The 72,089-nt window shown below is 43.6% G+C and overlaps 2 protein-coding genes across 3 annotated transcripts in view; one reads left to right on the top strand and one right to left on the bottom strand.

Annotated features, from left to right (window-relative positions):
- Nucleotides 1-19,092, bottom strand: part of valopa (vertebrate ancient long opsin a) — a 55,905-nt gene extending 36,813 nt beyond the window's left edge. Inside the window, exons 1-2 of the mRNA XM_072437401.1 lie at nt 18,650-19,092; nt 3,941-4,151 (exon numbers count right to left, since the gene is read on the bottom strand). Coding sequence (XP_072293502.1) covers nt 3,941-4,151; nt 18,650-19,013 — 575 coding nt within the window. The 5' untranslated portion in view covers nt 19,014-19,092. The remainder of the gene's footprint in view (nt 1-3,940; nt 4,152-18,649) is intronic.
- Nucleotides 19,093-61,242: 42,150 nt separating this feature from the next.
- nkx6.2 (NK6 homeobox 2) lies at nt 61,243-63,190 on the top strand. Of its 2 annotated transcripts, none has more exons than XM_072437492.1 (3): nt 61,243-61,732; nt 62,187-62,359; nt 62,942-63,190. In XM_072437492.1, the coding sequence occupies exons 1-3, from the start codon at nt 61,300-61,302 to the stop codon at nt 63,188-63,190; spliced, it is 855 nt and encodes a 284-aa protein (XP_072293593.1). In that variant the 5' UTR covers nt 61,243-61,299. The 2 variants fall into 2 exon arrangements, with proteins under 2 accessions (XP_072293593.1, XP_072293592.1); XM_072437491.1 differs by having other exon boundaries at nt 61,243-61,747.
- Nucleotides 63,191-72,089: the final 8,899 nt, after the last annotated feature.

The raw sequence follows: 72,089 nt of genomic DNA, 5'->3' as shown, positions 1-72,089 counted from the left end.
ACTGTTAGTACTGAACACTCGCAATACTGACCTAACCTAATACTGATGTGCAACTCTGTCATATGTGCAATTGCTGTTGAAATTCATGTGCAATCTATGTGCTGTCGTGACACATATTCATGTGCAATTACTGTCGTGATCACATGCAATGGTATTTATGTATTTATTTATTTATTTGTCTATGGGAGTTTTTATTTATTTATAGGAGATCTTCTACTGAAAGTGTTTTTCAGACTTCCTATAAGTGATCTGTTCTTCTGTATCTATCTCTGTATCTACCTGCGTTGCACCAATGAAATTTCCCCATGTGGGACAATAAAGGAATATCTTATCTTATCTTATCTTATCTTATCTTATCTTATCCTTTATCAATAGCCTTTATCGTTAGCCTTTATCATTAGCCTTTATCGTTAGCCTTTATCGTTATCATTTATCGTTAGCCTTATTCGTAAGCCTTTATCGTTAGCATTTATTGTTAGCCTTTATTGTTATCCTTTATCGTTAGCCTTTATCGTAAGCCTTTATCATTAGCCTTTATCGTTAGCCTTTATCGTTATCCTTTATCGTTAGCCTTTATCGTAAGCCTTTATCGTTAGCCTTTATTGTTATCCTTTATCGTTAGCCTTTATTGTTATCCTTTATCGTTAGCCTTTATTGTTAGCCTTTATTGTTAGCGTAGGACTATTTACCCTCTGCATTTGACCCACCCTTTTATGGACACGCCCCTCAAACCGCCTCATTCTAGTAAAGAAAGTACAACTGTATTGTACTTGGCTGACAAAACTGCGACGTCTTCGGAGAGTTCCAGAACCACCGGGAGCAGGCTCATATTACGCTTTCTTATCTCTTCAAACAACTTGTTGGACTTTTTTCCTGGCGCTCTGAAGAGGAACTCGGAATAAGTCATAAAAGAAACCTGTCAAAAGTGTCGCGAGACCGTCACGACCAGAAGGAGAAAGTGAAATTGAAAGTAATTACGGCTTTTATTTCTCCCTTTTGAAAGAAACGAGCAGTAGATTGAAGCTGACCGTCCATTGTGCCCTTCATTGATACTGGCAGAACAAAAAAAGCGATTTAAAAAAACGAGCAGAAGAAAATACTAGTGAAATTGAAGAAGAAAAAATGAAATCAGAATAATTTGATTTGACAGCTCTTTGATCAATTTTGTGGCGTGTGTTTTGGTTTTCACTGAAGGAACAATAGATTATTTCAGCCAACCAGCAACGATAATGACATCTTTAGCACTTTATTAATGACTAGATTAGACTGACTCATTATTGTTGTTTTTAAAGCTACTCCTGCCCATTAAATTGCCTGCAGGGGGACGAATAAAGTGATTTGTTTGATTTGATTGACGTGCATTAAACCTGGACATGCATCAATCTGTAGGACGCTTCCAATGATTGAAAATAATTCAAAAACTGCTGAAGAAATGCAGAAGTTGAGAGGATTTTGAAATCTCACATGGCCGCGTACCACTGTGTTTTCATTAGACGGCCCGTTCGATCGTGTCGCCGTCCTTCACGCGGATGTCTGCGGCCTTAAAATCACTGAAAAAGTCGAAAATGTTTGAGTTCTCTGCGCTATTTCTACTGTTAAAGGGGCGTCACTAGGCAACAGAGTCCGCTTGGCTATGGTAAAGTTCACCCGAGACGATAACTGTAAAATTCCAACTTGTTAGAAGCTTATAATTAGAGGTTTTGGGGCTGCGACATGACAGTGGTAACAGACTGTGGAAAAGTAATCGGTCACAAGAAGCACTACCGTATTTCCCGGATTATAAATTGCACCAGCCAAAAAATGCATAATAGAGAAGAAAATAACAAATATAAGTCGCACTGGGGTATAAGTCGCATTTTTGGGGGAAATGTGTTTGATAAAATCCAAGACCAAGAACAGACATCTCATCTTGAAATGCAGTTTAAAATAATAACAGATGAGAGAACATGGTGAATAGGTGTACGTATGCTAACGCTAACACCTTCAGCTACATGACGTATGCTAACGCTAACAGCTTCAGCTACATGAGGCACAGACAGAACTGTGGTAAGTGTCTGGTATGTTAACGTAACATATGAACAGTTATTCAGATAACTATAGCATAAAGAACATGCTAACAAGTTTACCAAAGCATCAGTTTTACCTCAAATCACTAAATCCATTGAATTCTTCTTCCTCAACTCCTCAAACAACTCCACAAACTCCAGAGGAAGAGGAAGTGCAGATTCTTCTTCTGCGTCGCTTAGAGCCTAGAGCGCCCTCTTGTGGTTGTCAGTGTGAAAATAACAAATAATATCACATATAAGTCGCTCTGGAGTATAAGTCGCACCCCGGCCAAAACGAAAAAAGGTGCGATTCATAGTCCAGAGAATACGGTAATCATGGCGAGCAAAATCTGGCATAACAAACAAACTGGCGTGCGCAGCTTTAATTGAATGAACCGTCTATAATCTGCAGCTAACACCAGTTGTTTAACACAGCGTCTACACACAACTGCATCCCTCTGCCACTTTAACACTTTGATAATCCCCCCTGACACATCCGAGCCCACAGAGCCCACTAACCTCGCAGCTGGAGAGGTTCCTCAGTATCAGCAGCTCGTGGCAGTCGCTGTAATGGAGTTCAGACCAAAGATTTATGTGCCCTGTCCTCTCGGGGGACTTTTCTCACCCATCAGCTCGGCGGGACCCACTAGCGAAAAGTAGACACACTTTTCGCCTCGGCGCCAGAGCACGTAATGAAGACGGATAGCTGTCCAAAACGGTGGAATTAAACAACAAACAACCGTCGACACCTGTAGTTCTGAGCGACGGGCGGCGCCATCTCTGTATATGTGTGTCAGATAGTTACTGTATTTTCCGGACCATATACTTATACTCCAGAGCGACTTATATGTGATATTATTTGTAATTTACACACTTGAAACCGCATTTCATACTCCAGTGCTACTTATATATGTTTTTTTCTTCTCTATTTTGCATTTTTTGGCTGGTGCGACTCAAAGTCCGGAAAATACGGTACTTTCGTTCAAGCTAAAGTGTCAAGAAAAGAGCATAAGCAGGACTAGCCTGTTTCAGTGTCAAAAGTGACCTATGTTCAGTCAATGTTCCCTTTACGTAGTCAGAACCATAGTATCAAAATCGGTTGTATACTTTTCAAATATCGGTATCTGTAAATACTTCCATATTTCAGGACAATATTCTTTAGGGTTTATTTTCTACGCCGCTCTAAATGAATGTGGTCCATTTTATGCTGTATGAGTGCGAATACTGAGTTAATTGTAAGATGTAGAATGATGATGAAAGAGTTGAATGTATTATCTGCACTGTACACAGTATTATGAACTATGACCCCAAAACTACAGATGGAAATGAGTACTTGTTTTAGCCTCATTGCTCTTCTTTTTCCATTTTCACTCATTTTCTGTTTAAGAAATAAATAAAATAAATAAAATAAATAAAATAAATAAAATAAATAAAATAAATAAAATAAATAAAATAAATAAAATAAATAAAATAAATAAAATAAATAAATAAATAGTAATAAGAATAATAGTAATAATAACTGTTATTTTTATAAGAGTTTTTTTTATAACGACTTATTTCAGTTATCTGTCTTTTTATTATTATACTTCTGTGCCTTATCTGTTTCAGTACCTAATCTGTGTTGCAAAACTGGAATTTCTGGAATTTGTGGGGCAAATAAAGCTTATCTATCTTATCTTATCCCAAAAAGTCAAATCTGATGCATTTAGAACAGACAGGGAATGACAAACGGCCAAAGCAAAAACAGAAACGAAAAAGAAACCGGTACAAAACATCTGCAAAATGTTCCATATCGAACCAACACCATGCAACACCCGCCCTACTGTCAAATCCACGTGCTGGTTTTAGTGTTTGGAAAGTGGTTCTAGACCCTAAACTCCCGAACGTCTCCTCACCAGTCGGGCTCACAAGTGGTCCCGATCTTGCTGACGGTGTAGCGGTTCCAGCCCAGCACCGGGGGGAAGGTCCAGACGAAGGAGAACGTCCAGACAAAGAGCAGGCCCAGGACGGCGTGTTTGCCCTGGAGGCGGATGTTCCCGAGCGGCCGGCAGATCACGAAGAAGCGCTCAAAAGACAGCACGGCCAGGGACCACAGAGCCACGATGCCTGAAACACAATCATCAGTTTATTACGTTTTCTACGGTCGCAGATCAACGCTGTGAACTACCAGAATAAACCCTCTACATTGGTTATTATCGCTACTATTCTTCCTGGTGTCCATAGAAATAGACCCGGTCAATTCAGAAAAGAAATTTTATCGGAAATAAATATGTTTAAAAAAAAACAGCTATTCGAAAAAAGCAATTGTACAGCCCAACATATGCTTATTTTACGTAAGAAATAGTGAGATTTCATAAGGCCTATCAACTTTAAAAATCTAGATCAGTTTATGGACCAGGTCGAGAGACAATTTATGTCATTCATTATTTATTTGATGTATTTTTTACCTCTGATTCAGCATTAATATTGTGTCCGTTTTTAAAAATTATTGTTCTAATTGTTTGTTCTATCTATGTAGTGTATACACGTGACTACACATTGTACTATGCAGGGAACAGGGTGAAGGGGTCTAAACTATAGGGTCGTTATGAGGACTTAATTGCTCACAAACTACATATTGTTCCGTTTCTGATGCCCTCCACACAAGACTTGTAATTATATTCCAATTACTCACACATTACAATTGACAGTTATGTCTTTGTGCATAAGTTACACCTTCTTGTGACATAGTCACATACTTTATTGTCTGTTTATTTTTTTAACCGGAATCGTTATTTATTATAAAAGACAGAAAACCCACAACCACACAAGTGCCACGCCCTCAACTCCTACGCCACCAGAGAGCGGGTGCTTTTCGCTTTAATCGTTTTGTCAATATTTGTGTCTGTAAATTGAGACGAGCTAACTATGACAAACTTCACGTGATGTTCTAAACTGCGAAGTGTGAAATTGAGGTGGAGGGAAGCAAAAAAAAGATGAAAAATAAGAAGAAAATCAATGGTATAATTTGCTGTTAAATTGTCCTGCACAAACTGACTACGGTGAAATGATTTTTTGTGTGTGTCCAGGCAAACAGACACAAAGGCACGGAGGCACTGTTCAATCACAAAAGGGTGACTGTTGTTAGTGGAATGGACTTTTGGACTTTTGGGCACAGCAGCTTTGTGGACACAATCTCTATCAAATAATCGTCGTGTTCAACGCGTGTGAATATTAGCTTTTGGATTTCCTTCAAAAACATTGGAGTTCCACTGGTTCTTGTAAAGGGCAATAAACTGCAAAAGTATTGGTATTGCAACAAACTCAAATATATCACTGTAACACCAAGGTTTGAAGTTTTATACTTTTTTTTTTGAGAAGTCATCAAACTATTATTTTGATACATTGGGATTTTTAAATACATTATTAACCATTATTTAATGTAACTAAAGGCTTGGGGGAATATTTAGAAAGAATTGTATTATTGTTTACTTTTACTTTTTTACTTTTTGATTTAATAATGTCATTGTCTTTGTTATAAAAAGTGTATTTTTGGAGTCTGTAAAGTCCAGATAACAATTAAGATGATTGAAATACAACTAAATGCCAGAACATGCAACGGGATATTTGAGTCTTAAACCATTTATAAACTTGAAACTAAAAAAACAAAACAGACCACAGACTTAAGGAGAAACATAGAGAATCAGAGTCAAAAAATAAAACTAGCGCACCAGCTTCAAAAATCGCTATCGAGGATCCAAACTCCGGTCACACCTCCCTGAAGTCGGGAGGAACAAAACAGGCCAAATATTCTGTGGTGTAATCTGGGTTTAAAAGTTTTTGTCTTTCATTCTTTTGCAGTCGAGTACCGGGGTGCGACTTATACTCCAGAGTGACTTATATGTGATATTATTCGTTATTTTCACACTGACAACCACAAGAGGGCGCTCTAGGCTCTGAGCGACGCAGAAGAAGAATCTGCACTTCCTCTTCCTCTGGAGTTTGTGGAGTTGTTTAGAAGTGACACAGAGGAAGAAGAATTCAATGGATTTAGTGATTTGGGGTAAAACTGATGCTTTGGTAAACTTGTTAGCATGTTCTTTATGCTATAGTTATCTGAATAACTGTTCATATGTTACGTTAACATACCAGACACTTACCACAGTTCTGTCTGTGCCTCATGTAGCTGAAGGTGTTAGCGTTAGCATACGTCATGTAGCTGAAGGTGTTAGCGTTAGCATACGTCATGTAGCTGAAGGTGTTAGCGTTAGCATACGTACACCTATTCACCACGTTCTCTCATCTCTTATTATTTTAAACTGCATTTCAAGATGAAATATCGGTTCTTGGTCTTGGATTTTATCAAATACATTTCCCAAGACTATGTTTTTTCTTCTCTATGATGCTTTTTTTGGCTGCACTTATAATCCTGAAAATACGGTAGTCATTCATTAGTTGTTTCCTCGTTACGCCCATGCTCGATCTTCAAACTGAGCGACGGCACGGACATGGAGCAGACAGGCGCTCGCAGACAGCAGGGGTTTAGACGGAGCGGGGCGCGGGAAAACACATCCATTTATTCAGCACTAGTGGGAACGTGGGGCTTTGGCACGGACCGGGATCAACACAGTGACTCACATAAAATGTATGTATTCTGTAAACTACTCAAACCTCGGGTCCTGTATCTCATTTTAGCAACATACACAACTGTATGACTCACAGCGGGAACGTGGACGGACGTGGTGACTAATGCAAGATGCTTTGTGATTTAATGATGCGTTGGAATATTTAGCATTAGCTTTGACCCTCAGGCCTTCCTTAAGAGTTGTAATGTGTTTCCGATTAATGCCATTTTAGCACAGGGACTTAGAAGAGAAAAATAAGTCTTATTTTCTGATCACTAACCCATGTTCTTATCATTGATGCAATACGTAGGTTAATTTTAATCATTTTACCCTTTTAAACAACAAAAATGTGACGTGAAAAAATATAAAAATAATGTACAGATATTACTAGCTTCAGACTGCCAGAAAATAACATGCTGTATTTTCCTGACTATAAGTGGCACTTTATACGTTTTTTCATAGTTCTGGTCGGGGTACGACTTATACTTATATACTTATACTCCGGAGTGACTTATTTGTGATATTGTTTGTTATTTTCACACTTGCAACCGCATTTCATACTCCAGTGCAACTTATATATGTTTTTTTCTCTATTGTGCATTTTTTGGCTGGTGCGACTTATACTCCGGTGCGACTTATAGTCCGGAAAAAATGCTGTAATTATTTTTTAATATTGATGTTTATAAAAAAGCGCCAAAATTCAAGTTTCTTTGGAATACAGGGAGTTTCATGAGCTTTACAATACAATAGCAAATACAAACGTTTAAATGTTTTTCTCCCTAGTGCAATATAAATAAGTGCAACAAAAATCAGTGCAATAAGAATCAGTGCAATAAGAATCAGTGCAATAAGAATCAGTGCAATAGGAATCAGTGCGACGTAAGGGCCAGTGCAATACACACCAACTGGATTTTAATTGTTGTCCGTCACGCTCTTATTTACTGTAGAATATTCGTACAAACATGATACTTTTTCTTGTTTGCCTGTTTTTGTCCAGCTAGTAAATAGTATGTACATGTACCTCTCCGTGACATGAACCTGCCAGGGGGGTCGGCCGGGATACCATGGATTACTGTTGTATTCTATGGGAAAACAACAACAATGTCCATCTCAAAAAATAATAGCCTGGCAGGATTGGTTATATTTTATTCCCTGGGTGTGTTTTTTCATCCTCTTAGTGAAAAAGTGACACATTCTGAACATGATTCCGCACTTGTTAGAAAAATGTATCGCGTTGTTTATAGCACCGTGTCAAAATGTGCAATATTCGCGGGAAATACTGGTGAAAGTGTGGTTGCCCATCATTATGTCCTGAATGAATACTGGACTAAACAAAGTACTGCAGACTGTTTTCAGTATTGGCCTCCCACTTCAGAGACACGTATGTGGGCCTCAAAACTCCTGCCATGACACACTGATGGATACCTCTGTCCGGCTGCAGGGGAGAAGGCCAGAACAAAGGCACACGACTCAAACTGGACCAACAATCAAGGCCCGGACCGACACTAAAACTGACAATTATACAACTAATGTCGGACTTGATATGAATATTGACATTTTTGACAGACTTTGGCTCCAATAAACTGGACAAAATGTGCTGTAATCTTATTTAACTGGATATATTGTTGTTGTTTGTTTTGCTCTCTCTCTTTCTCTGCCTTATTCTGTGCTTTGAGTAAAAGACAAAATAAAAACATAAATGATCAAATACAAATTAAATAAACAAATACGTTTAAAAGAAATGAAGACAAAGAACAAAATGTCACTGTCAGGAGGGTAAAGTATCTGCTGATTCTAGCGACTGATTTATTTTCGTTATGAGACATTCTGAGCCAGTAAATATTTATGAAATCCTATTACAGGCTCAAACAAGATATTGGCTAAAATAATATTAAGGAGCAGATATCGGATCGGCGTCGATATCCGATACCAGTAGTGGTATTGGTGCATCCCTAAATCAAACGATCAAATTCTTAGGAATATTTGCAGTCACAATGAATAATTATTGTAATACAAATGTCTAACAATCAGCTCGCTCACAATAAAGGTCTTTCGAAGGGAACACATTGAATATTTGGACAACATTTATATAGTTTTGATAAGTATAAGTGTAAAATATACACTGGTATCCTGTATGTATTCAAATACTGGTGGGCTCGCCTCTCCACAGATCTGAGCCACAACTTGTTTGCTTGTCTCCATGGATGTAGACTACTTTAATGCCATACTTGGAAACCTTCCTGGCAAAGCTATACATCTCCATGGAGACAAGCCGGTGGCGGACACTCAACAAGAAAAGTGACCCAGTGCACCTTTAAAGTGAGTGGGTCATATGGCTTTGATGGCAGAAGCTGAACTTGCAGTATATCACAAAAACAAACGTTAACATAATATTTTTGTGTATTTTTTTGTTTAATTGAAGACTTCTAAGGACACTTGTTTTTGGGTCTAACTTTTAATGTGAGCACAGTTTTAAACGTAGACCCCACTGAGCTGCTCGGTTTAAATAATGAGCCTGACGCAGAGCGCGGTGTTAGTGAAGCTCTGCTGTTCCCAATGAAGCCGGGCGGGGCACGGGGCCACCTCCTGAGGTCCAACAATATACATTATGGCCATAAGTCATTTTCACCGGGCGCCTAATTAGAGCCCCCAAACTACAAGAACAACTTCAATAAGATTAATAATAGCAGGAAAAGTTTTTAAAAATACCCTAAACAAATTCAATTCTCATATTAAATCAGACTTAATAGGCCTTGTTCAACCAACTGTATTTAAACACTCCTAAATAACACTCGAGGTCAGTCAGAGGACCTGGAGGATTTGCCTGTCGTGCCTGTCGTGCCTGTCGTGCCTGTCGTGCCTGTCGTGCCTGTCGTGCCTGTCGTGCCTGTCGTGTCTGTCGTGCCTGTCGTGCCTGTTGTGCCTGTCGTGCCTGTCGTGCCTGTCGTGCCTGTCGTGCCTGTCGTGCCTGTCGTGCTTGAGGGTGCAGTGCATGGGATAATAAAGCATGAATATTGCACTTATTTCTATCATTAAAAGTATGTTTTCCGAAATGTGGCGCACTTCACTCGAGTGTCAAGCTTTACACCGAAGGCTCTAAACTCTATCCTGCAGTTCTTTTAAACTCTATCCTGCAGTTCTTTTAAACTCTATCCTGCAGTTCTTTTAAACTCTATCCTGCAGTTCTTTTAAACTCTATCCTGCAGTTCTTTTAAACTCTATCCTGCAGTTCTTTTAAACTCTATTCTGCGGTTCTTTTAAACTCTATCCTGCAGTTCTTTTAAACTCTATCCTGCAGTTCTTTTAAACTCTATTCTGCGGTTCTTTTAAACTCTATTCTGCAGTTCTTTTAAACTCTATCCTGCAGTTCTTTTAAACTCTATTCTGCGGTTCTTTTAAACTCTATCCTGCAGTTCTTTTAAACTCTATCCTGCAGTTCTTTTAAACTCTATCCTGCGGTTCTTTTAAACTCTATCCTGCAGTTCTTTTAAACTCTATTCTGCGGTTCTTTTAAACTCTATTCTGCGGTTCTTTTAAACTCTATCCTGCAGTTCTTTTAAACTCTATTCTGCAGTTCTTTTAAACTCTATTCTGCGGTTCTTTTAAACTCTATCCTGCAGTTCTTTTAAACTCTATTCTGCGGTTCTTTTAAACTCTATTCTGTGGTTCTTTTAAACTCTATCCTGCAGTTCTTTTAAACTCTATCCTGCAGTTCTTTTAAACTCTATTCTGCAGTTCTTTTAAACTCTATTCTGCGGTTCTTTTAAACTCTATCCTGCAGTTCTTTTAAACTCTATCCTGCAGTTCTTTTAAACTCTATTCTGCGGTTCTTTTAAACTCTATCCTGCGGTTCTTTTAAACTCTATTCTGCGGTTCTTTTAAACTCTATTCTGCAGTTCTTTTAAACTCTATCCTGCAGTTCTTTTAAACTCTATTCTGCAGTTCTTTTAAACTCTATCCTGCAGTTCTTTTAAACTCTATCCTGCAGTTCTTTTAAACTCTATCCTGCAGTTCTTTTAAACTCTATTCTGCAGTTCTTTTAAACTCTATCCTGCAGTTCTTTTAAACTCTATCCTGCGGTTCTTTTAAACTCTATTCTGCAGTTATTTTAAACTCTATCCTGCAGTTCTTTTAAACTCTATCCTGCAGTTCTTTTAAACTCTATCCTGCGGTTCTTTTAAACTCTATTCTGCAGTTCTTTTAAACTCTATCCTGCAGTTCTTTTAAACTCTATCCTGCGGTTCTTTTAAACTCTATTCTGCAGTTATTTTAAACTCTATCCTGCAGTTCTTTTAAACTCTATCCTGCAGTTCTTTTAAACTCTATCCTGCGGTTCTTTTAAACTCTATTCTGCAGTTATTTTAAACTCTATCCTGCAGTTCTTTTAAACTCTATCCTGCAGTTCCATATTGTTCCTGTATCATACTTTTTAATCTCAAGGCCAATTTCAGCCATTCACAAAACGACATACATTTTTAGTAATTCCAAGATTGTGAAAATCTGAATTGTAAAGAAACTTTTTTCAGACGTTGTGCACCTCGGCACACGTTTTAACATCTCTCTATGATAGTAGAAAAAGCTTCAGTTGTAGTCATCTGGACTCAGTTTGAAAAATAGACATTTCGACTCTCATCCAAGAGTCATTGTCAATAAAAGAATTTAGATCGAGAACTCCGATATTAATACTGTTCTGTGGTAAGACCCGCCCATTGGGAGGAGCCTTCCTGAAGTAGAAAGAGTTGTTTGTTTCAACAGAAACTCCCCCTTGTATCTACCGAGCTAGCCTATTCAGAATCTTAATGGGCTATTAGAAACCTCTTTGTCTTTGTGAGACCCTGGCTCAACCACCCTGAGTACCTGATTAGCATCTGAATGTCCTCTACCTTTCCAGGGGTTCAGTAACCCATTATAAATAACAGGAAGATTAAACCTTAGCCCTCCATTTCTGTTTAAAGAAGGTCTTTCTTTTTTAACAAAAAAAAAAGGTGAAGGTTTTAAGCAGGGAGAAAAGATGGTTTGAAAGAGGAGTCAAGGAAGCTATTTTTGTTAAAAAAGATAGACCTTCTTTAAACAGAAATGGAGGGCTAAGGTTTAATCTTCCTGTTATTTATAATGGGTTACTGAACCCCTGGAAAGGTAGAGGAAATTCAGATGCTAATCAGGTACTCAGGGTGTTTGAGCCAGGGTCTCACAAAGACAAAGAGGTTTCTAATAGCCCATTAAGATTCTGAATAGGCTAGCTCGGTAGATACAAGGGGGGAGTTTCTGTTGAAACAAACAACTCTTTCTACTTCAGGAAGGCTCCTCCCAATGGGCGGGTCTTACCACAGAATAGTATTAATATCGGAGTTCTCGACCTAAATTCTTTTATTGACAATGACTCTTGGATGAGAGTCGAAACGTCTATTTTTCAAACTGAGTCCAGATGACTACAACTGAAGCTTTTTCTACTATGGAACACGCCTGGACGAATGAGGGATTACACCGACATCTCTCTATGATTCAAGTCTGTGAGATCCCATTCGTCCAGGAGTCAATCTCAATCTGCAAATGGAAAACGAAGGCTCTATTTCCTTCTCGGTGTGAGCCCTTTGTAATGAAGCCACTACAAAAGTGACGCAGTGCCCCTTTATCTCCGGACATGCACAGACTTCAGCGACATGAGGAAGACGACAGACGTGGATGAACAGAGAGGCGTTTGCCAGCCTGAAGGTCAGTCCCACCATATCCTGGTCCTCACTGCATCTGGACCTCATTTAGACACTGCATTTTCCTTTGGTGTTTTCTTCAGATGGAAATACCAAAAGAAAAACAGAAAAGGATGTTCAAGCTGAGAGCGAGTCCCTGTTGTAGGCACGAGGTTAAAGGAACAGGAACCCCAACTTAGATCCCAAGAGCACTTCTGATTTAGACTCTATAAACAAAGATGTTTGGACAACAGACATGGCAGATTTCATTTTTCATTTCTGTTTTATCCACTGATAAGTCCAGAGAAACTCATTTACATTTACATTTAATCACAAACGTACACGGGAGAGAGCTGCCTCGTCCCGTTTGTTCTTTAAGCAGCAATAGTTTGGGTCTAAACACAATATCCACGTGTGCAGGAGAATTAAATATATATATCAGACTATCTCTAATATCAGTGCTGTTTAATAATGACTAATTAATCCATTTAGAATCGTTTGTGCCTCATTAGTCTCAATACAAACTAATCAAATTCAGTTTAAAACGAATTAAAACTTGCGTGAAATCTGTTCCTTCTCAGATAAACGCGTGGATCGGCTCTGCGTACCTCACTGTACCTGACTGTACCTCACTGTACCTCACTGTACCTGACTGTACCTCACTGTACCTCACTGTACCTCACTTTACCTGACTGTACCTCACTGTACCTCACTGTACCTCACTGTACCTGACTGTACCTCACTGTACCTCTCTGTACCTCACTGTACCTCTCTGTACCTCTCTGTACCTCACTGTACCTCACTGAGACTGTACCTCACTGTACCTCACTGTACCTCACTGTACCTCTGTACCTCACTGAGACTGTACCTCACTGTACCTCACTGTACCTCTGTACCTCACTGAGACTGTACCTCACTGTACCTCACTGTACCACTGTACCTCACTGTACCGCTGTACCTCACTGTACCTCACTGTACCACTGTACCTCACTGTACCGCTGTACCTCACTGAGACTGTACCTCACTGTACCTGACTGTACCTCTCTGTACCTCTGTACCTCACTGAGACTGTACCTCACTGTACCTCACTGTACCTCTGTACCTCACTGTACCTCACTGAGACTGTACCTCACTGTACCTCACTGTACCTCACTGAGACTGTACCTCACTGTACCTCACTGTACCTCACTGTACCTCACTGAGACTGTACCTCTCTGTACCTCACTGTACCTCACTGTACCTCACTGTACCTCACTGAGACTGTACCTCACTGTACCTCACTGTACCTCACTGTACCTCACTGAGACTGTACCTCTCTGTACCTCACTGTACCTCACTGTACCTCACTGTACCTCACTGTACCTCTGTACCTCACTGTACCTCACTGAGACTGTACCTCACTGTACCTCACTGAGACTGTACCTCACTGTACCTCTCTGTACCTCACTGTACCTCACTGAGACTGTACCTCTCTGTACCTCACTGTACCTCACTGTACCTCTCTGTACCTCACTGTACCTCACTGTACCTCTGTACCTCACTGTACCTCACTGAGACTGTACCTCACTGTACCTCCCTGAGACTGTACCTCACTGTACCTCTCTGTACCTCACTGTACCTCACTGAGACTGTACGTCTCTGTACCTCACAGTACCTCACTGTACCTCACTGTACCTCTCTGTACCTCACTGTATCTCACTGTACCTCACTGAGACTGTACCTCACTGTACCTCTCTACCTCACTGTACCTCACTGTACCTCACTGTACCTCACTGTACCTCACTGAGACTGTACCTCACTGTACCTCTCTACCTCACTGTACCTCTCTGTACCTCACTGTACCTCACTGTACCTCACTGAGACTGTACCTCACTGTACCTCTCTACCTCACTGTACCTCACTGTACCTCACTGTACCTCTCTGTACCTCACTGTACCTCACTGTACCTCACTGTACTCTCTACCTCACTGTACCTCTCTGTACCTCACTGTACCTCACTGTACCTCTCTACCTCACTGTACCTCACTGTACCTCTCTGTACCTCACTGTACCTCACTGTACCTCACTGTACTCTCTACCTCTCTGTACCTCACTGTACCTCACTGTACCTCACTGTACTCTCTACCTCACTGTACCTCTCTGTACCTCACTGTACCTCACTGTACCTCACTGAGACTGTACCTCTCTGTACCTCTCTGTACCTCCTCAGCCTGAAGAGGCCTTCTCCTGCACTCGGCCTCAGGACCAGGTGAAGTCACCTGTCACCAGGCCGCGCCTTCATGATGGTTTCCTCAAAGACAGTGCATCGGCTCTTACTGGTCATTATAGCTTCTGGTTCTTGGGGTTTAATGCGACTTTGTAGCAAATACATTAATTTGAAATATTGTGAGATCTCTTATCACAGCACAGGACATTCACTACAAATGGGATTTTTTTTTTTTTTTTTAAGATTTGTAATTATTGGAATTAATTTAAAACCAACACAGTCCACATTACATAACAAGAATTACAGACACAGATCTTCAATAGCATGAAAAAAGTCAAAAAACAAGAATATAATAATGATCTCTTTTGCCTGCTGTGAAAGCGTACAAAGTACATCTTTGCTGTAGTCTGGAGTCAATATTGACAGTGCCCCCTGCAGATGACGGTTGATATTGATTCCATCAGAGTTCATTTAATTTGACACAGCTCAGTGTGAAAGTGAACCAGTCCCGAGGCAGACAAACAGACGGCAACATGAAAGCCCCACACAACCTCAAAGTCTGCTACACTTCTATTCTTTACACATTTTTTTTACATTTTAGCTCATTTCCCTCTGTAAAGCAACCCAAACAATTCAAAATAAAGCGCATTCATAAGTTATCGCCATCATTATCGCCCCTAATTCAGTCATATTTGTTTCCTCTGAGAATAACTGTGCAATATTTGTATCTCGCCCCAACGCGCCGGTCGAGACGTGGCACTAGAGACACCGCGTTGGCGCCGCTCGTACTCGCAGAAACAGAAAAGGAACAGATGCCACAGATAAAGCCTGATAAGATCGTTTGTTCTGGCTTAAATTGGCCTCATCACAGCAATCAATTAATAATCACACAGCGACCGCCACTCGTTCGTACACCGAGAGCTCGTTCACGTGTAATCCCGGAGTTGTCTTATAATTCGCTTAAATCTCCGGCACCGCCCCGGTTTGTCCTAGATATGTTTTAAGTGTGGGTGAAATCCGATAATCCGAGCGCGTGATTGGAGAGAGACGACCGTACGAATCCTGTCATATTTCCACCGTTTCATTGCTCGTAATTGTGGCGTTCGTCTGCGTCGGTGAATCTGCCCCGTCCCAGAGCCTCCGTCCTGTGACTCAGAAGCCCGTTTAACAAATCCAATGAGACGTCTAGGGCTGAGTACACTTTCTGACCCGATGCTCTGTCTTGGGATAAGCCCGTGTCTTTGGGAGCAATCAATCAAGGTTTATTTGAAGAGCACAGTTCATGCAAAAGTAACTCAAAGTGCTTCATAACAGTAAAAACATATAAAAATCACAATATAACATGGTGAGACAGTGAGTTTTAGTGTTATATTGTGATTTTTACTGTATTTTCCGGACTATAAATCGCACAGTTTTGGCCGGGGTGCGACTTATACTTACATACTTATACTCCGGAGCGACTTATATGTGATATTATTTGTTATTTTCACACTTGCAACCGCATTTCATACTCCAGTGCAACTTATATATGTTTTATTACTTCTCTATTATGCATTTTTTGGCTGGTGCGACTTATACTCCAGTGCGACTTATAGTCCGAAAAATCCGGCAGAAATCACAATATAATATGGTGAGACAGTGAGTTTTAGTGTTGTATGCCACGTGACTTGGGCTGCTCTATGTTTTTTTTTATGTTTTTTTTCGCCCGTAGTCTTTATTGGACAGGACTGCGCTGCGGGAACTGGGGACGAGACTGGGAAAGGACATGCAGCAAACTGTCGGAGCCGGGTTTTATCATTAGCGTGCTTATGAGGGACAGAGGAGTTACGCAAACGCTTAACTATCGAAAGAGAAGGCAGATCCTCCATCCAGGGACGGCTGACCAGAACGGAGAATGTCACTTCTACCGTGGCCTCAGCGGCAACCCACAATCACAAGGAGAACGTGCAAATCCTTCAGGCTGTGAGAATGATGCGGTGATGGCCAGTTTGCCACATTTTGCACGACAAGCCACAACCAAGAAACAACTTTTATCTATAAAGTCTTGAGTTGTACAGAAGAATAAACATTGTATTACCAAATCTAGATCTCCTTCTTCGGCTGAAATAGCTTTGTTTTCCCGGGGTCCGCAGAGGGCCCCCGGTGTGCCGACTTAGCTCGAGGATATTGTCGGTCACGGCGCGAGCGGGTTGTTTATGAAGACTCATGCTCGGAGCGATGCGCTGAGCTCGTGTCTGGAAACAGAGATGCGCCGACTTGAATTGAGTTTTATGGACTTGGGCTGGAGCTGCGGCGGGTCTTAGACGGGCTTTATACAGAGGCTGGACAATCACAGCACGGAGATGAGGCGAGTGCCATTGTGCAGCACGTCGGGCCGCACTGTGGCAACTCACGCATTCAACGTTCTGCAGTCTTGAAATCAAAAACTGCTTTCAATTAAAAAAAAATAAAAATAAGCTTGTGTTTTGTAGGTGGCTGAGAGTACGGTATATTTTAAATCCAAATGTTTTTAAACCTGAAATGGGCACTCAAAGTACTTCACATCAAGGAACCAGTGAAATAAACACTGAAGGCGTGAAAGGTTTGTTGCTGAACATTACAAACATACTGAACAGCTGAAAATAAGAATAAAACGTAATAATTAGATGCTACATGTCATATATTTTTTATCCATCAACAATATCTAATAAAGAAAGCAACACTAGCTACTACTGTATAACATCAAACTGCGAAAATATATATATTTTCTACGAGATATCCGACTTTATGACCCACGAACCAAGTCAAATTACTGTTTAATATGCAGTTAATTGCAACACAATATTTATTTCCTCCTTGATCGCCGCATCAAATATATTGGGCTAATTTCTTCACCGTCCATGTACCACAGGGGTCAGCGCTTGACCCGCTCCTGTTCATCATGCACATGCTTCCACTCTGGCAAATCACACGGAAACATTTACTCATCTTCCAAACTTTACATCTCCGCCAAACCACGGGCCAGTCTTCCCCCTCCGTTTCTCTCAAACGTCCAGAAGAACTCCGACCCTGGTCATCGTCCAACATCCTCAACTTCAAAAGCAATAACGCGGTGCTCATATGCGGCTTCCAGACCACCGCTTTAGAAGTTTCACTCCGCGAGCTTCACCCTGGACCTTCATAACACATCGCCCGCCTCCATAACTCTCTCCTCTCCAGAACTCGGTTGCTCCAACACTCATCCACTCGTTCATTTCCCTCACGCCTGGACTTTTGCAATAGATTCCTGTTTCCCCGAACGCTTCTGAACACGCTCGAACACATTACAAGCTCCGCTGCCGAGATCCTCACTCACGCCCACACGACACCATCACCCGCACTCTCGCTCATCTGCACCGGCTTCTCATAAACTGCCGGATCCGAAACTCTCATCCTCACCTCCGCAAGTCCGTCCACGGTCCAGGCTGCAGACTACGTGACACACGGAGAGTAACTGCACCCCGGGGCCCGCTCCGCTCCCTCCTCGCACACAAAGCGCTGAAGTGGCCAATTTTTAAAAGCACTTCTCGAAACATTTCTGCTTGAATTGGCCTTTAAAGCGACCGCTGCTGTATGTGTGAGTGTGAGGGGCTTTGGGACGTTCCTCTGGTCTTTCATTACACCCTGATTTTAATATATATATACAAATATTGTATGTGCACATTGCAATTCCAACTTATATTATGCTTTGTTATAACTTTACGTCACACTTCTGATATGTAACACCGGCGTGACTGAATACTCAACAGCATCATCGTGAACTCTAATGTTGTGCCTGTCCCATGAGCAAGACACTTTTGTTAAATCGTGCGTATGCAATTGTTTAGGCAGCAGTTTTTTTCTTTTAGTGTAAATTTATTAAAGGCATAACCTAAAGTTAACAAAAATGAAGGCAAAGTTTATTAAAGACAAGCATTTCTCTTTAAACCCGCGTTTAGCAGCGCGAGTCTGACAAACTGATCATGTCCCGTAGTAAAACATCTCCAGCTGTTTCATTCATGCTTTTGTCCGGGGCAGAAGAGAGAAACCTGGACTGCACTGACCCCTACTGTCCCCGCGGCCACACACTCTGAAGAGCACCGGACTCACCGAAGAAAGTGACGGCGAAGCCCTCGAGGACGCACGCCCAGCGCCCGAGGAAGAAGTATCCGCGCGTGTTGGTGAGGAAGCTGATGAGGCCCCCCGTGAGGGACACGAGGAAGTCCGCGATGGCCAGGTTCACGATGATGTAGTTGAGCGGCTGCCGCAGCTTCTTGAAGCGGAAAGTCACGAACATCACGAGGAAGTTCTCACTGAGGGACAGGGACGTGACCACGAACATGAGCACCGCGAGCACCGTGAAGTTCCACGGCTCCACGTTCGGGATGGGCTTGTTGAAGGGGTCCCATGCCTCGCTCTGCGGCGTGGGCTCCGCGTGGGACACGGCGTTCACCGAGAGGCTTAAAGTATCCATTGTCCATGCCTCCTCGCGCGTCACTCCTGCAGCTCGTGCTCAGTCCACGCGCGCTCGGACATAGCGCAAGAAGCGGCAGAACGCGCCGGTAATGAGCGGCCGCATCGGCGCGAGCGCTCTTTATGGAGCGCGCGCTTCCACGTCACCACCGTGTCCGCGAGACGCTCAACACCGCGCGCGACAAGTGTCCAATGCGCACTTTGCCCCCCGCGTCCGTGGGGAGGGGGGCTCCGGGTCCTTGAGGAGGGGGGCTCCGGGTCCTTGAGGAGGGGGGCTCCGGGTCGGTGAGGAGGGGGGCTCCGGGTCCTTGAGGAGGGGGGCTCCGGGTCCTTGAGGAGGGGGGCTCCGGGTCGGTGAGGAGGGGGGCTCCGGGTCCTTGAGGAGGGGGGCTCCGGGTCGGTGAGGAGGGGGGCTCCGGGTCGGTGAGGAGGGGGGCTCCGGGTCCTTGAGGAGGGGGGCTCCGGGTCGGTGAGGAGGGGGGCTCCGGGTCCTTGAGGAGGGGGGTTCCGGGTCCTTGAGGAGGGGGGCTCCGGGTCCTTGAGGAGGGGGGCTCCGGGTCGGTGAGGAGGGGGGCTCCGGGTCGGTGAGGAGGGGGGCTCCGGGTCGGTGAGGCGGGGGGCTCTGGGTCCTTGAGGAGGGGGGCTCCGGGTGCGTGAGGAGGGGGGCTCCGGGTGCGTGAGGAGGGGGGCTCCGGGGGGCTCCGGGTGCGTGAGGAGGGGGGCTCCGGGTCCGTGAGGAGGGGGGCTCCGGGGGGCTCCGGGTGCGTGAGGAGGGGGGCTCCGGGTCCGTGAGGAGGGGGGCTCCGGGGGGCTCCGGGTGCGTGAGGAGGGGGGCTCCGGGTGCGTGAGGAGGGGGGCTCCGGGTCCGTGAGGCGGGGGGCTCCGGGTGCGTGAGGAGGGGGGCTCCGGGGGGCTCCGGGTGTGTAAGGCGGGGGGCTCCGGGTGTGTGAGGAGGGGGGCTCCGGGTGTGTGAGGCGGGGGGCTCCGGGTGCGTGAGGAGGGGGGCTCCGGGTGCGTGAGGAGGGGGGCTCCGGGTGCGTGAGGCGGGGGGCTCCGGGTGCGTGAGGCGGGGGGCTCCGGGTGCGTGAGGCGGGGGGCTCCGGGTGCGTGAGGCGGGTTCACTCGCGCTCTCTCTCCTGACGCCAGCGCGAGCTCTGGACTTTAGACTGTCCGCTTTTCAAACGGTGTCCACTCCAAACAAAGTTAGTTTTAGTGTATTTATGCAATAATAACCATGTCGCTTATTGTAATTGGAAAACATATTTGAATATAAGGTGGAGCCGTAGAGCCTGTGGAAGAGAAGCTTCACCAGTGGATTGAGTTGAGTGAGTAAAAGTGCTCTTCCATCAGAGGATGTGCTTATGTTTTATACACTTTAGCTCAGATCTAAACTTGAAGTATTTGAAGTATGTCCACATCTATAATGTGCTGTTTAAATAATGATCTCACACATTCAATTAGGCCATAATAGATCAATGTAACGTGTATTTCCAGTGTCATTTCCCACTGATTGAAATAAGAAAATACCAATGAAGTCAATTTAAGACAAACTAATACATATAATATTGTCCAGCCAATTAAATGTGTAATAGCTCAAAATGATCCAAATGTTAATATTTTGAATTAGTGCAGCTGTTTTAAGAGCACATGTGTCTTCTCTTAAAGGACTCAGGTCTTTTGTCTTTCACACATGAAGCCTGCGTAAGTTCACCTGGAAGACCTAACCTAAATCTGCGTCGGCCTCCATGGAAGGACCCCTCTCCCCAGCGCCATCATCACACTCAAGCGGGCGTGGCCTGTCCGTCTGTGAGAGTCAGATCCCTCACTTCACCATGGACTCTTCCAGGTTTCTGCACTTATCCCAAAGAGGTTATGCAGTTTTTCCCGGCCAAGAAGGAGGGTGAAAGGTCAGGGGGCGTCTGCGTCATGGCCCCTACACCTGCTCCTCATCCCCAATCAACGCTCTCAGTCACTCCTCCCCGCTCCAATCAACGCACAGGCGGCAGCATTTAAGCGCTCAGGCTGATGGCTCAGTCGCTTCAAACCGTATCTGCGACCCACCACCTCCCCAGCTCCTCCTCTGCATCTATTATTCTCTCCACATCTACCACCACCAGTCTCCAGGCTCCGGGGGAAGGTATCTAATTCAATCAAATCATGGAGTGCCCATGATCGCTACGCCTTCCACCGGGGTCTGAGCGCCAAATAAACTTCGCAATAAAGTTCGCTAAAACATCTTTTCTGCTTTTGTGTCTGAGTCTCTCCAGGGTGAAATGAGTGAAACATGGGCTTTGGTGTTAAATCAAGCCTTAAATCACCTCCGACACGACTGCCCTCTGCGTACCCAGTGTTGTCATGAATCAAACATATTTAACAAATGGTGGGCTTTTCCTGCCGAGCGCTAATTACAATCAATATCTCACACGGCTGTGGCTCGGTCGGCCGAAACAATCCTCAACACGGCACCATTATGGAGCTCTAAAGGACGGGCCGTGGTCTGGAACAAGGACCACCGGGACTAAACCACATGGGGCTGATGGGATTTAACAACGCCTGCACAACGGACCCATCTAAACCTGGAAACTATCACATCCATCAGAAGTAAACTTTACTAAAAGAGGGTTAAACTAAGACCAAACCAGGACTAGATTGAACAATTACGCTACAATTTAAAGTGCCCCCTACAGGTCGGACACCTCATCAAAGTAAAATGCAGTTAAGTTAAATTAAGTTAAGTTAAGAATTTTGCACACAAAAAAAATATTAAAAATGTTATCACAGAATAGCACATTTTTTTAGGTTTATAATTTCACTTCCTGTTTGTAATTGATGACGTCACACTAGGAAATTACCCAACTGGACAAAAACTCATCAAATGTCACAATTATTTTTATTTGACATATAAAACTATATGAGAGCGACTTTATTTTATTGAATTGATGTTTAGAGAGTCAAAAAAGTTGTTTCTTTGTGTATTCTACATTAACTGAATGAGTGTCCCTGGTGTGATGTCACTTCCTGTTTACATCTACAGCTTTTTCAACATTTTCTCCACAAATACTTGCTCGATTGTTGTAAAACTATCATTTATGTGCACAACAGGTATAAATTCACCAAATAAAGTCAAACTTAGAACATCGTAAAAACCTCTCATACGGCCCTTTAACTTTAGACTCAATGAGATTTTAACCAGGATCAGCAATATTTAAAACATCTAAACATGAAGGAAATTAACGTAGCAATAACAATACAACAGTAGTTCTTAAAAATAAATGTTAAAGAAAAATGTTATTGCAAAAACATGTATGGATTTGTATATCATATATATTTGTCAATATTAATTATGGATAAATACAACTGCAAGAACCAACTAACTAACTTAACAACAGCTCTTGAAGTTGAAATGCAGCTGCCGTTTCCACAGCCCCCACAGCTCCACATCATCGTCTCGCTGTCGTCTCCAAAAAACGGAATATACTCGACAGTTACCGGCTGAGTAATTAGAACGACAATTAAATATAGCGACACGCAACGGTATAAAATTAGCATCCGTGGATAAAATGCAACAATTCCAGTGAAAAGTTTTGTAATTTTTTTTGGAAGGAGACAATTTTTGCTTTGCACCTGCGACAGAGAAGAAAGTGCCAAAAGGGGAAGACGGCGCAGGTGCGTTTGAACTTTAAGGGGTTAATGTGGTTTAGCACGACGACAAACAGGGAGTCAGCCGTGCGATAATGTGTTCTATGAGTTCAGTCAGATCCTGCCGCTCTTTTGATCAGTTTGGTGTTTGATGGCCACGATTCCCCACAATTCCTCACGATCACCTACGATCCGCCACGATTCCCCACGATTTCTCACGATTCCCCACAATTCCCCACGATTCCTCACGATCCTCCACGATTCCCCTCGATCACCCACGATCCCCCACGATCCCCCATGATTCCCTACAATCACCCACGATTCCCCACGATTCCTCACGATTCACCACGATTCCTCACAATTCCCCACGATTCCCCACGATTCCTCACGATTCCCCACGATTCCTCACGATCCCCCACGATTCCCCACGATTCCCCACGATCCCCACGATTCCCCACAATTCCTCACAATCCTCCACGATTCCCCTCGATCACCCACGATCCCCTACAATTCCCCACGATTCCCTACGATTCCCCACGATTCCCCACGATTCCTCACGATTCCCCACGATTCCCCGTCGCAGAGGATGCTAAAACAACTAAGACGTAGTTAAATGCACCGTAAGTAAGTAAAGCGCTGTGTTAAATTGACTTTGCGCTACAGGAGTCAAAATGAATTCCCAACTCGCATTCAGCGGTCGTGAGCCGATTCGGTAGCCGCAGCGGCCCTGGGGCAGATTAGAGTGGGACTGACGCGACCCCATCACAGTCGGTGCCAAACGTCTCCACCGGTCGATCTCCTGCTGCCAAAGGTTGGATCGATTGTTCGGCCCGGCCATCGAGTGCCGTTTCGGTCGGCGGAACTGTCGGTGGAATGTGTGTCGAGTCTAAAATACTTTATCTGAAAAGAACAGAGATTCCACTGACTTTCTACAAATAGTATCTGAGGAGAAATCATTTCATCTTGACGACGACGCAAGTGTGAAAATAACACATATAAGTCACTCCGGAGTATAAGTATAAATATAAGTATAAGTCGTACCGCGGCCAAAAAGGTGCTACTTATAGTCCGGAAAATACGGTATTTGAGAAGTCTACGGCCAAAGCTCTGTCAGTAAAAGCATGCGGTCTTGTTTAAGAAATGATTATTTAAAGTACGTTTTATTTGTTTTTAAAAAGAAAATCAAATTGAATATTTTGACTTTTCCTCTGGAGAGAAGTGGCGCCTCTGTGCTCAGCGGAGGAGACAGCGACTCTCCTCTGTCTTTGATCAGGTGGGCTCGCTCGGCGGAAGCGGCCTGTCACAGCCCAGTGCCCATTGCCGAAATGAGGATGTATCACCGCTGCTCCCCGCTCCTGACCCGAGGAGCGCAGCTTTAGTTTGGCAGGTGCTGTCCGTTCTCTCTGCCAGCTCCGACCTTGTGATGGGCACGGGAACGGCCAAAAGGGCGAGGGCGTTCAGTTAGGCACCGGGCTGGACGAAATTATAGCGAAGGGTGTTTAGTTACGTAATTGGCAAAGGCTTTTCAAGTGCCAAGTGTGAAAAAACTGTGGATAATGCGATATACCGTATTTTCTGGAGAATTCATCAGTCGCACCAGCCAAAAAATGCATAATAGAGAAGAAAAAAAACATATATAAGTCGCACTGGAGTATAAGTCGCATTTTTGGGGGAAATTTATTTGATAAAATCCAAGACCAAGAACAAACATTTCATCTTGAAATGCAGTTTAAATTAATAACAGATTAGAGAACATGGTGAATAGGTGTACGTATGCTAACGCTAACACCTTCAGCTACATGAGGCACAGACAGAACTGTGGAAAGTGTCTGGTATGTTAACGTAACATATGAACAGTTATTCAGATAACTATAGCATAAAGAACATGCTAACAAATTTACCAAAGCATCAGTTTTACCCCAAATCACTAAATCCATTGAATTCTTCTTCCTCTGTGTCACTTCTAAACAACTCCACAAACTCCAGAGGAAGAGGAAGTGCAGATTCTTCTTCTGCGCCGCTTAGAGCCTAGAGCGCCCTCTTGTGGTTGTCAGTGTGAAAATAACGAATAATATCACATACAAGTCGCTCTGGAGTATAAGTCGCACCCCGGCCAGAACTATGTAAAAATAGTCTGGAAAATACGGTACACATTTATTTACTTTATATATGCAAAAGGGGAGGAAATATCTGCTGCTGGTTTGATCTGATACATGTTGTGACAGACATTTTGCATTTCCTAATGTCGAAAGTCAAGTTACAACCTACAACAAGTCAAAAGTGAAGTTGTTGTAATGTTCACAATGTAATAACAAGTAATAACCTTTTGACAATATGTTGTTGTTTTTTTATGTGTGAACTGACAATGAGGACTTGAACTTGAGAAACTGTACAATGAAAAATCGAATGTCTAAATGTAGTATATAGAAAAAGAAGTCCGTGTTGATCCCATGACCGCTCAGCGACAGTGGCTTCGGTGCCGTGTGACGGAGCTAATGTCCAGCACCGGTCTATTCCAACTGAATCCCATCTCATCTATTACGGCGTTAAGCCTCCAGCCGAGCACTGACCTGTGGAATTGGCTGCTTTGCTGTTTATCAACCTGAGCCGCGGGACTGGGCGAGAATGGGGGTCCTCGGGGGGGCTCCCGGCGAGTAAAACGACAGTGCTGAGATACAGATGGACTGGTGAAGAAACTGGTCAGTGTAATCTATCAGGAGGAGTTAGGCTCAGATCAGACGAGACACTCAGTCACCAAACGAAGTGGTGAAGTGGTGATTGATTTCTCCACCATTTATCTGAATAAGTGCGAGAGACAAAGTGGAAGTGCCTATCTAAAAAAAAAGAGGAAAATTACAAAAATTAGCATCATTTGAACTGGTCATTTTTTTTGCCATTCTATTATAATAAATGCTTCCTCCCACCGTCCAAACACATGCATGTGTTAGGTAAAAATTGGTGACTCTAAATTGGCCCTAGTGAATGAATGTGAGCGTGAACTGTCTGTAATGTCTGTGTCTCTGTGTTGGCCCTGCGACAAGTTGGCCACTGTCCAGGGTGTACCCCGCCTAAGGCCCGAAGTCACTGGGATAGGCTCCAGTCACCCGCGACCCCGAAAGGGAACAAGCGGTAGAAAATGGATGGATGGATGAATAATCACAAATGATACAAACTAATTAATTCTGCATTTTTTTAGGGCCATGTGATTAAGGTATGGCATGTTTCCAGGAATAAACTTTTTTTTTAGCATTTAATCGTATTTAACAATTGCTGAAAATTCCAAATGATCAGAAATTTGAGTAATGAACGAAATGTGGGAAATGTTCTGAAAAACACACACAAGAGCTCATTAATGTTGTGTCGTAAAATTGTGAATTCCGTATTTTCCGCACTATAAGCGAAACAAAACGTGTGCCACACAAAATCGTTTCGAGGTCAGTAAAGCACAATCAGAATGAATCCATATATAAACGCACTGGATTATAAGGCTCACTGTCAATTTTTGAGAAAATTAAAGGCTTTTAAGTGCGCCTTATAGTGCGGAAAATACAGTAACTTTCTTAGTAGTACAGTAACTTGCTGTTCCTTTATACCATCAGGTGTCAGTCTCCACCTCAACTTTGAGACTTTTTGGACTCTAACGTTTTGGTAAATCGTTTGCCACCTGTTTGCCGCCATTGGAAACTAAAATTATCGCTTCGCACGTTTTTCAATTCCACCACAGTCGTTCACCATAACTCTCAAATCCTCTATATTTTGCACAACTCATGCATGATCCGGCTAAGAGCGTCACCATAAGGCTCATTTGAACTTGAAGGCTTGATGGTACACAGCACAACACCCATAACAATGTCCTAGGTGTCACAATTTTTGGTTTACGATTCATTTGCCCTGTTGATCGGCCTCTGATGTTAAGTTGTAGCATCGACGCTCTATGGCCGTCGAATCAAATCTCCCAAATATGATCGTCTTCATTCGTTATGAAGGTAAGGCACGTGTTATTCTATGTCGCTATGCTGTTGTGGCATTCTTCCTGTGCAGTGAAAATGAGACCGCTGAGTGTCGTCTGCGTCGTACTACGGAGCGTTTTATTCTCTGCGAGGCAGGAAGTGCGCTGTTAGCTGATGTACGTAGATTTACGGTGAGTGTAAATTCTGCCCTGGCCTCTGAAAGTGGTAAAAAGCACTTATAAACTCATCGAGGTTAGTAATTAGGATGCTCGGAATGCATTCGATAAGTGAACAATGACTTTGAATGTCTAAAAAGGAACTAATTCAGTGTTTCCACTTTAAATGTCACTAAGGAGGCCGGTCAGGATCAGAGGGCGACCGCAGTGCCACGTCTGGGGAACCTTCTACGAAGCTTGGTCAGGAGGATTTCGTCGTTTTGGGTTGATGGGCGAAACCGAAACGCACCAAGACACAAGCAGGACACGCAAACTCCACACAGAAGGATCCACGGCACGGAAATCCAGAACTTTCCCGCCGTGACGCAAGAACCAGCCACTTTCTGCTACTTTATGCCATTCGCTGATCTGGGATTGTCATAGTAATCTCTTTATTTCCATTTGTATTTCACATGTTATTAAGATGCTATTACAAAACAATACATCATGATCAGCTCTTACTGGTGGTGAATGTGCAAGTCACAGCTAACAATGGAACTGACCTCGAAATAAAACCCAGGACCTTCTTGCTGTGAGTGAAAGTGGTATGTGTTTGATACCCGGGTTGCAACCTTCCCTTTTATCTATTACTTACTGTTATTTATTTTATTTATTTTGTATTATTCTTTATCTCTGCATTACTGTGCTCGGTCCAAAGTGTGATCCATCACCAAACTCTGGAAATCATTTAGACTTTAGCTCCCAATTAGCTCCCAATTAGCTCCCAATTAGCTCCCAATTAGCTCACAATTAGCTCACAATTAGCTCACGTTGAACAGAGAAAACATGTTTCTTGATTCGTAGTGATCAAATTGCCTCGGTAAACATAATCCTCCAGCTGTCCATCCGTCCTTCCATCCATCCTTAAAGTCACATGACCCTTCACATTTAGCAGAAGCAGATATTCAACCATAAAAGCCGCAAAACCATTGCTCAAAAGTCTTTTCCCAGTGTCAAAACAACAGAACTTTGCCCGATCATCATTAAAACGAACTCTTGCAATGTTCACACGATGCACATTTGTGTCTCGACCTTGATATGATGCGCAGAACCCTTTTTTATTACCCATGCATCTTGGCACAGTAGCTGTTATTGGACATGTGGTGCTCCTTCCCCCCGAATTTGCTGACAGCATTGAACAAACAGGAGAAGTCAGGCCTTTTCAGATTAATTACAGTGACAGAGAGTGCGGAGCTGAACCGTACACGGCGACAAAACAACACACCGCGCGCCAAGAGAAACAAAAATGGGAACTGCTCTCCTGCGCGAACCGATGTCTGTAGCCCGAATGTGACATGGTTTGTTTCTACAGAAGGATTCAAACAAACACTGGCTTATAATTATCTGTATTATGACATTGTTGCAGGCTAAAGGGCTGAAAGCTGGTCGAGTAATAATAGACCAGTTTCTCAAAGATCTGGCGCATTTTTCGTCCACTTTCATAGCTTCTTCGACAATACAGAGTCAAGTCTTGAGTGTTACAGGAATAAAAAGATATTGAAACATGGCGCAGTAGATCATTGTAAACGTTGGTGGGTCTCGGTGCCTTTAGGAAGTAAATAATTGTGCCCTTATGTACTCTGGGCCTACAATCCGACGCCCCCTAGTGTCTGACAAAACCAGCAGCTTAAGACACGTCTCCAACCCTCACGTGAGGCTTGGACTGGAGGCTGAAACGTGTGAAGCAGGTAAACAGACTCTCCTGTCCTGACAAAAAGAACGGTTGCGTAACAGTTTAAAAGATATTGAAGAACCTTGACCAAAGAGATAAGATAAGATATGCCTTTCTTTGTCCACACGTGGGGAAAGTTCAGTGCTGCAACACAAGTAGATACAGAAGAAAGGAACATGTACAGAACCTCTCATATTCTTCATAGGGAGAAGAGAGATGAAAAAAATTGAAAATACATTTAAATTTAACAATTAAACAGTTTTTTAATTAAAAAAAGAAAACGGAAAAAAAAGAAAAATTGTAATTAAAAAAAAGAAAAATTGTAATAAAAAAAAGAAAAATTATAATTAAAAAAAAGAAAAATTGTAATTAAAAAAAAGAAAAATTTTAATTAAAAAAAGAAGGAAAAAAATTGAAAAAAAGAAAAAAAAAGTTGAGGGCAAGGCAAGTTTATTTGTGGAGCACATTTCATACACAAGGCAATTCAAAGTGCTTCACACACAGGAAAAAATGCATTCAAATCACAAAGAAATGACAGAAATCACACAACAGTTTAAGACATGAAAGAGAAGAGTGCAAACCCTTATACAGCAATGGAACCCCTCCCCCAATACAAGTGACCCGGGTTAAATAAACCACCTCTCCATCAATTGAAGGGACTTATTTTTCTCTATAGAATAACTCCTGAATGAATGAACCTGTGGGAATAACATTTGACCACACAAAGCATTGAAGCACAACCAGAACGCAGCAGCAGCAGCAGCAGCAGCAGCAGCAGCAGCAGCAGCAGCAGCAGCAGCAGCAGCAGCAGCAGCAGCTACAGGAGCAGCAGCAGCAGGAGCAGCAGCAGCTACAGCAGCAGCAGGAGCAGCAGCAGCAGCAGCAGCAGCAGCAGCTACAGGAGCAGCAGCAGCAGGAGCAGCAGCAGCTACAGCAGCAGCAGGAGCAGCAGCAGCAGGAGCAGCAGCAGCAGCAGCAGCAGCAGGAGCAGCAGCAGCAGCTACAGGAGCAGCAGCAGCAGGAGCAGCAGCAGCAGCAGCAGCTACAGGAGCAGCAGCAGCAGGTGCAGCAGCAGCTACAGCAGCAGCAGGAGCAGCAGCAGCAGCAGCAGCAGGAGCAGCAGCAGCAGCTACAGGAGCAGCAGCAGGAGCAGCAGCAGCAGCAGCAGGAGCAGCAGCAGCTACAGCAGCAGCATTAGCAGGAGCAGCAGCAGCAGCAGCAGGAGCAGCAGCAGCAGCAGCAGCAGCAGCTACAGGAGCAGCAGCAGCAGCAGCAGGAGCAGCAGCAGCAGCAGCAGCAGCAGCTACAGGAGCAGCAGCAGCAGCAGCAGCAGCAGGAGCAGCAGCAGCTACAGCAGCAGCAGCAGCAGGAGCAGCAGCAGCAGCAGCAGCAGGAGCAGCAGCTACAGGGGCAGCAGCAGCAGGAGCAGCAGCAGCAGCAGCAGGAGCAGCAGCAGCAGCAGCAGGAGCAGCAGCAGCAGGAGCAGCAGCAGCAGCAGCAGCAGCAGCTACAGCAGCAGCAGCAGCAGGAGCAGCAGCAGCAGCAGCAGGAGCAGCAGCAGCTACAGCAGCAGCAGCAGCAGGAGCAGCAGAAGCAGCAGCAGCAGCAGCAGCAGCAGCTACAGGAGCAGCAGCAGCAGCAGCAGGAGCAGCAGCTACAGCAGCAGCAGCAGCAGCAGCAGCTACAGCAGCAGCAGCAGCAGCAGCAGGAGCAGCAGCAGCAGCTACAGCAGCAGCTACAGCAGCAGCAGCAGCAGCAGCAGCAGGAGCAGCAGCAGCTACAGCAGCAGCAGCAGCAGGAGCAGCAGAAGCAGCAGCAGCAGCAGCAGCAGCAGCTACAGGAGCAGCAGCAGCAGCTACAGCAGCAGCAGCAGCAGCAGCAGGAGCAGCAGCAGCAGCTACAGCAGCAGCTACAGCAGCAGCAGCAGCAGCAGCAGCAGCAGCAGCAGATCATCAAAACGCCGTGAAACAACCTCTGAAGACTCCGGACGAGATAAACCCAGTGCCATTATTTGACGCTAGATGTGCAGCGCGAGCTTCCACGAACCTGCCCCTGACTTTTTAAAGAAGACGATATGTGAACGAGTCGGATTAACCCCACGTGAAAGATGCGACGTCTCGCTCCGGCTCCTGCGCCGGCCGTCAACGCGAAGGTCACAGCGGTCCCTCCAATCCGCTGCGATCAATAGTTCCTCACCCACCACAAAGCTCCCAGGACATTTCTTTATTGACCTTAACTAAACTTACATCTTCACAAAAACACATTATCTTATGTGATGAGTTATTGACACTTGCCTAATTGGTTTGTTTGACGGAGAGTGTTGGCGCGTCGTTAGGGAAGGCGCTGTAATCCTGGTGCCACTGGTTTCCATGTGTTTCCATGTTGTAGAGGCACAAACGACGGATGTGACAAGATTCATAGATGTGTTTTTCCCTGTTCACAGTATGTGCAGGATGAACGTTTGGCTGAAAGAGGCTTAAGGTAGAAATGAAGGTGATAGTGGGTGACTGCGGTCCTCCGACAGATAATGACTCAGACTTAAATGTGCTAGAATAATAAGATAATCAGCCGCTGTGAGGTTGAGGTCTACAGAGCCTTTAAACGTCTGTAATGGAGATAACTGTTAAGTGGAACATAATGCAAATGTAAATTATATAACAACTTGGACACATGTAATACATATACATCATTTATTTAATTAGAAGGAGATTGTGGCAAACGCCTTTACAGCTAAATAAGATGAATTCATTTGGATTTGTTGAGAGACTTTTAGCATACTGAGGTCATGATTTTTAAACGTTGATATTTTTACCCCCAAAATGTATGAAAAAGATAGATAGCTGGACAGAAAGATAGAAATACACTTGATAAATCCCGCAGGAAATTTCAAAAGCATCATCTTGGCGTAACTCTTGTTCTTCTTGGCTGCACTCTTGTTGACTCCATTCACTCATCTTTAAACGCTCTGATTCGAACCAAATGCCAGTGTAATGTCATTTGTGATAAAAGGACACTGTGTCCCGAAGCCGCCTGCTCCGCCGTGTTTTTAATGACTTTTGGAGGGACAAATGAACTCTTCTCCACAGACTGATGGAAATATGTCACGCTGCTACGTTTCCCTTGACGATGGGCCGTGTGCGGATCTTTGAGCCCATTCAGCGGCTCGTTATATAGAATAAGAAATAATCTAATGAATACATTGCCCTTTGAACATGAATCGGTTCAGCCGTTGTGAATCATAACGGACACAATGTGGTTTATCGGTGGGTTAATGAAAGAGTCTTATTCTATTACTGAGCACAAAACTGCAGCCGCTCTTTGTTCCAAGTTTAGCATCAAGAACTGGCCTTGGTTTCACATCATTTCGTCTGTATATTTTAATTTCATTTTTAAAGCATCTGTAACATAAACGTGTCCGTCCCATAAACGGGTCGTTCCGCTGAGCGATCCATCCATCGAGTTTAATGCTGTCGATGATGCAATAATGTTAACAACGACTTTCAAACATTGTTCCGTTCACTTTTGAAATCAATTCAAAGAAAACGCCTTTGAAAAGAACCGTTAAATATGCATCGAAAACCAGATCAATGGCGGGAAAAACGCCACGAATCCCAAGCAAAAAAAGAAACAAACATCTTAAAATGACATCATCACCTTCCTCATAATGGAAGCTTTAATGTCGGCGCTGACTCAGTCCAAATCAACGTACTGAGGCTCCCAGACCTCTCTTTGAACCCAAGGCCTATCGACTCCCGTGTGGTCAGGCGCAGATGACCTATGGCGACATCGCCCGCGCGCATGTCGGAAAAACCTCAGCTCATTTGCCCCGTCGCGCCGCGCTTGGACCTTTCGCCACTTCAAACGGTCTTCGGTTTTAAGCGAAAGCCCGGGCGAGCTCTCCGGAAGGTTTTTCGGGCGACTTGGTTTTGATGACTCCGCTCTCGCCGGACCTTTTCTGCATATGCCAGTCGAGCGAATGGCATTACACGTCGCCGGTTCATTTGCCAAGTCTCTTATCGCGCACATGAGAGGCCCAGACCCCCCCCCCCCCCCCCCCCCCCCCCCCCCTTTAAAGAAACAGATAATTATTGTCAGCGCTTTCCAGGAATCCACGGTATGGGAAATAGGCATTTCATTCATTGGTTGGGTGGAAGATGAAAGCCAGGTTTTCTGATAGAGTTGTAAAGAGTAGGGGGAGGGTAAGTAGTTAGAATAATGATAGAAGCTTCTTTCTTGTTGCCATTAATGAACGTATTAATTAGTGCCTTAATTTATGGTTTCTTCATGCTTCCTGTAACCACGGATGATCAAGACTTAATGTACTTTCATGCTTCACGATATAATGTCGGTCCTTGATTGTCGGTGCGATTCGTGTCGTCCGTTAAGTCAAAAATTGTCTGGAGCTTTATCTCAGTCCAATATTTCTGAGCAAAAATCATGTTTTTTCCTCTTGGATGCCACAGTTTCAACAGCTGGAACTTTTCATACTTATGGCATTATGTTACATTATTTAACCGTATGATTACCTCATACAAGATTTTATGATGTGACTAAATACATTTTCATCCTTTTAATTTGTCAAATTCTCTCGTGTGTCATATGTTCTGACGGTCAATGATGTGTTTTCTAACAAACCGTAAGGAAGAAGCTGTACAGTGACAAGTATGGATATTATACCTTTATATTAGCAATCCAATGTTATTTATAGAGCACAATTCGAACAAAGTGCAAGTCAAAGTGCTTTATAATGCTAAAAACACATAAACAGAATACAGTGTAAGTCACAATAAATAAATTAAAACACATTAACATGGTATTTAAAATATTGAAAACCAGATAAAAGTATTTCAGTCACAAAAACAAAGTCTTTATCTTAGATTTAGACACAGCCGAGGTGAGGTCTATTCCAGACCTTTATAACAATGACATCTAAATACACAGTATAGTATTTAGTTTACCTTCATTAAGGATGTAGTCATCATGTACTTCAGCTAATGGACATGAAGGAAACATGAATAACATCACCGTATAACACTTTAAACTGTGGTGCTAATACTCACACAGCAGACGACTTAATGTTACGTACGAACAATATGTTTCCATCCTTCTCTTAATTCCCTTCAGCTGCAACATCCGCGCTGAATATTAACCACTAATATAATAAACCACTAAATCACCAGTTGGGGATTTGCTTGGAGGGGCCATTGAGGGGCCATTGAGGGGCCATTGAGAGGCATTTAGCCCATGAAACCTCGCCTGTGCCACACTCGATCCCGTCACGCCAGATTCACGCGCCACATCCGCGTCGATCAATGTTTCTGTCGTGACGTAAAAGTTCAAAATTCATCCGTCCATTAACTTCCATAGAAAATTGGCGAACGGGCGTTAATTAGCCTGTAAAAGTCCGACCGAACCGTTTCGTCGCGTGTCGGAATCGGAGCTCGACATCAGCGAAACGACCGTGGCCGCCTCCGCCCGCCTCCACCTTGTATAAATGCTAATTGCGCCTTTTGTTACTGTACACAATGCCCCGTGTTCCCCCGGCACATGTTAATAACGCGCAATGGTCCCGTGACGCGCGAGCAACCTTTAGCGAGCGCTCAGGTAAACGACTTTGGTGTTAAATAGTTCATTTGTTGTAACCTTTTAGCAGGAGGATTGAATCATAGCGCGCGCTGCTTTGGTTTGATGTGACGCGGGAGCCGCCTGGACTCCGCCGTGTCGCTGTGGCCTGACCTTTACAGACCGCACTCCAGGGGCGGCGCAGTAAATGTCGGATCGCATTCCATTATGACGAAAAAGTTGCCGATATCTTAATTATTGTTTCGTTTTTCTCTGGACGGAAACAGTGTCACAAATTAAGAAATGTCAGAATAAGATAGTATCTTTTGCGCGCGCTTTTCATTGGCGTCTTAATGAGGTGGAGAGACTTGGTATTGGACTCGGAATACTAAAGAGCTGACCACAACTTCTGCCATTTACTCTGAAGTCAGTCCTATCATCCTGACTCTGAAAGTATAACCAATGATCAATAAATTAAAAAAGAAGCCTTGCACAAACATATATGTTCTACTATTTACACCATTTTGGGGCCAGTCTGAGATTTTGGAGTCAACTGGACAATACTGTGGAGGGCCAAATTTCGCACAGGGGCCAGACCATAACCAATCAGCAATCAGTATCTCAAAAACAGCTCTTGCATAATCGATGATATTGTCAGCACAAACGTTTGGGACTGTTCACGAATTTCTGCAAACAATCACCAAGAAAAGATGAAACCGAAACAGTTTGTCTCGCTCAAAAGGTGGAAGTTTATTCACGTGCACAATGAACGAATCTCTCTCCCTGACAGAGGAATCTTTCTCCACCTCCAGGACACTTACAAAGCACATCTTTTAAAGGCAGTGACACAAATGGACTCATACTCACATCATCATCAAAAGAGATAGAACAACCATCACGGATGCAAAGATTTCAGCTATCTCATTCAGAGGTGACCTGACCCTCATTCAGAGGTGACCTGACCCTCATTCAGAGGTGACCTGACCCTCACTCGGAGGTGACCTGACCCTCATTCAGAGGTGACCTGACCCTCATTCAGAGGTGACCTGACCCTCATTCAGAGGCGACCTGACCCTCATTCAGAGGCGACCTGACCCTCATTCAGAGGTGACCTGACCCTCATTCAGAGGTGACCTGACCCTCATTCAGAGGCGACCTGACCCTCATTCAGAGGCGACCTGACCCTCATTCAGAGGCGACCTGACCCTCATTCAGAGGTGACCTGACCCTCATTCAGAGGTGACCTGACCCTCAATCAGAGGTGACCTGACCCTCATTCAGAGGTGACCTGACCCTCAATCAGAGGTGACCTGACCCTCAATCAGAGGTGACCTGACCCTCACTCGGAGGTGACCTGACCCTCACTCGGTGGTGACCTGACCCTCACTCGGAGGTGACCTGACCCTCACTCGGAGGTGACCTGACCCTCAATCGGAGGTGACCTGACCCTCAATCGGAGGTGACCTGACCCTCACTCGGAGGTGACCTGACCCTCACTCGGAGGTGACCTGACCCTCACTCGGAGGTGACCTGACCCTCAATCGGAGGTGACCTGACCCTCACTCGGAGGTGACCTGACCCTCAGTCGGAGGTGACCTGACCCTCAATCGGAGGTGACCTGACCCTCACTCGGAGGTGACCTGACCCTCACTCGGAGGTGACCTGACCCTCAGTCGGAGGTGACCTGACCCTCACTCGGAGGTGACCTGACCCTCACTCGGAGGTGACCTGACCCTCAATCGGAGGTGACCTGACCCTCACTCGGAGGTGACCTGACCCTCATTCGGAGGTGACCTGACCCTCACTCGGAGGTGACCTGACCCTCACTCGGAGGTGACCTGACCCTCATTCAGAGGCGACCTGACCCTCATTCAGAGGCGACCTGACCCTCATTCAGAGGTGACCTGACCCTCATTCAGAGGTGACCTGACCCTCATTCAGAGGCGACCTGACCCTCATTCAGAGGCGACCTGACCCTCATTCAGAGGCGACCTGACCCTCATTCAGAGGTGACCTGACCCTCATTCAGAGGTGACCTGACCCTCATTCAGAGGTGACCTGACCCTCAATCAGAGGTGACCTGACCCTCATTCAGAGGTGACCTGACCCTCAATCAGAGGTGACCTGACCCTCACTCGGAGGTGACCTGACCCTCACTCGGTGGTGACCTGACCCTCACTCGGAGGTGACCTGACCCTCACTCGGAGGTGACCTGACCCTCAATCGGAGGTGACCTGACCCTCAATCGGAGGTGACCTGACCCTCACTCGGAGGTGACCTGACCCTCACTCGGAGGTGACCTGACCCTCACTCGGAGGTGACCTGACCCTCAATCGGAGGTGACCTGACCCTCACTCGGAGGTGACCTGACCCTCAGTCGGAGGTGACCTGACCCTCAATCGGAGGTGACCTGACCCTCACTCGGAGGTGACCTGACCCTCACTCGGAGGTGACCTGACCCTCAGTCGGAGGTGACCTGACCCTCACTCGGAGGTGACCTGACCCTCACTCGGAGGTGACCTGACCCTCAATCGGAGGTGACCTGACCCTCACTCGGAGGTGACCTGACCCTCATTCGGAGGTGACCTGACCCTCACTCGGAGGTGACCTGACCCTCAATCGGAGGTGACCTGACCCTCACTCGGAGGTGACCTGACCCTCACTCGGAGGTGACCTGACCCTCAGTCGGAGGTGACCTGACCCTCAATCGGAGGTGACCTGACCCTCACTCGGAGGTGACCTGACCCTCACTCGGAGGTGACCTGACCCTCAGTCGGAGGTGACCTGACCCTCAATCGGAGGTGACCTGACCCTCACTCGGAGGTGACCTGACCCTCACTCGGAGGTGACCTGACCCTCAATCGGAGGTGACCTGACCCTCACTCGGAGGTGACCTGACCCTCACTCGGAGGTGACCTACACGGGTTTTAAGGCTCAGCTTAAAACCTTTTTATTTAGTCGAGCCTTTTAATTGCATTTGCTTTACGGACTGATTTGACTGTATATTGTTGTATATGTATTGCTCACTGTAAGTTTTTGGTGTTTTTATTGTTTTATTCTGTGTTTTGTGAAGCACTTTGTGACTTCTGTCTGGGAAAGGTGCTATACAAATAAAATGTACTTACTTACTTTACATTTGTTCACTGAGTGTAATCCCTCATTCGTCCAGGAGTGATCCATTGTAGAAAAAAATAAAAATAAAATCCTCTTATCGGCATGTTTGAGTTCACGCTAAGTCATTCTTAATTTGCGTATCTTTAAGGAACATGTTGTTTTCTGATAAAGTGATAAGTTTTCCTATTTTTTTTTTACATAAACCTTAGATTAGCACACACACCAAAGCCTGTAAAAAGCAGTCCTCCCCGGAGTAAATGCAATGCACCTGCGCCCCTTTATCTAGCTTTTCCATGTCGTTATTGTGGGACTATTTTCTTGGCAGAGGCAGACGCACCGGCTTCAGCTGTGGACGTATCACCGCCACCATCTCCACTTTTCCAATTCCATGAGAACAGATATGGCAATGAGTTATTCCCTCTAATCTCACAAGACTTTTTTTGGAGTTATTTAAACATTTGCGGAGTCCAACTTTATTTTTTTACGACATGTCAGTGTGAGGAATTGGAAACGTTCTCGTGTGGAATAAAGGCGGTGTAGCGCGGCGGTCGCTGTGGTCGTCGTGGATGTGGTGGATGCAGTGGCCTGAGGAGGGCTGTGCAGGAGCAGCTGGAGAGTGTTGGTTTATGTTTATAGATCTCCCCATAATGTCCCCTCATGGCAACATATGGTGAACCCGGCCCAGATTGAGCTGACGGATGGGTGACGAGCTCGCCCTATAGCGCTGTTAGCATATATTACAGTACATATCTATATCTAAATGAGCTTTGACCCCCCGGTGTATTATTATATCACTAAGAGACATGTTTAGTGTATTTTACAAAATGATTTCATGACAGTGCTACAATTGCGTTGCTTGTTCAGAGAAAGGAAACGTGTTTGTGCAATACATTTGACATCAAGTCATAAAAGGCCCCGGGACCCTCAGACTGACTTTTTATTCATTCCTTTTTGTCCACCATCTGATAAAAGGGAACAATTTAAGTGCTAGGCATGTTAAATGTGAAAAGAAAGCTGTAATTATCAGTCCAACTTCAGAATCAGAACTAATTACCCTAAAATAAAACAAAAATAGTGGGTATTTTGTATAGATTCTGCCTGGACTTTGAATACAAGTCCCTAAATCTAATTTGTGTTGAGAAATTAGCGTCAGTCTTGAAAACGGAATTGTCAAGATACAACAAATGCACCATCTTTGCCTACAGCTTATATTTACCAACGATTTAAAGTCGGATATTTCCCTGTGTGGAGCTCGTCACCACTTACAAATGAGGCATCAGAGGCCAAAAGGACTCATGGCTTCACAAAGTGTTCGTACTCCAAAGGGATCAGAAACACCTTCAGTTTTGGCTCATTTTAGTCAGGCAATTTAGAAAAAAAAGGCCCCAAGCTTAAGGTGATATTCACTGTTATTAAAATGAGTATATCATATTAAGTTTGTGCAGTTTGGTTCATAAACATTGTAGTGTATTGCAGAAAATCATGTGCAATATATCACAAAATTGAGATAGTATCGCACTGTAAGCCGTGTATTTGTTGCAGCCCCGAAATGAACGACCAGAATCACCTTCGTTTAACTTCAGGGCAACTTTTTAATAACAGTCCTCGGTTCAGTAATACAAGCATTTGTACGTTTTCTGCCATGTCTCTGAACAAAAGATTATACACGCCCCTTTTCCCATAAGTCCACTCGTCTGTCTAATGTTCTTAAAGACACATATCTGTTATTACATGGATACAGGTCAAATAAATAGTCAAATAAAATAAAAATACTAAACAGGGAAACATGAAATAAACAAGGAAGGAAACATGAATATAAATTGTTCATTTTACTACATTGTACTACATATTAATGAAAATAAAAATAAAATGCAGTGTGCAATATTAGCGAGAAAATCACATTGATACAGAAGTCCTGGATATGTGTAATGGGACAACCAGCAACTAACACGTGCGGCCCGGGTCGTTCAACACATGAAACATTCAACACTCCATAATAATCACACCACAGAATCCTATTAAAAAAGGATCGAGCGGTGAGGTTCTGTTTGCTGTTAATGGAATAAACCTTCTGTGGCGCAAACTTAATTTAATATGACAGCTCTCTTACTCTCTCTTAAAGGCATAAAACTATAATATAATCCATCTTATGCAGTGTATACTCTCTCCATCTTGTGCAGAGGGCGACGCGAGGGTGAACGCCGCTCCAAAAACAAGGCCAGTCTCAGCTGTTCGCCCCGAGACTCGCGAAGGCCACAGACATGTTGATCCGCTCACATCAAGGATACATACATATATATAAAAAACACACACGGGTCACCTCCAAACCGTAGCCCCTCCCCCAGTCGCGGCCACATGGGACCAACAGGCATGATGCGCCTCACTTCCTGTCTATTATAAGAGCTGACCCACTTCACAAGGTCGGACTGGAATAAAGCCGCTCGTAAAAGCAACAGGTCCAATCAGTCGACAAAATCCATAATTTAAGACCCGGGCGGCTTTTGTTTGGCTCCTGAGGCCAAGAGTGGAATTGATATCTTGCAAATGTATAAAAAGTAAATTGAAATTGTTGTCACCGCCTGTGCCGAATCCGACGCCGTTCTTAAATTTTGGTCTTTATTTTACGTTGTTAGCGCAAGATGTCTCAGCCACGTACAACACGGTCATCGTGGTGGCTGTAGTCCTGGCCAAACCTAGCCCAGGGATGTCCAAACTGGCCAAACCACGGCCAAACGAGGCCCGCAGACCAAAGTTGGTTTGGTCTCATGCGATTTTCCAGATTATAAGTCGCACCTTTTTTCATAGTTTTGCCCGGGGTGCGACTTATACTCCAGAGCGACTTATATGTGATATTATTCGTTATGTTCACACTGACAACCACAAGAGGGCGCTCTAGGCTCTAAGCGACGCAGAAGAAGAATCTGCACTTCCTCTACCTCTGGAGTTTGTGGAGTTGTTTAGAAGTGACACTGAGGAAGAAGAATTCAATGGATTTAGTGATTTGGGGTAAAACTGATGCTTTGGTAAACTTGTTAGCATGTTCTTTATGCTATAGTTATCTGAATAACTGTTCATATGTTACGTTAACATACCAGACACTTACCACAGTTCTGTCTGTGCCTCATGTAGCTGAAGGTGTTAGCGTTAGCATACGTACACCTATTTCCCCCCAAAAATGCGACTTATACTATAGTGCGACTTGTCTAATGTTTTTTCTTCGCTATTATGCATTTTTGGGCCGGTGCGACTTACACTCCGGAAAACACTGCACTTTTTACTGCAAAATCTTCAGGAAATCTACCATCATTGCCTCGGTAACAAACACTGTAATGTGATATCGAACATTAATGATCCAAGCCTTATAGAAGTTGAGGTGCCCAACGTCAAATATAATATTTCGAATGATTCACTGTGTTGTCCTCTAGTTGGTGGACACCCCTGATCTTACTGCGGTCACCCACTGCGGTCACCCACTGCGGTCACCCACTGCCTGTGACACGTGGTTATGAAGGATGGGTCAAATATCCAGAGACAAAGTACCATACACGTCATTTTAATCAAGATCATGAAAAAAGATATTAAAGTTGTTGGTTTTTTGTGCGTGTTTTGTGGAGTTGCATAAGCAGAGTGGTTGCAGAAGCTGAACGCACATATGGCACAGGTGAGCGGACGGGTGGAGTGCGCTTGAAGGCAAATGAGCCAGTGAAGTGGACATCCGCCTGAGAAATATGTGCGACTCGCGGAGCTGCTCGGCTGAACTAAAGCTTAAATCCTCTTTGGGACTCGCGGCCTCTTCTCAGAAACTGTCACAAGTAAAAGGAGAAGAGGAGGAGAAAAGAAAGAGAACACAGAAACAAGAAAGACATGGTCAGATATGGGTATGTTAAATTATGCCTGATGCTCAGCTGTAACAGAGTTGGAAAGATCGATACACAAAGGCCTTACATACAGTATATAGTATAGTAATCCTATTCAAGCTACTTCAAGCTGTTGTTGTTTGGCTTCAGTATTTCATGCATGTGGAAAAAAAACCTTTCTTTTGCTTATGTAATTTCAACAAGACATCACAAGCAATTAAGGCCATAGTCATGTGCATATAACTGATGTAAATAAGAGTGTTTACTTACTATTAGTATTAGTATTATTTAGTCTTATGCCAGCTATTTTTACTTTATTTTCAATTCAATTTAATTTTATTTTATTTTATTTTATTTAGTTTAGTTTAGTTTATTTTTATCTTTTTATTGTATTTTATTTATTTATTTCCCTCCATTCTCTATTAAGATATGAGAGGAGTTTTGTTCATAAGAGATTTTTTGTTTTGTTTTTAAGAGTTCTTCTATTAAGAGTGTGTTTTTCAAATTTGTCTGTCCTTTTCCTCTGTATCTACTTCGTTGTAACACCAACATTTCCCCATGTGTGGACAATAAAGTATTATCTTATCTTATCTTACCTTAAGAGGGCAAAGTGTAGGTAAAAAAGGTACTAAACGATGCCTTCTTAAAGTTAATTAGCAGCGTAAAAACCAAATGAGATCCAACGATTCCAAGTCTCTGCATTTATCCTTTCAGACGTTTCTAGAGCGTTAAAAGTTACCGTATTTTCCGGACTATAAGTCAGCAAAAAAAAGCATAATAGAGAAGAAAAAAACGTATATAAGTCGCACTGGAGTATGAAATGCGGTTGCACGTGTGAAAATAGCAAATAATATCACATATAAGACTCTCCGGAGTATAAGTATATGAATATAAATATAAGTTGCACCCCGGCCAAAACTATGAAAAAAGGTGCTGCTTATAGTCCGGGAAATACGGTAGTAAAAAACGATACCGCTGTCCACCGCAGTTAGCAAACAGAGATTACGCAAAATCTACAGATTGATGGACGGAACGACGCAGAGGAAGGACTTTTCAAACTTAGAACATGAATAAGACGAAGATGAAGCGTCGATAAATATAAAATCGAGACCTAAATAGCTTCAAACTCTTTCGATAATAAGGAAAGAAAGACTGATTTTATCTTTAGCTTGACGCGAGCGCTTTCACGGCCCGACCGATGGAGCGAGACAATGCAATTAAGCACAATAAAAGCATCGTCGCACGGTGACCATGAACCTGCCCATAGTTCCTGAGCGACTTCCAGCGCGCCTCGTCTGAGCACTCAAGAGAAGCTTCCGAACATGTCAACAGGAAGTCGAGCAATTTAACTGACAGACGGCAGTTCACTCAGAAGTACACTTTACTTAAGAACATGTACAGTCTGTATATATATGCGCGGACGTGTCTAAATGCATTAGTCACACGTGGCGCGTTCGGCAGCACCGAGCCTGACGCAGCACGGTCGTTTCAAATATGAATTATGTAGGAAAAATAACTTAATATAGAATAAGTAGGGACGCTGTAGATGTTTAGGGTGATGTTCCGATGCTGACAGTGGAAATTGCACCGCACTTCACTCACAAATTGCCATAATGTACAAAAAAAACCTTTAAAAATCTATAAAACCTTCCAAAAGTAGAGTTTTTTAGGAGTCTTCTGTTTATTCATTGGTTTCTTTTGAGCCATAGTGCTTAAGGTTAATGTTTTCTTACTAACTGACGAGTTTGTGGTTCAATTCCCAGTTCGACCAAGGGCATATTGTGTATTATTGTTACAGGAAATATCAGCATAAACTATCAAATTGAAACTAGCTTATACTGATACAACAACCCCCAAACCAAGCTAATTCCATTAAAAACATATTTAAATGAATGAATTCATAATAACACGAGCTGCAATAAATGACAGAATGAAACAGCAAGAAGTTGGTTTGCAGACAGTAAATATTGAGTTCCAAAAAGTTCCATCTTTTAAACATGGTGGCAGGGCCTGCATCGCATTACAGACACTTTCTTTTTGCCACTTTGCATACGCCGCTCAGCCCTTTTCCCCTGTTTGTGCTAATGATTTCAACCTGTCCGCCTGAAATGCAGATTCAACTTTCCATTTCTATTTTAAGCCATTTGAGGAGCTGCCTGCAGTTCATCAGGAGCAGAACAACACTCGTGAGAGGCTGGAGGAGAGTGGGTCTGCTCAGCGCTCGGAACCAGGAGCGTCGGCAGGAGCAGCAGGAGCAGGAACATCGGCCTCATGTGAATTCATGAGCCCCGGTGCGTCTCTCACTGACAGCTCGCGGGACAGAGGCTCTAAATGGGCCCACAGCTTCACACACTCCTGAGGTTCGGCGTCTCCTCCACCCGTCCCGTCCCAGCAGAGGGTCACATGGGCGAGGAAATACTACCTAACAGGCTTTATGTGGAATATAGAGGCGTGTGGAGACGTGACAGGACGACAGGGAGTTCTGAGAAACTATTGTTGGACTTTTTAGTGGTCATTTTCTTACATCTCGTGAGTTTGGAGAAGGAAATGGGCCTTTTACTTTGCAAACAAAAAGTATTGGAGTAACTTTACCACCACCGAGTGTGTGAATAATGCAAAGTGAAGCGTCTTCGAGAGGCCAGAAAAGCCCAAAAATCAATATGACGCTTTTTTTTTTTTAAATACAAAGGTAAGTTTTAAGCCAAGCGGGCGAAAAGTGCCCGAAAAGTGGCCGAAAAGCAAGGGAAAAGCGGGCGAAAAGCAGGCGAAAAGCAGGCGAAAAGCAGGCGAAAAGCAGGCGAAAGGCAGGCGAAAAGCAGGCGAAAAGCGGGCGAAAAGCAGGCGAAAAGCAGGCGAAAAGTGGGCGAAAAGCAGGCGAAAAGCAGGCGAAAAGTGGGCGAAAAGTGGGCGAAAAGCAGGCGAAAAGCAGGCAAAAAGCAGGCAAAAAGCAGGCAAAAAGCAGGCGAAAAGCAGGCAAAAAGTGGGCGAAAAGCAGGCGAAAAGCAGGCAAAAAGCAGGCGAAAAGCAGGCGAAAAGTGGGCGAAAAGCAGGCGAAAAGCAGGCGAAAAGTGGGCGAAAAGTGGGCGAAAAGCAGGCGAAAAGCAGGCGAAAAGCAGGCGAAAAGTGGGCGAAAAGCAGGCGAAAAGCAGGCAAAAAGCAAGGGAAAAGCGGGCGAAAAGCAGGCGAAAAGTGGGCGAAAAGCAGGCGAAAAGCAGGCGAAAAGCAAGGGAAAAGCGGTTGAAAAGTGTGCGAAAAGCGGGCGAAAAGCAGGCGAAAAGCGGGCGAAAAGCGGGCGAAAAGCGGGCGAAAAGCGGGCGAAAAGCGGGCGAAAAGCGGTCGAAAAGCAGGCGAAAAGCAAGGGAAAAACGGGCGAAAAGCGGGCGAAAAGCAAGGGAAAAACGGGTGAAAAGCGGGCGAAAAGCAGGCGAAAAGCAAGGGAAAAGCGGGCGACTTTATTTATTAATTAATTGATTAATTGATTAATTGATTTATTTGTTTATTTATCTATTTATTTATTTATTCATACATATTTACAAACTTTATGCAATAATTACAAAAAATGATTGCTATCATACACAATTACATACATGATATAATAATAAGTTAGTAATAATAAATAGATTAGAATTCAGCCTTGAGACCGAAGTAGGAAAACACTGCACAATATAAGTACAACATATAAATCATAGACAAATACAAGAACAGAACGTGATAATAGATGAATTACAAACAAAAGTAATGTACAGAAATTCTAAAGTCACGAGGGATGAGAAAGAAGATGTATGGTAGGTAAATATTTCATTACAAATGGTTTATTAGTAGTCTTGGCATGTGTGGCATGGCTCGAGATCACTTTGCACATTATGGGTTGATGGAGCAGAGTCCATTCTTTTCTAACTTATTTTATCTAACGCCAGAGGCCAAACAGGGACTAACGAAGAGTTCAGTCCAGACCAACACAACATAAACCTGAGAACACAAGAAGCTCAAGGTCTAATATGTCTCCCATGGAAACAATAACACTGTGTGTGTCTGTGTGTGTGTGTGTGCGTGTGTGTGTGCGAGTGTGAGTGTGAGCGTGCGTGCGTGTGTGTGTATGTGTGTGTGTGTGTGCGTGTGTGTGCGTTTGTGTGTGTGTGCGTGCGTGTGTGTGTGTGTGTGTGTGAGTGTGTGCGAGTGTGTGTGTGTGTGTGTGTGTGTGTGCGAGTGTGTGTGTGTGTGTGTGTGTGCGAGTGTGTGTGTGCGAGTGTGTGTGTGTGTGTGTGTGCGTGCGTGCGTGTGTGTGTGTGCGTTTGTGTGTGTGTGAGTGTGTGTGTGTGTGTGAGTGTGTGTGTGTGTGCGAGTGTGTGTGTGTGTGTGTGTGTGTGCGAGTGTGTGTGTGCGAGTGTGTGTGTGTGTGTGTGTGTGCGTGCGTGCGTGTGTGTGTGCGTTTGTGTGTGTGTGAGTGTGTGTGTGTGTGTGAGTGTGTGTGTGCGTGCGTGCGAGTGTGTGTGTGTGTGTGTTGAATGTTATAAACCTCCAGCCTCTAAAGGACGACTGGAACAGAAACATCACTTTCAGGCCTGTTGTACTCGACCCTCTCGTCCTGTATTAGCAGTGACAACAATCAGCAGTAATGGCCTCTTATGTAATATTGACTTGTTTTGCTCTCACATCTGCACAAAGCACCGGGCGCTGCGCTGCCTTTTAATGACTGAGATATGAAAGAGGTGCTAATGTCTTCACACGGTGTCGGGCCCACGCCAGCGCTGCCACGTCCAAAAGCATTCGCTCAACGCCGCTGCTCCCTGACGTAAGCAGTGGCCTTCAGCCACCCGCTCGACACCTTCAGGTTAGAAGGACCCACCTGCGTCTCAGATGTGCACCGAGGCTCGGGGAGCGGGCGTCAGCGGGTGAGAGCGGGCGAAAAGCGGGCGAAAATCGGGCGAGAGCGGGCGAGAGCGGGCGAGAGCGGGTGAATGCGGGCGAGCGGCTCCCTGACGTAAGCAGGGGCCTTCAACCACCCGCTCGACACCTTCAAGTTAGAACGATCCACCTGCGTCTCAGATGTGCACCGAGGCTCGGGGAGCGGGAGACAGCGGGCGAGAGCGGGCAAGAGCAGGCGAAAAGCGGGCGAAAGCGGGCGTAAGCGGGCGTAAGCGGGCGAAAAGCGGGCGAAAAGTAGGCGAAAGCAGACGAGAGCAGGCGAAAAGCTGGCGAAAAGCTGGCCAAAAGCTGGCCAAAAGCGGGCCAAAAGCGGGCCCAAGAGGGACGAGAGCAGGCGAGAGCAGGCGAAAAGCGGGCGAGAGCGGGCGAGAGCGGGCGAAAGGCTGGCGAAAAGCGGGTGAGAGCGGGCAAAAGAGGGCGAGAGCGGGCGAAAGCGGGCGAAAGCGGGTGAGAGCGGGCGAAAAGCGGCTTTCGAAAAGCGGCTTTCGAAAAGCGGCTTTCGAAAAGCGGCTTTCGAAAAGCGGCTTTCGAAAAGCGGCTTTCGAAAAGCGGCTTTCGAAAAGCGGCTTTCGAAAAGCGGCTTTCGAAAAGCGGGCGAAAAGCGGGCGAAAGCTAAACATTAAGGACTTTAGTGTGTTGGACTTGGCAAACCAATGGTAACTCACTAGATACACGTGTTAAAAGGACAGTACAATAAAGCCCCACAGTGTCACTTTTTAGCCAAACAATAGAGGAAAATAAAGGATAAAAACTCTCAGGCTCCTCCTCCTTGTTTACATGGAAATCTTTATCCATTTCACATTATGGTATTAAACAGATCTATCTCCATGAAGAATGTTCCAAATCGGGCACGTGACTTTGCACCTCCAGAAGGAACTGTGCATTGTTTCTACCCTCGCTTTCCCCATTTCATGCTATAACTATGTGTCAAATAAAGCCTTCGTGCTGAAGATAAAAGTAATAATAATAAAAGTATGTCTGATATTTTAGTCTCTTACAAAGTAAGTCTTCCTCTCGCTGCGTTTATCCATCCATCCGTGAACCAGGAGATACATTTCCCTATTTCCATTTCATTTACACACTTTAACAAGCACAAAAACACCAGCTAGCACGTTAGCATTAGCCTCAGCAAACCAATTCAACTCCAGTGACTTTCCACACCAAGAGAACGACAGTTGCTCTGACAAACTTTGCTGTGGTTTTACGTTTGTAATCAGAAAAGTACAATCTGCAGTACATGTACAGACCAGCACGTAAAAACTACAACATAAAACTGCACCAGAAGACGGCTCCCGCACAAAGTCACTGGAAAGACGCTCCACGAATGTCATCCAAACGTTCAACCAAAACAAATCACTACATGTAGAAGACTTAATTGGATTCCTGTCGTCTCGGTCACTGCGAAGCCGATCAATAATACTACGGCGACGTCACAAGTACTTTTAAAGGATCCCACAGCCAGACGCCACGCTTTATGACAAGATGAAATATTGCACAAGCGCCGCCACAGCTATTCACCGGGCATTTCCATTTGAATCCTCAGTCGCAGCGCTGCATTCCACAGTAGTTGCGTGTAATTCATTATAGCCAGGATCCTGGACATAAGTCGTTACAGGTTTTCCTTCTGTTCGTTCACACCAGCCGCCGCTTCTCTGCCGCCGTCCCAGTTTGTCTCTATTAGAGTGCAAATGAGCTGCTCCACGAGGAAGGATGGGTACTTTGGCCCCGGGAGGCATCTCGGGGCCAGGACGGACATCCACCTTCCTCGCCGCACTCTCCGCTTGGCTAATCGATCATCGCAACTGACACTAATTGCGTCCTTAAAGGAAAACTAAGCCTGTATAAGCCATTTGGATCAGGGTTTAAACACCTCGCTGCTCATTAGAGATGGGGCTTTGGGCATCGTTGTTGGCGAAGTGTGCCAGTCGGTGCAACTCGTGACCCGGAGACGGTTCGGAACCGGGATGTCGCTGCCAGGCCCCGGGGCCTCATTTGTCTTCATCAGGATATCTCTCATCCACATATAATTCTCTTGGCTGATTCGTTGGCTCGTCATTGCTCCATCCTGATGAAATGTCCTTCAACAAAGACTAAAAGAAGCGGTGGATTCAAAGTTAGGCCTTGTTCAGAGAGGGGGCCCTGAACGTTTAAGGCATTTGGGTGAAACCATGAATTAACATGGGCTAAATCAGGACTAACACCAGGATTTAAGGACAAAATGTGCCCTAAATCTCAATATCTACTTCAGCGGAGACGCCACATTAATCTAAAATGTGCCTCTTTAATAATCATCATGAGCGGCTGAAGTTCAGATTCAGGATTTGAAGACGTAGCGTTCACGTGACATCACAACATCAGCCAATACAATATAGAGAAACCATGGCACAGAGAGGGAATATACAATCAACATAAACCTATCCAAATAGTCCTATATGTTTAGTCTGGCATATCTGTCCCAGAGTCTTTTGAATTGTTTATTTTAAAACAGTTTGAATGTATTTTTTTTTGCAAATGTCCATAATCATTTCAGTCCAGTCCTTGATCGTTTGTACTAAAATGAAAAAATAAAATAAAACATGTTTACGTAAGTATTCATAGTGTTTGCCATGACTCAGGTACATGCTCAGTCCTGGAGATGCTGATTGGAGTCAACCTGTGGTCGCTTCAGTTGATTGGACATGATTTGGAAAAGCACACGCCTGTCGACGTCCCACAGTTACAGTGTCAGAGCACAAACCAAGACATGAAGGCCAGGATTGTATCAAGCACAGATCTGGGGAAGGGTACAGTTCCCATGAGCTCAGTGGTCTCCACAAGACTCTTCCTAGAGCTGACCCTCCTCCCATCCTGAGCAACCAGGAGGAAAGGGCCTTAGTCCGGCAGGTAACCAAGAACCCGATGGTCACTCGGGTCAGATCTCCAACATGTCTCTGTGGAGAGAAGAGAACCTTCCAGACTTGCATGGTAAAGTGACCAGACCCAAGCCACTCCTCAGTAGAAGACACGTGATAGAAGTCTGGAGTTTTCAAAAAGGACTCTCTCGAAAAATGAAGGACTCTCAGACCACGAGAAACAAAAGTCTCTGGTCGATGAAACAAAGATCGAACTCTTTGTCTTGAATAGAAAGCGTCATGTCTGGAGGAAACCAGGCTCCGCCCATCACCTGACCAGTACCACTCCTAGAGTGAAGCCTGGAGGTGGCAGCGTCAGGCTGTGGAATGATTTTTAGCAGCAGGAACTGGGACAACGGTCAGGATCAACGGGGAAATGAATGCAACAGTGTAAAGAGACATCCTTAATGAAAACCTGCTCCAAAGCGCTCTGGACCTCAGACTGGGCCAAAGGTTCATCTTCCAACAACGACTCTAAGCACACAGCCAGGAGAACAAGGCGTGGCTACAGGAAAACTGTGTGGATGTCCTTGAGTGGACCAGCCAGAGCCAGGACTGGAACCCATCTGAACTGACCCAACGCTCACCAACCAACCTGATGGAGCTTGAGAGGTTCTGCAAAGAAAAATAGGAGAAACTGCCCCAAAAAATACATGTACGAAGCTTTTAAGCGTTACACTTAAAGATTAGAGGCTGTAATTAGTGCCAAAAGTGTTTTAACAAAGTTTTGAGTAAAGGCTGTGAACATTTACGTACATGTGAGTGACCGGACTGATATCAATCTGTAAAAAAACAGATATCATTCTGGATTTCCATACGATACACAACCGTTCTGTAGATTTTAAGAGGTTGTTGTGAACAAAAACAAGTGTAGCTTAAATTGGTTATAGAATTCCAAAACTTACAGCTATGTAGACAAAGCAAGTAACTCTCCATCTGTTAAGGACTTTCTATGTTCCCTGTAACAAAACAAATATAATTGGGGAATAAACTGGATTAAAGTAGCAGCACTACTTCTTTGCAGAACAGAACAGGTTTTCCTTTTCTAAGTTCATGTTTAGTTGATATCTTGTCAACTCAAATGTGCAAAGAAAAGATAAATGCCAAAGGAAAGACCGCGGGAGCAGCAATAAAAACACAATTGCCCGTGTATTGCAGTTGTGCCGAGCCTCATCTCAAATCACCGCACTGATCGCACACAGAGACTGGTTTCTTCTGGTTTCTCCTTCTTCTTCTGGCGTTGAAAAGGACAAAGACATCATTTGTGGAACAGCACTGACAAATGAACTTTCACAACACTCTCGTCCTGCTTATTCACCGCCTCAACATTTTGGGGAAAGGTTAATGTTTTGCGATTGACACGTCTGTAATTTCGATTAGAAATGGAACTTACTCAGCGGATCTATGGCGGCATCAGAGTTCTGTCGTCTCCGGGGAAACGCACGATGTGATCATTTGTGTCGACCTTTTGGCACAAGGATGATTGAATTTACTGTATCTTCTTTTGTAATCGTGAGTCAGATGAACAACTTCCAACTATCGTCCTCTCTTCATTGTTGTGTTGCTTAAATGTCCAACTCGGTACTTATGTTTACATTCTATCCCATTCGTTTTAATGGGGCAGTAGATAAAAAAACGTCATTTGACACATGGTTGTGGTTTGTATGTTTTTCACATTTCCCAATGAGGCTGCCCCAAATAAATTGTCTGTTTTTTTGCTGTAACCCGACCCACCATTTTTCAAGTGGGGAGGTAGGAAGGTAAATTCTTTTTTTTTTATTTACTTTAAAGCATAAAAAATTCTAAATTTGTATATAGAATTTAATGAAAATTTGCCTATGAAATTAAGTAAATATTATCATTTATCAAAAGAGATGCTACCGTAAATGTACAAAAAAAAAAACTATTTTTGTACAGGACAAATTATTTTATTTTTTGGCCATTTTCATGTCGTAGAATCGTCGACGTCTTGGTCATCATATATGACAAATTCTGCATATTTCAGCCACTGTCAAATCCCGTTTTTTTTTATTCTGCCAGTGACACGCGGTGACCGCCAGGGGTCATGCTTCAACAGACAATGAGTTGAACGTTCTCTGCTCGTGTTAAGTTTCATTTTTATTTCTTTTTCGGCTTCGTAATATTTTTAGCGAGTTCAAGTGATACAAAATTATTCAACACAGCGCTTTTTTGAAAAAATGATTGGTGAGTCGGCGAAATATAAGAAAAATAAAAGAATTTGGAATAATTTTGACAAAATGCTGATATTTTTTTTCAGTCTGCTATAATTTTGACGGCTCGGTCGGGTTACGGCAAACAGACATATTATTTTGCTCTGCCGGACTAATAACTATCAATGTCTAACTTCTACCTCGAGTTCTAAAGTTCACTTAGAACTGTAGGATTTGGTGAGCTTGTTAAACTATTGTCAGCGCATTATTGTCCAAAATAATAAAAGATTTAAGAAATAGTTTTACAAAGTTGTTAGCATGTGTGCTAATTTCGGCGCTAAGTGTAACAATCCACACAAACCAGTGCTACACGTGGTCGTGTTTTCTACAGAGAATCTGATGATAGTTACATGAGGTCGAGTGGTTTTTCATAGTTTTCTCACTAGTTTTTTCACCATTAAAAATGTAAAAGGTCAATAAAAATTAAGAGGAAATTAAATTCAAGTGATCCGTTTATGACAGGCCATTGTTTCTGTAGCGGTCTGAGGCACCACTTACCAAACAGTGGTCTTAATACACATGTAGAACACGATACAAGAGCTTTATACAAGATTTTTCTTCTTTTTTTTGTTTTTTAGCCAAAGTCAATACAAAGGCTTTCATCGATCCCATTCAAAATGAAAGTGAACAGACTTTGATTCATTCTCATTTTCTGTGAGTTCATACATTCTCCTGCTGCTGCTGCGTCCGAGCTCAAATCTGGTTGAGTCGACCCACCGGACCAATCACAGGGCAGCTTTGGGCAAAGATGAAGGGCCAAAAAAATAACTAAAATAGAACTATTGACCCTATTTTAACAGAAATACTGACTTTTTCAGAGCATTTCACATTTTCAATCTAAATACCACAACAGTTTTCTATCTTTATTGAAAGCCGCCAAAATGTCCAGAGAGATGCATCAGCCAATACAATATAACAAAGTCAATAAAGAGCTGTAAATACATTCATTAAGTAGTTAACGTTCTTAAATCCACACGTATCTCTGTATATACTGTAATAATGATTTTGTCCTTCCACACAAAACCGTATACGTCCCACAGCTCAAGAGCCGAGTCTCCTACAGTAAGTTGGCGGTGGCAGTGGCTCCGGATGTAAAGTGAATAGATTGAGACGGAGCCGGGGCCAAACAGCGTCTCACATGCTTCCACTCACTGTCACTGCAAGTATTTCACTCTCTGCAGGCATTTTACACCATTAGCACCGGAGCCGGCCCGAGACGGGGGACGGAAAACCCACCGTGAGGTCACAAAACAAAGGGCCTCACAATTTAGAAACTGCATGTTACGTTTAGGTCTTGAAATAGATTGAGGTAAGAAAAGGTTGAAATAAATAATTGAATGGTTAGTTCCTCTGTTTGGGGGAATGTGTACCAAGGATCCAGGAAATACTTGTGACAGTTCAGTAAAGACGGAACTCGAGCTGGAACTGATTTACATGTTAAGTAGAAAAGGGTGAGCGTGCAGGTGGTTAGTCTGTCCACTAGAGGTCATCAAAGGCTGAACTTTTAAGTCTAAAACCTTCACTTTTTTGTCCAACTTTAATTGTAGCGTCGTTATTATCTAACTCTTCTACAGTACAGTTCACTTTTACAGAGTCAAAGTCGTGTGTCCCGTGCCCTCCAAACAAGAGCACGAAGCTGCCGTGCACTTCACGAGGTCATTTACAGGTCACTTCTGCAGGTTTCTCTTGTACCTTCTGTACATCACGATCCCTGAGGAGCCGTGCAGGTTCCAGCTCCTCCTGATGATGCAGTCTTCTGCCAAAAACAACATTTGTCTAAGTTAAGGTCAATCGGAGCTGAGCTGATTTTAATTTCACTCAAGCTTGCGGTTATTGCTCTCAGCTCTATGCGGTAATACACGCTCTGACCTCCACAGGGTCAAATACACACTCTGACCTCCACAGGGTCAAATACACGCTCTGACCTCCACAGGGTCAAATACACGCTCTGACCTCCACAGGGTCAAATACACGCTCTGATCTCCACAGGGTCAAATACACGCTCTGACCTCCACAGGGTCAAATACACGCTCTGATCTCCACAGGGTCAAATACACACTCTGATCTCCACAGGGTCAAATACACGCTCTGACCTCCACAGGGTCAAATACACGCTCTGACCTCCACAGGGTCAAATACACGCTCTGATCTCCACAGGGTCAAATACACGCTCTGACCTCCACAGGGTCAAATACACGCTCTGATCTCCACAGGGTCAAATACACACTCTGATCTCCACAGGGTCAAATACACGCTCTGATCTCCACAGGGTCAAATACACGCTCTGATCTCCACAGGGTCAAATACACGCTCTGATCTCCACAGGGTCAAATACACGCTCTGATCTCCACAGGGTCAAATACACGCTCTGATCTCCACAGGGTCAAATACACGCTCTGATCTCCACAGGGTCAAATACACGCTCTGATCTCCACAGGGTCAAATACACGCTCTGATCTCCACAGGGTCAAATACACGCTCTGACCTCCACAGGGTCAAATACACGCTCTGACCTCCACAGGGTCAAATACACGCTCTGACCTCCACAGGGTCAAATACACGCTCTGACCTCCACAGGGTCAAATACACGCTCTGACCTCCACAGGGTCAAATACACGCTCTGATCTCCACAGGGTCAAATACACGCTCTGACCTCCACAGGGTCAAATACACGCTCTGACCTCCACAGGGTCAAATACACGCTCTGACCTCCACAGGGTCAAATACACGCTCTGACCTCCACAGGGTCAAATACACGCTCTGATCTCCACAGGGTCAAATACACGCTCTGATCTCCACAGGGTCAAATACACGCTCTGACCTCCACAGGGTCAAATACACGCTCTGACCTCCACAGGGTCAAATACACGCTCTGACCTCCACAGGGTCAAATACACGCTCTGACCTCCACAGGGTCAAATACACGCTCTGATCTCCACAGGGTCAAATACACGCTCTGATCTCCACAGGGTCAAATACACGCTCTGATCTCCACAGGGTCAAATACACGCTCTGATCTCCACAGGGTCAAATACACGCTCTGACCTCCACAGGGTCAAATACACGCTCTGACCTCCACAGGGTCAAATACACGCTCTGACCTCCACAGCGTCAAATACACGCTCTGACCTCCACAGGGTCAAATACACGCTCTGATCTCCACAGGGTCAAATACACGCTCTGACCTCCACAGGGTCAAATACACGCTCTGACCTCCACAGGGTCAAATACACGCTCTGACCTCCACAGGGTCAAATACACGCTCTGATCTCCACAGGGTCAAATACACGCTCTGATCTCCACAGGGTCAAATACACGCTCTGACCTCCACAGGGTCAAATACACGCTCTGACCTCCACAGGGTCAAATACACGCTCTGATCTCCACAGGGTCAAATACACGCTCTGATCTCCACAGGGTCAAATACACGCTCTGATCTCCACAGGGTCAAATACACGCTCTGATCTCCACAGGGTCAAATACACGCTCTGACCTCCACAGGGTCAAATACACGCTCTGATCTCCACAGGGTCAAATACACACTCTGATCTCCACAGGGTCAAATACACGCTCTGATCTCCACAGGGTCACGTCCACAGGGTCACGTCCACAGGGTCACGTCCACGGGGTCACATCCACAGGGTCACGTCCACGGGGTCACATCCACAGGGTCACGTCCACGGGGTCACATCCACGGGGTCACATCCACAGGGTCACGTCCACGGGGTCACATCCACGGGGTCACATCCACAGGGTCACGTCCACAGGGTCACGTCCACAGGGTCACGTCCACAAGGTCACATCCACAGGGTCACATCCACAGGGTCACGTCCACGGGGTCACGTCCACGGGGTCACATCCACAAGGTCACATCCACAGGGTCACATCCACGGGGTCACGTCCACAGGGTCACGTCCACAGGGTCACGTCCACAGGGTCACATCCACAGGGTCACGTCCACGGGGTCACGTCCACGGGGTCACATCCACAAGGTCACATCCACAGGGTCACATCCACGGGGTCACGTCCACGGGGTCACGTCCACGGGGTCACATCCACGGGGTCACATCCACAGGGTCACGTCCACAGGGTCACGTCCACAGGGTCCACAGGGTCACGTCCACAGGGTCACGTCCACAGGGTCACGTCCACAGGGTCACGTCCACAGGGTCCACAGGGTCACGTCCACAGGGTCACGTCCACAGGGTCACGTCCACGGGGTCACGTCCACAGGGTCCACAGGGTCACGTCCACAGGGTCACGTCCACAGGGTCCACAGGGTCACGTCCACAGGGTCCACAGGGTCACGTCCACAGGGTCACGTCCACAGGGTCACATCCACAGGGTCCACAGGGTCACGTCCACAGGGTCACGTCCACAGGGTCACATCCACAGGGTCCACAGGGTCACGTCCACAGGGTCACGTCCACAGGGTCCACAGGGTCACGTCCACAGGGTCACGTCCACAGGGTCACGTCCACAGGGTCACGTCCACAGGGTCACACATAGTACCACACACACAGAAAACCAGTGCTGCCCTTTTCTATTAAACAGGTTGAAGTCATTTGTTTGTCTCTTTGAGGACAGTATCCGACTACAGATAGAACTGTATGTAAGTACTTTAAATATGTGCCATGTAAAAGCACATTCAGATATCATATTTGGGGGGGATTTGTGAATGTGTGCATTATTTAATGTTCTGTCCGTTCAATTACGCCAGCTTATAAAATACATTTGTGACAAGTAGATTCTCCAAATACTGAGTCACCACTGTTTAGTTCTACTTGAGAAATACTGTTTTAATATCACGTTACTCCTACTCGAGTACAACTTGACTACTCGATCCACCTCCGGTTAAGAGTCATTTGGAGTCTGGGTTAAACAAGTGGCTCTAAAACAGGGTCTAGAATGTCTTCTTCGATCTGGACACATGGCTCCCTCTAGTGGTGATAACGGTTCATCACAACATTCATCTGGAGAAAAAGAGATTCAGATTTTAAAGACATATTTGTTCATTAAACTATTTGGAAAATGACAAATAAAGAAGTTTAACTCATCATACATCATTATCAATACATACTTTTAGGAAATATGTGATTAAAAAAAACACCAGCTGATCAAACACAGTGATATTTAATCAAAACCTTGCAAATTAAATGATACAAAATTATGAACGTAATTACTGATTAAAACTAAACTAAACTAAACCCAACAGTTTTTTTTAGAATCGACCAAAGGTAGTACTCTCTTCTCACAGCAGAGGGCGCTCCTGCTTAAGCCATGTTCCACCCACAGCCCACCCTGAGAGCCTCTGCACACACACTTGTCTATTTTACAGTCAGTAATCATCATTTGACCACTACAGATGTCACACAAAACACCCCAAACGATCCCAAACAATTCATTAGCATTCATTGCACCTTTTATTGTTGACTGGCCCCACGGTGTGAGCTGTTTAACGCGTGCGGAGGGCCCCGAGAGTGGACAGATGGACTCCGACAGGCCCCTTTTTGTCCTCACATCTGGGACTATCGCCGCTGATGAGGTCACACTGCAGATAAGATGATCGACACTCTTTATGAAGCGCCGCCTCCTCCAAAACAAGCATCATTCACTGCGGCTGAACAGAACTGCATTATTATTAACCACTGTGATCAGAGGCCAAGTCAAATATGCCACACGGTTTGTTATCTACGTTTAATAATATCTGTAAATATGATTAGAGACGATGCAGAGTTAAAAATACTTCTATTAAGGCCAATGCTTTATTTTACTCATATGTTTCTATGGATTGTTTTCATTTTTTCTATTGAAATTAGAGGTTTTGTCAGAGATTTATGCTTTATTCAGATAATCAACAGGTTGCAGTTCTAGGGGCGGTATTTTAAACTTAAAAATATAGCGTTACTCCACATTTCTGCACTACATCTGTATATCTGTAAATTTGTGTACATATTATGCCTATTTTTCTATCTTTTTTTTTATTTTTTATTTTTTTTATATCTTATTGTTCTGACTTATTCATTTTTCATTGTTTTATTGTTTCGTGTTGCATCGAACCACCAAGACAAGTTCTAATCTCTTGTGTTCATTGACAATGGCAATAAATCTGATTCATACAATGCGAGTTTCTGAGTCACTTTTTGTCCAGTTTTATTTCTATTTCCATCGCTCGTCTGTTTCCTGCAGCTTCATTTGCAGTTCATAGTGTGTGTAATGCTTCTCCTGTCTGTTTTTGGGACTGTATTAGCTCAAAATCACCACAGAATTATCACTATTACAACAGTCATTTGCTTTGAAAAATACTTCCATTTTCAGTCCTTCAGTTTTCATTTAAATCCAGCCTCGGCTTTATTCCGTGCGTCGCTTCTGAATTCATTCCCCAGGCGTAACCTCCACCCACTCACATCTCATATCTCAATCCTAAAAAACATATTAAAGCAAATTAGTTTAATACTTTCTCCAATAAAAACAAATGAAAAACGACACCTCCCCTCCATTTAATGAGCGCCGCGTCTATTTCTTTAACAAATCTGAGTTTGAGGGCTTAAACTTTAAATTACCCGAGAATTTAAGAGATAAAAATGTAGCCCGTTCATAATATAACACTGTTATTAGGTTATTAACGCTGAGGAGTCTTTTGGCGGCGAGCCTGGGCGCCATAATAAGCCTCAATCTCACTCAACACTCGCAGCAATGGGATGGACACATTTCTGTAAATTAAAAGCGGTGCCCAGGGGCTTTCCAGGGAAAATTTAAGACTTTTACGACCTTTATCTTTCGGTCACTTAATTCAGTTCAAGCTGATATGAGCGTAAATCACTTTGCTGTCGCTGCAGACGTTTACATTTGACCATAGCTTCTGAAAATGTCCCAAAATGTACGGTATATTCATGAATCTGACAAGAAGCAGGGAGATATTGACCTCAGGCTGAATCTGCAGCTCGGAGGAAACAGATACAAAAATGGAATGTTCGACAATTGATTATTGATTTTTATTTCCCTCTGTCACCTTAAACAAAGGACTAAATTCACTAAAGTCTCTGCAAAAACAACTGCTGTGGTTAGAATTAAAAGTCATTTCACAAGTATTTTTTTTTCAACATTTACAACTGTAAGACTTTTAAAAGCAGATTAAATTGGAGATTGTTGTTATAACATCACAACTACATGAGTGTAACTTGTAGCTTCCACTCTCTTGCCTGTGTGAATATGGTGAATGAGTGATTGGTGGTAGGTCAGGTTGGCAGCCATGCTTCCATCAGTCCACCCCAAGGCAGCTGTGGCTACAGAGGTAACTCACTATGAGAGAGTGGAGTGGATGAATAATGAATTATCATCACGTGAAGGTTGAAATAATGGGACTGAAGTCTTCTAAGCACATGAATAAAGATGAACATTTAAAATAGTGTATTCTTTTTAGGCAGTTCGATTTAATATAACGATTATTATCATCAAAAAAGCTCCAAATATGATCATTTTTAAGTCGACAATAGTCACAATGCTGCAAACTGCTTTACTTGTTGCAGTGACGGGAGCATAACCCGCAATTACTACAAGACCAACTGAAATATGGAAATATGAGCATCCAATTTATACATACAGAACAAATGTCTAAATGTTACAGTGGATTGTAATTAGCTGTTAATTCACACATGTTCATCAAGTCACGGACATTTTTGCGAGAATTGCGCAATTAACGGATCATTTCCCAAACACCTCCATCACGCGCAGCCACAGATTACACCGGTTATACAAATGGAAATGGACTCTTTGCGACCAGTGAATCATCCTCACCGTGATCTGGCCCTTTCCACACACACAAAACACACACAAAACACACACAAAACACACACACCACGCGGCGCATTTACTGAAGCTGCGCAAACGCCGTCCCGCGCCGCTCGCGCCATATTTCACCCTCACGAGCGCGTCCCCCCCGCATCTCCATAAAATATGACTGCACTCACGGTGATGACCGGGCCCGGGGCTGGAGAGCTCGTCCCGCCGCACACTTTCAGCCTAATAACGCCGCGGTTTGTGGGCTAGAAAAAGACACACATTATTGCGCCAACAACCGGCGCGCGAACACCGGCCCGTTATACGCGCGGTTTAAGAGCTGTCACGTGAAAGGGCCTTTATTTAATCCAGGCCGGTTTATTAGCTCACTACTAAAGATAATGAGAATACGTGGTTCTTTATGAGACTTTAGACTGGGATGAGTGAGGCCGCTTTGTTTGAAAGTGCCTTGTTTGTGGAGATTTGGCGATGAGCGTGAAAATAGGCCCCGGGTTAAAGTGATTAATTCCCCGTTAATACAAGACTAAAATGACAGGTTGTTTTGTCAGGAGCGCGTGCCCCAGTGGGACGCACTCGTGTCCCGGGGCAGCTGCAGCTCATAACACAAATGCATATTCTTTGTGAAGCTCCGAAACAATGATTTCCACCGCGTCATTAACGGCCAGCGCGGCGCAGCTTAATAGAGTGAGAGGCGGCCAGGGGCGTTCAGGGGCCCCTCGGACAGTTAAGGCACTGGTGTGTGTGCGGGGGGGGGGGGGGGGGGGGGGGGGGTTGATGAGGCACACGTAAGACCACCACCAGTCAACCGTTTGTCTTGTGTGAATCTAGAATCTGTGGATGTTTTAGTTCAACGCGGGGCAACAGTTTATTCACATTTTTGTATGGATTTATTTTAAGTGACAAAGTGTAACTGGGATTTTCCCCCTGGATTTGTGATTGATGTTTTAATAGTTGGATTATGTGAAAAGTGCACAACTTCCAGGAGCGTGACTGAAACGAACCGTTAAAATAACGTTCAACTAATCGAAGACGCATGAGAACACGAGGCTGGAAGTGTATTCAGTGTATTCAGTATATGCAGTATATTCAGTGTATTTAGTATATGCAGTATATTCAGTGTATTTAGTATATTATATTCAGTGTATTCAGTATATGCAGTATATTCAGTGTATTTAGTATATTATATTCAGTGTATTCAGTATATGCAGTATATTCAGTGTATTTAGTATATTATATTCAGTGTATTCAGTATAGTCAGTATATACAGTATATTCAGTGTATTTAGTATATTATATTCAGTGTATTCAGTATAGTCAGTATATACAGTATATTCAGTGTATTTAGTATATTATATTCAGTGTATTCAGTATATACAGTATATTCAGTGTATTTAGTATATTATATTCAGTGTATTCAGTATAGTCAGTATATACAGTATATTCAGTGTATTTAGTATATTATATTCAGTGTATTCAGTATATACAGTATATTCAGTGTATTTAGTATATTATATTCAGTGTATTCAGTATAGTCAGTATATACAGTATATTCAGTGTATTTAGTATATTATATTCAGTGTATTCAGTATATACAGTATATTCAGTGTATTTAGTATATTATATTCAGTGTATTCAGTATAGTCAGTATATACAGTATATTCAGTGTATTTAGTATATTATATTCAGTGTATTCAGTATAGTCAGTATATACAGTATATTCAGTGTATTTAGTATATTTAGTATATTCAGTATACACTTCCAGCTTTTACACTGATTTACTTTGTCATTTACAAAGTATTAAATAATTGCATGTTTGGTTTGTGTACAACATATTCCAGCCTTAAGAAACCAACTGTTCTGTAAATTTGGAGATATTTCATAAATCTAAAATTAAAGCCAGCTAATTAAAGCCTAAATAATTAAAGCCCAAATGTGTAAATGTCAGAGTTACGGTGTCAAAACAACACTAGGAACATGAAGTCGGAGCTGTTATTTCCCACGGCCCCTGAACTCACCTCCTCCACAGTCTGATGTACTGAGAAGTGAAGGCTCTGTCTCCTCCAATCAGCGGCGGCCCTCGCTCAGCCTCATCCAATGGGAGCAGCGCGCGTGCAGGTGGCAGTGGTGTTATCAGCGCGTCCCGCTTCACTCCGGCCAGAGGCAGAGTCAATTTATGGAGAGGCGAGCGGCCCGTTAATGGTTCCCATCCCACCCCGTGCAGGCTTCACCGGAGAGCGGAGGACGTGAGGACGTGAGGCGCGCGCCCCCAGTGACTCTCACCCACAGCCGCGGGATTTAGGACGCGACTTCCCCAGAGACTGAAACTTTCCGCGTGTCCCGGGATACTTTTAGCCTCACGCGCGCGTCCCGCTCCCTTTGATTTCCCCTTTTGTTTCTCGTCCCGCGGCGCTGCTCCGGTTCATGACCACAAATGTTAGCGGTGGGGCAGATGGACGGTAACCGGCAGAGTGCGTTCGTCCTGGGCAGCACGCCGCTGGCCGCGCTGCACAACATGACGGAGATGAAGACGTCTCTGTTCCCGTACACGCTGCAGCAGAGCCCCGCGGGCTTCAAGGCGCCGTCGCTCGCCAGCCTCAGCTCTCAGTTGGCGGGAGCGACTCCGCACGGGATCAGCGACATCCTGGGCCGGCCCATCACCGCCGCGGGACAGCTGCTCTCGGGCTTCCCCCGGATAAACGGCCTGGCCACGACCGCTGCCGCCGCCGCAGCCGCCGGGATGTACTTCAGCCCCGCCGTGTCGCGTTACCCGAAGCCGCTGGCGGAGCTCCCGGGCCGGGCACCCATCTTCTGGCCCGGCGTGATGCAGGGGTCGCCGTGGAGGGACCCGAGAGTCCCCTGTCCCAGTGAGTACTATTTCAGTAAGTTATGGAGAGTTTACAGTTATTTTTACTGCTTGAGCAAATATATGAACAGTGATGAAAGTAGTTTTTAAATATGAAATAACGCGCCTGTGACACACACGCACAGCACAGGCCACACACATGAACAATCCTCTCATCTGTCAATGTTTAGCCCAATTTAACCAAAAACATATATATATATATAAATATTTTGTCCTTTTTTAGAAAATATCTTAAATTCTCTAGATTCTACAACAGCATTAAGACATTAGCAGAATAAAACACCCAATCCCAGGCTGCGCGCGAGCCCGACAAACATGTGACCCAAACTCAAACACATTTCAACACACATTTGTAACGTGTTATGACGTGTTATGACGTGTTATAACGTGTTATGACGTGTAATAACGTGTTTAAAGTGTTTTAAAGTGTTCTAAATCCCTGTCTGTTCCCACAGCTCAAGCGAACCTGATGATGGACAAAGATGGGAAGAAGAAACACTCCAGACCCACGTTTTCAGGGCAGCAGATCTTTGCTCTGGAGAAAACCTTTGAACAGACCAAGTACCTGGCGGGCCCTGAGCGCGCGCGCCTGGCCTACAGCCTGGGCATGACGGAGAGCCAGGTCAAGGTGCGTCACGAGCTCGTGCGCGGCTCTCACGCTCTTTTACCTGCATTTTACACCTTCTTTATGGCGGGAAATATTTTGGCTTTAGATTGAAATAGTGCGTTAGAGAAAGACCGTGGGAAGCTGGGAACCTGCTGCAAGTGCTCTGGACTTTATGAAGCCAACACTGGACTTTATGATGCTAACATTGTACTTTATGATTCTAACAGTGGAGTTTATAATATTAAGTGTAGTTTATGATGCTAACCTTATAGTTTATGATTATAACGTGAAGTTTATCATTCTAAAGTGTAGTTTATAATACTAAAGTGTAGTTTATAATCCTAAAGTGTAGTTTATAATTCTAAAGTGTAGTTTATAATCCTAAAGTGTAGTTTATAATACTAAAGTGTAGTTTATAATACTAAAGTGTAGTTTATAATCCTAAAGTGTAGTTTATAATCCTAAAGTGTAGTTTATAATCCTAAAGTGTAGTTTATAATACTAAAGTGTAGTTTATAATTCTAAAGTGTAGTTTATAATTCTAAAGTGTAGTTTATAACAGTAAAGTGCACTTGCAGACTGTAACGTGCGCTTGCTCCTCAGGTCTGGTTCCAGAACAGAAGGACCAAATGGCGGAAGAGACACGCGGCGGAAATGGCCACGGCCAAGAAGAAGCACGACTCTGAGACAGAGAAGATGAAGGAGAGCTCCGACAACGAGGAGGACGACGAGTACAACAAGCCCCTGGACCCGAACTCCGACGACGAGAAGATCACGAGACTTTTGAAAAAGCACAAGGCCACGAACCTGGCGCTGCTGAGCCCGTGCAGCAACAGCTCGGACACGTTGTGATGGACACGTTGTGATGGACACGTTGTGATGGACACGTTGTGATGGACGCAGGACACTTTGACCACACTCGGACCACGCTCGGACCCTTTGCACCTGCTCTGACCGCGGCCCGGACACGGACGAGACGCGGCCCACGTGGAGCGACGGGACGCGTGAAAAAATACATAAAGAAATAATAATAATGTCATGAAGTGGAAGGAAAGTTGTGAAGAACGCGGGAGTTACGCGCGCGCGCGCGCGCGTGCGCTCTGTTCTGCGGGAGCCGAGTGTCGTAAAAAGGACAAATGCCGTTGCTATGGCGACGAACTTTCACAAACCTTCGTTTTGACGCTGTTAAATAGGTTTTAACACAAGCTGTAAATGTAAACTAAACTTTAATGAGGCCGTACACACCGGAGCAGCGCCGGGACTGGAGAGCAGACTTTAACACATTCAACATATTTATTTGTCTTTTTTTAAATTCTCATTTGCCAAACCATTTTACGGCAGCATTGCATTGTGGGGTTTCAGTTACATTTTGAGGACTATTTATCTTTCCAAAGTCATTTTGTCTTATATTGTGGAATTGCCATGGCAACAGTTACAATTTCCCATCACTCCACCACCCACTGAGAGACACTGGGTTTAAGGCATTTTTCCTATTTTTTTTTATTATTTCTTTTACAATCTTTTTTTAACAAAACAGGCCTATTTTAATAGCACTATGGCAATTTAACAAAAAAAAATCTGGTTTTAAATGATAAACATTTTGTCCATGAAATAAAAATGCCACATATTTTAAATGGAAACAAAAATAACCAATTTGCTTGTTCACAATGACAGTTCACAATGTATTTTTATTTTTTACTTTACTTTTTCAGAATCACTTATTTCTTCTTCTTGAGGGGGATTTAAAAAATTTTTAAAACATTATTATTTTTGGTAGGCCAAGTTTAAAAGAAGGGTTTGAACTCTGTCCCAGCGCTGGTCCCGGCACATGCATGTCCAGTGGCAGGTGTACAAGGGCCTGCGACGCTTTTAAAGCTCAGATTAACCAGGGTACCACTGTCCCACAGCACGAGCTAAAGGGGGACAGGCTAAAGACAGAGGCGACGAGCGGGGGACGAGCGAATGCCTCGTGCTGTAGCTTAAAGATGAACTTGTATTTGAGATTGTATATATTTTTTACTGTAAGTTATATGTTGTGAAGCGGTGGACACGCGCTTACCCCCTGTTGTTTCACACTCTCTTCTCCCGCTCAGACTCCTGTACAGACAAAACCTGCTGTAAATATTCAGAGTAAATACACAGCTTGTTTTAACCCCGCAGCAGACCAACTGTTTTAGTTTGACCTGGTCTTCTCTGAGCGGCTCCACTGCTTCTGTTGGACTAAAGAGAGTATTATTGCTTCCAGAAAGTTACAGGAAGAAAAAGAAAACACTTTGTATTATGAATAAATTATTTAACAAGCATTTATGTTTGGCTATGTTGTGATTTTAAAATATTGGTTTAGTAATGAAAAGAAAATACTATTATAAAGCCACATTTCTAAATGTTTATTGCTAAAAAATAATGTATTTTTCCTGCTCCTTAAATAAAAATGCATCCAAATGCCCTCCAGGATCAAATACATGTATTGGGCTTATTAACACATTTTATTTTTGCTGATTATTACATTTTATTCAATTGATTTAATCATTTCTTAAAATTATAATTTCAGGTTATAGATTAAATGACTGTATTGAGATGTTTTAAGATTTACCAAATTTTAAAATGATGCAGTATTTAAAATGTCTCATAAAAACTTGATTTATTGGCATTGTTTAAACACTCACAGGGCAATTTAAAATAATAATGGAAAAAATATCTCATTTGCTGAGGATGAAAAGTCAAGTAAAATGCATTTTGCAAATCTTAAATATAAGTTCATCGACATAAACTTGACGTTAGAATTTATTTTTTGGGCCTTTTTTTCATAACTTTAAATGGTCACAGAAATAGGCCATTATAAAGCCATTATGTGGCCCCGGCCTGGGCTCTTCTGTGGCCTGTTTTCTGGTGAGAATGGGCCCTTTTTCACCAAACCGACGGCTAGTTCCAGTTGCTTTAAAAATGCGGCGCTCCACTTCCTGCTCCCTTTAATTCCTTATGGGGAATTAACCAAGTCTAATTAATGAACACAAAGTGGAGAGTTCCAGATGGATAATCACAGGCAGCGTGTTAAGACCTTTAAATACTTCACATGTGTTTATTAACGTAAGTCGTTTCGTCTCTAAGCTAATGCTAACATACAATAAAACATCAATAATAATGAAACAAACGCAAACTAACTAATTAAACTAAACTAAACTAATTTACAAAAAAACGTCTATATACTTTATAAATGTTGTGTGTTTTATATTGACGTTAGCATGCATGTTAGCCTTTAGCTTTGAGACAGAAACACTTTAATGAACACGCACGTTTCCTCCGGTGACATATTTACACTGTAGTAAAAGTCTTAAGCTGCTGCACTGATTATCTTTGTGTAACTCTCTCTTTTTATGTTTTATTTATTTGATCAAGACTCTTGTAATTCCCACAGAGCCTGAACAGAAGAAGAAGTGAAGATCGTGGAAAAGGCCCAAGTTTTAAAGAGCACAGCGACCCCCGTGTCTGATCATGGTACTGCACCGTCTGTAACAGGTTGAATTAAAAGCTGCACAACTAGATACAACTATTATGTCATTTACAGAGTCTATTTTTTTAATTAAATATTATAGCCTATTTGTTATTTTGATCCTATAGCATATTTAAATTACTTTTCTTGTTTAGTGTAAATAGGTTGTTTTATCATTGTCCATTGTTATCATCAAAGTGAGTTCCTATGTTTGTGAATTCTGTTCATTGACAACGGCAATAAACCTTTTCTGATTCTGAGGTGTTGGTTAATTACTAAATCTGAAGAAGAAGAAAAAAAAAAAATTGTTTCATGTTGCACCATATCAACGAATAAAGTTCATAGTTTGTGAATCTTGCTTTTATTCAGTGACAATGGCAATAAACATTTTACTGATTCTGAATTAAAACTGTCAGAAAAGTCATTTGAATCGGGCAGAATAGGTTATAAAATTTGAGAAATCTTCCAAAAAGCTGCAGCTAAACTACAAAAATGCCCAAACTGCATTTTATTTTTCTCATTGTTAATCATAAAAGAAGAAAAAAACCTGATTTTGAAGCACATACACAGAACATGCCACATTCGTTAAGTGTATTTAACTATCAGAGTTTCAACTTGCTTTGCATTAGTCGTGAAGCTCTTAAAATATTCTTTATTAAGGGAATTATTTCTGCATTTGACCCTTCGAATGTCGCTGGGGCGACGTGTCAGAGCAGTGAGTGCCAAAGTACAGCGCCCGCATACAGGAGTCTCCCTGTTGTGTGTGTGTGTGTGTTGTGTGTGTGTGTGTTGTGTGTGTGTTGTGTGTGTGTTGTGTGTGTGTTGTGTGTGTGTTGTGTGTCTGTTGTGTGTGTGTTGTGTGTGTGTTGTGTGTGTGTTGTGTGTGTATTGTGTGTCTGTTGTGTGTGTGTTGTGTGTGTGTTGTGTGTGTGTTGTATGTGTGTGTTGTGTGTGTGTTGTGTGTGTGTTGTGTGTGTATTGTGTGTGTGTTGTGTGTGTGTTGTGTGTGTGTTGTGTGTCTGTTGTGTGTGTGTTGTGTGTCTGTTGTGTGTGTGTTGTGTGTGTGTTGTGTGTCTGTTGTGTGTGTTGTGTGTGTGTTGTGTGTGTGTTGTGTGTGTGTTGTGTGTGTGTGTGTTGTGTGTGTGTTGTGTGTCTGTTGTGTGTGTGTTGTGTGTGTGTTGTGTGTGTGTGTGTTGTTTGTGTGTGTTGTGTCTGTGTTGTGTGTGTGTTGTATGTGTGTGTTGTGTGTGTGTGTTGTGTGTGTGTTGTGTGTGTTGTGTGTGTTTTATGTGTGTTGTGTGTCTGTTGTGTGTGTGTTGTGTGTGTTGTGTGTGTGTTGTATGTGTTGTGTGTGTGTTGTGTGTGTTGTGTGTGTGTGTTGTGTGTTGTGTGTTGTGTGTGTGTTGTATGTGTGTTGTATGTGTTGTGTGTGTGTTGTGTGTGTTGTGTGTGTTGTGTGTCTGTTGTATGTGTTGTGTGTGTGTTGTGTGTGTTGTGTGTGTTGTATGTGTTGTGTGTGTGTTGTGTGTGTTGTATGTGTTGTGTGTGTTGTGTGTGTGTTGTGTGTGTGTTGTGTGTTGTGTGTTGTGTGTGTGTTGTATATGTGTTGTGTGTGTGTTGTGTGTGTTGTGTGTCTGTTGTATGTGTTGTGTGTGTGTTGTATGTGTTGTGTGTGTTGTGTGTGTTGTGTGTGTTGTATGTGTTGTGTGTGTGTTGTGTGTGTTGTATGTGTTGTGTGTGTTGTGTGTGTGTTGTGTGTTGTGTGTGTGTTGTGTGTTGTGTGTGTGTTGTATGTGTGTTGTATGTGTTGTGTGTGTGTTGTGTGTGTGTTGTGTGTGTTGTGTGTCTGTTGTATGTGTTGTGTGTGTGTTGTGTGTGTTGTATGTGTTGTGTGTGTTGTGTGTCTGTTGTATGTGTTGTGTGTGTGTTGTGTGTGTTGTATGTGTTGTGTGTGTGTTGTATGTGTTGTGTGTGTGTTGTGTGTTGTGTGTGTGTTGTATGTGTGTTGTATGTGTTGTGTGTGTGTTGTGTGTGTGTTGTGTGTGTTGTGTGTCTGTTGTATGTGTTGTGTGTGTGTTATGTGTGTTGTATGTGTTGTGTGTGTTGTGTGTCTGTTGTATGTGTTGTGTGTGTGTGTGTGTGTTGTATGTGTTGTGTGTGTGTTGTGTGTGTTGTGTGTGTTGTGTGTGTTGTGTGTGTTGTATGTGTTGTGTGTGTGTTGTGTGTCTGTTGTATGTGTTGTGTGTGTGTTGTATGTGTTGTGTGTGTTGTGTGTGTTGTGTGTGTTGTATGTGTTGTGTGTGTGTGGTGTGTGTTGTGTGTTGTGTGTGTGTTGTGTGTTGTGTGTGTGTTGTATGTGTGTTGTATGTGTTGTGTGTGTGTTGTGTGTGTGTTGTGTGTCTGTTGTATGTGTTGTGTGTGTGTTGTATGTGTTGTGTGTGTTGTGTGTCTGTTGTATGTGTTGTGTGTGTGTTGTGTGTGTTGTGTGTGTGTTGTGTGTGTTGTATGTGTTGTGTGTGTTGTGTGTCTGTTGTATGTGTTGTGTGTGTGTTGTATGTGTTGTGTGTGTTGTGTGTCTGTTGTATGTGTTGTGTGTGTGTTGTGTGTGTTGTGTGTGTGTTGTATGTGTGTTGTATGTGTTGTGTGTGTGTTGTGTGTGTGTTGTGTGTCTGTTGTATGTGTTGTGTGTGTGTTATGTGTGTTGTATGTGTTGTGTGTGTGTTGTGTGTTGTGTGTGTTGTATGTGTTGTGTGTGTGTTGTATGTGTTGTGTGTGTGTTATGTGTGTTGTATGTGTTGTGAGTGTGTTGTGTGTGTGTTGTGTGTGTTGTGTGTCTGTTGTATGTGTTGTGTGTGTGTTATGTGTGTTGTATGTGTTGTGTGTGTTGTGTGTCTGTTGTATGTGTTGTGTGTGTGTTGTGTGTGTTGTATGTGTTGTGTGTGTGTTGTGTGTGTTGTATGTGTTGTGTGTGTGTTGTGTGTGTTGTATGTGTTGTGTGTGTTGTGTGTGTGTTGTGTGTCTGTTGTATGTGTTGTGTGTGTGTTATGTGTGTTGTATGTGTTGTGTGTGTGTTGTGTGTTGTGTGTGTTGTATGTGTTGTGTGTGTGTTGTGTGTGTTGTATGTGTTGTGTGTGTGTTATGTGTGTTGTATGTGTTGTGTGTGTGTTATGTGTGTTGTATGTGTTGTGTGTGTGTTGTGTGTGTGTTGTGTGTGTTGTATGTGTTGTGTGTGTGTTGTGTGTGTTGTATGTGTTGTGTGTGTGTTATGTGTGTTGTATGTGTGTTGTGTGTGTGTTGTGTGTGTGTTGTGTGTGTTGTGTGTCTGTTGTATGTGTTGTGTGTGTGTTATGTGTGTTGTATGTGTTGTGTGTGTTGTGTGTCTGTTGTATGTGTTGTGTGTGTGTTGTGTGTTGTGTGTGTTGTATGTGTTGTGTGTGTGTTGTGTGTGTTGTATGTGTTGTGTGTGTGTTATGTGTGTTGTATGTGTTGTGTGTGTGTTGTGTGTGTGTTGTGTGTGTTGTGTGTCTGTTGTATGTGTTGTGTGTGTGTTGTGTGTTGTATGTGTTGTGTGTGTTGTGTGTCTGTTGTATGTGTTGTGTGTGTGTTGTGTGTTGTGTGTGTTGTATGTGTTGTGTGTGTGTTGTGTGTGTTGTATGTGTTGTGTGTGTGTTGTGTGTGTTGTATGTGTTGTGTGTGTGTTGTGTGTGTGTTGTGTGTGTTGTGTGTCTGTTGTATGTGTTGTGTGTGTGTTATGTGTGTTGTATGTGTTGTGTGTGTTGTGTGTCTGTTGTATGTGTTGTGTGTGTGTTGTGTGTTGTGTGTGTTGTATGTGTTGTGTGTGTGTTGTGTGTGTTGTATGTGTTGTGTGTGTGTTGTGTGTTCTGGTTGATGTGGTAGAAACATGTGTAGTTTATGATGAAGCTTATGAAACATCCAGGTCAGAAATACATTTATAAAAAATAAAAATCAGATCTGGAAATCACCTGCTGCTTCAGTTTGAAAGCTGATGTTTTAAAGATTTGTATTAATATTTTTACTGAGGGATCTGGATTTTAAAATGTATTTTTTCACGCTATTTGAAAAAACAAAGTGAGAATCCTCCAAAAAAATTCTGCGCTTTTAACGTTTTTTTATTTTTAAATATTTTCCATATTTCTGGACTATAAGTCGCACCTTTTTTCTCATAATTTTGGCCGACTTGGTGCGACTTATACTTATATTTATACTGTATATACTTATACTCCGGGGTGACTTATATGTGATATTATTTGTTATTTTCACACTTTCATCCTCCAGTGCGACTTATATACGTTTTTTTCTTCTCTATGATGCATTTTTGGGCTTATACTCCGAAAAATACAGGTAAATGTTTTTATAATTCTGTGCTGCAATTTCTCACTCCGGCCCAGATTACCCTTGAAAAAGAAGTTTCAATCTGAATCTTGTCGAGTTTCTCTTCTGTAAAATAAAGGTTAACTAGCCACGAAAAGTAGAATAAAGTTAGAGTTTCTTCTCAGCTTTGGCAACAGGGTTTTCTAGTTCACATTTGACACTCATCCGATGCTCATCCGGTCAGATTCGTGGAAAACCCCACCCAAAAAACAACAAGCAGACTTTAAGCTCTAATGGTTCTTTTTATTGCTTGAGAACTGCATCACCTACAGAAGAGGCCAGTCCAGAGATGTGGCCGTAGCAGAAGGAACAAAACAAATCTCTTATCAGCTGATGTTACTTAAACACGGAGTGAACGGAGCAAAGTCCTTCGACGTGCGCTCGAAATGACCAGCGGCGACAAAACTGTGAACCGCAAAAAAACAAAAACAAAAAAACACACACAAGACACGACGTAAAACGAAACACACAAAAAAAACCACAGGCACGGTGATGTCGAGACAGCAACAAAATCGACCACAGCTTTGAAAATCTGGCGCGGTGTGTAGTGTACGTTAGCTTAACCCTGTAATGCTCTTATCCGCCGGCTACAGTGACACAAATAAAAGCCTTATTCCCGTTTTAGAGTTCAACAATACCATTTACCAGCGGAAAAACGCACACACGAGTCATTCTGTGTGCGGATACTTGGCACCGACATAAGAGAGTAACAAAATGAAACCCAAACCTAAATCTAAAAAAAAATATCACATTCAAAAAGATCCATAATATAGGTAAATAAGTTAAGATTAGGAATAATAAAAGACATAATGTGAGTGCTATCATAAACATTTATCTTATACTTGCATGGTCTATGGCACTGCTCAAACATTCAGTTAGGCAATAAAACAAACAAAAAAACAGAAAAAAGAGAAAAAAAAATCGTGTTTCTGTTCCGTTTCTTCAGCCTTTTTTCAAACCGTTTTGGTAAAAGATTCATAAATTATTTCTTTAAAAAGTACATTATATAAAGGCGAAAAAAAACAAAATGGCGGCATGGCAGTGAGTCGGGTGCACGGCAACTCAAAAAAACGACAAAAAAACCTGCAAAAATCATTTATAACTCGAATAAGGACCTCGAGGTTTGGTCGTGAAACGCCACTAAAACCAGTTTATGCGATATCGTGGAATATACGGATAAACCTATGACGATATCGAGCACGACTTTATAACAACTGTGCTTAAAACATCGAAAAAAGACTCTTAAAACGTCTTAATGAGTTCAGTTGTATCATCTGGACTCAGTTTAGAAAAAAGTCATTGTCAATAAGCCAATTTAGGCCAGGAACTCAGATATTTATACTATTCTGTGGTAAGCCCCGCCCATCGGCCCCGCCCACCTGAAGTAGAAGACGAAATTGTTTTGTTTTAACAGAAACTTCACCTCTTTGTTTCTCTCAGGCGAGCCTCTTGTTTACTCTCAGCCCTTTAACAAGAGGCTCGCCCAGGCATGTCCAAACTAGGGCCCGGGGGCCAAATGCGGCCCTCAGACCAATTTTTGTTGGCCCTCCAGTGTCCTGCTATGTCGGCCCAAACAACAAAAAGTAGTACTTTTTACTGTGAAATTGAGAAAATTCAGGCATATTGATGTTATACTAACCTAATATGAATGTTCTAGGTCTAATTAAAGGTTATGGAGGCTCATCGCAATTACGTCAAATGATTCACTTTGTCATTCAACAAATTCGACATTGTCAAGTTGTTTGTGGCCCTGTCTGCCCTGTTTAAGTTTCAAAATGCGGCCCTTGGTGAAACAAGTTTGGACACCCCTGGGCTCGCCTGAGAGAAACAAAGAGGTGAAGTTTCTGTTAAAACAAAACAATTTCTTCT

Source organism: Eucyclogobius newberryi, unplaced genomic scaffold, assembly GCF_026437365.1.
Source record: "Eucyclogobius newberryi isolate DKJ021-1_F unplaced genomic scaffold, fEucNew1.0.hap1 SCAF_8, whole genome shotgun sequence".
NCBI lineage: Eukaryota > Metazoa > Chordata > Actinopteri > Gobiiformes > Gobiidae > Eucyclogobius > Eucyclogobius newberryi.
The sequence above is the reverse complement of the archived record's forward strand: the minus strand, read 5'-3'. Positions and strand labels throughout refer to the sequence as shown.

Coding starts and splice junctions, on each gene's coding strand:
- nkx6.2 (XM_072437491.1), top strand. CDS start 61,300: ATGTTAGCGGTGGGGCAGATGGACGGTAACCGGCAGAGTGCGTTCGTC. Junction 61,748..62,186: donor TCCCAGTGAGTACTATTTCA/GTAAGTTATGGA, acceptor CTGTTCCCACAG/CTCAAGCGAACCTGATGATG. Junction 62,360..62,941: donor TGACGGAGAGCCAGGTCAAG/GTGCGTCACGAG, acceptor CTTGCTCCTCAG/GTCTGGTTCCAGAACAGAAG.